This window comes from Paramisgurnus dabryanus, chromosome 20 (genome assembly GCF_030506205.2).
Source record: "Paramisgurnus dabryanus chromosome 20, PD_genome_1.1, whole genome shotgun sequence".
Lineage (NCBI taxonomy): Eukaryota > Metazoa > Chordata > Actinopteri > Cypriniformes > Cobitidae > Paramisgurnus > Paramisgurnus dabryanus.
The window spans coordinates 11,346,636-11,418,724 of NC_133356.1; the positions used below are offsets into that span (position 1 = coordinate 11,346,636).

The 72,089-nt window shown below is 38.8% G+C and overlaps 3 protein-coding genes and 1 long non-coding RNA gene across 4 annotated transcripts in view; 3 read left to right on the forward strand and 1 right to left on the reverse strand.

The window, feature by feature from the left end:
* Positions 1 to 8,096: 8,096 nt before the first annotated feature.
* On the reverse strand, positions 8,097 to 9,264 carry LOC135786824 (uncharacterized). The gene is made up of 2 exons (XR_010547001.2): positions 9,125 to 9,264; positions 8,097 to 8,651 (listed from the first exon to the last, which is right to left on the reverse strand). It is a non-coding gene; the product is annotated as an uncharacterized lncRNA (long non-coding RNA).
* Positions 9,265 to 9,274: 10 nt separating this feature from the next.
* On the forward strand, positions 9,275 to 51,803 carry sptlc3 (serine palmitoyltransferase, long chain base subunit 3). The gene is made up of 12 exons (XM_065296415.2): positions 9,275 to 9,633; positions 10,525 to 10,725; positions 14,930 to 15,084; positions 15,413 to 15,561; positions 24,369 to 24,493; positions 26,166 to 26,259; positions 28,181 to 28,286; positions 29,061 to 29,280; positions 32,363 to 32,489; positions 45,408 to 45,543; positions 50,701 to 50,830; positions 50,962 to 51,803. The coding sequence occupies exons 1-12, from the start codon at positions 9,520 to 9,522 to the stop codon at positions 51,073 to 51,075; spliced, it is 1,671 nt and encodes a 556-aa protein (XP_065152487.1). The 5' UTR covers positions 9,275 to 9,519; the 3' UTR covers positions 51,076 to 51,803.
* LOC141281324 (uncharacterized) lies at positions 36,401 to 39,605 on the forward strand. Its single transcript, XM_073812893.1, has 2 exons — positions 36,401 to 36,586; positions 36,683 to 39,605. The coding sequence occupies exons 1-2, from the start codon at positions 36,401 to 36,403 to the stop codon at positions 39,254 to 39,256; spliced, it is 2,760 nt and encodes a 919-aa protein (XP_073668994.1). The 3' UTR covers positions 39,257 to 39,605.
* A 5,525-nt stretch (positions 51,804 to 57,328) lies between the features above and the next one.
* Positions 57,329 to 72,089, forward strand: part of ism1 (isthmin 1) — a 17,184-nt gene continuing 2,423 nt past the window's right edge. Inside the window, exons 1-3 of the mRNA XM_065296416.1 lie at positions 57,329 to 57,607; positions 67,338 to 67,535; positions 69,672 to 69,942. Coding sequence (XP_065152488.1) covers positions 57,470 to 57,607; positions 67,338 to 67,535; positions 69,672 to 69,942 — 607 coding nt within the window. The 5' untranslated portion in view covers positions 57,329 to 57,469. The remainder of the gene's footprint in view (positions 57,608 to 67,337; positions 67,536 to 69,671; positions 69,943 to 72,089) is intronic.

A 72,089-nucleotide genomic window follows, 5' to 3' on the forward strand; every position in this document is an offset into this window, starting at 1 on the left:
CTCACCTTGAATAATGTGTCTGCTCCGATCCCAGCCTTTTTGTTATCGGTCACAAGCTGCCTGTCCATCAGTGGGCTCACGAACAGGCTTTTGCACTTCGTTTTTTAGCACTCTGTCTTGAGTTAACCATGCAGAAACTATTATTTTCCCCTGTTTACTTAAAATGACTAAGCCATATCTGTGATAAAGCTAAACTTTGCTTTATGTGTTGCAGAAAAAAGACTTGAGGGTAAAAACATTTTTTTCTTTTGACACAAACAAACCTGTCACAAAATTACCACATCAATGTTTAAACAGCTTAAACAAAGCGCTTACCTTGTATGAAAGTCTGATGTTATGAATGTCTTAACTGTACTCATTTGTTATATTGATCACATCTGACGCAGGACCATTAAATGCCCTCGGTTGAAAGCGGTTCCTGTATCGATCGTTCTGTGAGGGTCGCTATGGGACCGACAGTGCAGGAAACACTGTTCTGAAGGAGAGTCCAGTCGTCCAAATGCACTCTAGGACAAAGATTAAACAAGAACGAGCTCCTCAGGGTCACCTACTGGCACTTCTTTTCAATGATCAGGCTTGAATAAATAACAACCACTTTCCACTATTCTCACCGATCTGTCCTTCACATTGAAAAGAACAGAGGACTACCAATACAGCTGGAGGTACAATTTTGTTTTCAAAACCAAAAGGATTTAAAGTATTGTCAGTGCAATACCTTAAATACAGATGCATAAGTGCTTAAATATTGAGAAGGCTTCATGCAATATAATGATTTCTTTCTCCATCCACAGCATCTAACTTTTCGAAATCAATTCGCAGTTTTAAAAATACCAGGTATCCTCATGTATCACAATCCAGTTATATTTTGTGATATCTATCATTTTGATGCATTGTATACAAATGTGTCATGCTTGCAAAAATTGTGAAGAGTTCAGACTCTACACATGGAGCGGGGATACAAATCATTGATGATTGGAGACATACCGTATGCTTCTGCATCAAGGACAGTTCTCATAGGCAAAGCATAACCCGTGGCTTTTTTATCTTTATTTTTAAACTATATTGCACTGTCACAAATTTGAAATAACAGGACTGTGAAACTGAACTGTTGAGACATTGGTGTTCCTTACGTTATAATTCAATAATGCATGGTTTAACTTACCCACAGTAATGACAGACACATCAGAAGGCTTTTTTTCACTGACGAAATTGTTATAAAGGGTTGATGTTATTTCCTTTGGCGCGTCTTTGTTGAGATGATAAATGACAAGATATGCAAATGAGGCCTGGTTTTCAGTAAACATCTCTGCTTTCAAAGGGATTTGTGAGAAAGATGGGATGTGAGAAGACATTATCTGATTTTGCCTGATGACTTGCTTTGTTGAATGAATGTGCCAAAAGATTCGCCATTAAAGGCCACATTAATCAATTATAAATCTGATAAATCTGAAAAATGATGTATAGTATTCTGTATGTGGTTAATTCAGCGAATATGCAAGCACCAGAAAATATCAAGTTTGTTTTGTTTAAATTTAATATGTGTATGCATCTTAGAAAAAAAGGTAAAAAAAAATGTCACTGTGACGGTACCTTTTAAAAAGACCATATGGTACAGATAAGTACCTTTGAGGTACCAGTATGTATCTTTTAGACACCAATATGCACCTTTTAGATAAAAAAGTATACGTTTTGAAAGTGTACCACCCCACTGACAGCTTTTGTACCCTCTTGTATCTTTTATTCTGAGATGTGACTTTACCTCTTTAACAGTTACATACCCTTGGGCCTGTTTTGGGTTATTTTTTTAAACAGGAAGATCATTTTCTGAGCATTGCCAGGGCCAAAAATGAACCAGGGCATGACACAAAAGTGAAATATATTGCCCCAGATATTTTTGATGCATTTGCCCTTAAAGCCAAACGTGCCGTGCCAAACGTATACAGTGAAATGACGCAGTGCTGTAACGTTACGGTGAATTGTTTGGCAACAAACAGTCATAAACTGCCTCAGTGCTTCCCTCATTAAATATTCATGTACTATGCAGAAGCTTTTTCATTTTGTTTTTCAGCACTGGAGGAGAAAAAATATAAAAGTTGATGACAAACGCGTTAACTGGAGTGAGGAAGAGACTTGTGTGTCGACAAGGAAACAGGTTGTGCTGTATTTCAAACATTATGAGAACATTAATGCATGGTTAAGAACAGTTTCACAACAAGAGTTAATTCGGATAAAATATCAAAAAAATACCTTTCTGTCATCCAAACATCTCCTAAGTGCAGCATCTAAACTGCAATTTCTCTATTGCATTTTCCTCTGATCCACGTATCCATCTTCTCCAGAATCTCATGTACTGGCCTCCGCAAACAGCCATCGATCTCCTGTAAGCCGTGTGTACTCTCTGCATGCCAACAGTAATACATTACTACCAGACATCGAGGTGAGCTTCCTGGAGTCAATGCATCACTACTCTGACGGTAGACGTCATCACAGGAGTGTTGTTCCAGAGACGGGCAGACTATCAATCCTGTAGATGCTTACATCCTTGGATGGACTACAGGAAGGGTCATCAGAGCTCACCGGACCCCAGTAAAGATGAAATGTTATATGATCCATGAAGCAAGTAGGCAGTCAAGATGAACAGATCCTGCTTTTAGTAAAAAGCATTTGGAGAGCTTGTGAGTGGACCTGCCAAACAAAAAGCTGACGGAGGAATGATTTGCAATATGGTAAAATATGGAAATTACTTATCCAAGACAGATTACGTATCAGAGTAAAAATATCAGGATAAAGATGTAAGACTCAAAATAAATAAATAAATAAATAACTTTTCAGCTTATACATTTTTGCTATCCTTGACGTGAAAGTTTAATGAAAATAGGATGTGGGTGATTCTCACGAAATGAGACTTATGCGGTGTCATGAAACATTTTGATAAAAAAAAGTAAATGCAAAGTAAGAGTATCAAAATAAGAAGCATACAGTTACAAACATCTCTACATTTACTATTTTGCAAATGATTTCAGATGACATCATACAAACCAATTTTGTTATTTTTTCTACATTTAAGGGGAAAATTTTCATTACCACAACGTGTCCATGACTGGATTTGGGTTCTTTGACATGGAAATATTTATAATAAAAAAATCTAAAAAAAATAAAAAGCTTCAATGCTTTTTATACTATAAACATTTACAGTAAAGAAACATGTGGTATTTGGGGATCATTGGTAAATGTAGAGACAATAATAAGGAATATAAATGTGTCCAAGACCAATTTTCTCATCCTCCGCAACAACTTTCAATCATTGTTTAAGCCCTCGAGGAACTAACATTTTTAACAACAAAAAAAATAGCTGGAAGGGACATAATTGACTGTGACACTCAAGATGGCTACCAGGTAAGCAGTTCTTATTTTTTCTCTCCAGATAAAAGTTGAAATTTTGTTGACAACTTTTTAGTTCTCATTACCGAAACATGAGTTTGTAAATGCATATATTTAATGTAATATCATGTTGCGGTAATGATATTTTTGATAATGAAAATCTACAAAATGTAAATAATTCTATAGGAAATATGTTTTAAATCCTCTAAAAATAATGGTTATAAGTTCAGACCTTATGTGCAAAAATAAAATTGGCTTCAGGGGCTTTTTAAAAAATTCTGATGCTACCTTCTAAATCTGGATTTCGTGAGAATCACCCATTTGTGATCTCATTAGTATCCTTATTGTAAGTGCACAAATACATTTTATGTTTATTGCATTTCATGTACAAATACCTGAGTATCACATTTTCAATTCTGTTTGGTTTTAGCTTTATTGCTTAGCCATGACTGGGTATCGACTGAAAATGTTATAGATTTAGCTGTATAGCTTTATCTATACAGTAACAGACAGTGGCATAAAAGCATTGCTACCTTAACACAGTCATAACTAACCATTTAACCCAACTGAGAAAGTCTTGCTGAAGCAGTCTTGGGGAGATAAAACAGCAATGCAAGGGAAAGAGAGGCAGAGACGATGCTGTTTGATTGACAGAGCAAGAAGATATCTAAGCCAAAAGAAAAGGGGTGGAGGTGCAGAATCGATGCAGAGAGTGAAAATGGCAGGATATTGCCTAAAAACTTTCATTAGTCAAAGCTGCATTTTTCAATAATGAATGTCTTCATCCCATGCTGTGGAGAGCCTAATTAGAGCTGTCGGGAAATAGCAGTCGCTGAGAGACTTTCATGACCATCTGACCATGTAAAGAGCTCATCTTATTCAATTCCCCACTATTCTTACTGTCTCAACCTACTTAGAAGACCACTGTTAACAAGCTCATTTATTTCCATTCTCTGTTACTCACCTGTTTTTCTTTTTGTGACTGAAAGAGGGCGCTGTTCATCCTACCCCTCACTTCATAAGCACTGACAGCTTTGAGAAATAATACCTGGTTGCTGCCACCCACTGGAACCCACCTGCCCAGTTTGAGGTTGGATACACAGTCATGACCTGACCGCACAAAGCACACAGCTAATAGATACTGGTCTGTTTCTCACACTTCTTTACTCTCTGGATTCACAATTTCCCTGTCTTAATTAGTTTGTGTATGCCTGCATGAATAGAACTGCATCACGACACCAATAAAAGTACTATTGCAAATATCACTAGTTTTATGAGGTCTGGGACTGTAAATGCACACACGGCGACACATAAAGTTTAATATTCAACACTTTGTGCTGTGATAAAAAGAGATTTGAAGTTGAAAAGCTGACATCGGGACTGTTTTACATATCTTTGTGCTTAAAGAGTGGACCTCACATACTGTACATACGTGGTACATATTGGTATGGTACATATTTTTAAGGGTACCATCCCAGTGATAACTTTTGTACCTTTTCTGAGAATGTAACATGTCAACTGAGAATAGAAAAGGGGCTTGGTTTGACTTTTCGTTTTGTACAGACTTTAAAAAAAAAAAAATCATATAAAAGGCCAACTGTATAAGGTGTGACCAGGACAATTTGAGACTCAAACCTGTTAGTTGTCAGTTATAAAACACTGACTGTGTGAACATAACCAAAGTGAGTAATGTTCCACTGGTCATGTGACCATGACAAAAGAAAATAGCTTGTTAAAGGGATAGTTCACCTGAAATAAAAATTCTGATTAACACAAAAGAAGATATTTTGAGAAATGATGGTAAACACACAGTAGATGTGTCCATTGACTTCCATAGTAGGAATAAAAAAATATGATGGAATTAAATGGGTACCATCAACTGTGCGCTTACCATCATTTAGAAAAATGTTTTCTTCATCATTTAAAATACTTCCATATTTTTTTCCTACTATGGAAGTCAATAGACACTATCTGCTGTGTGTTAACCATCATTTATCAAAATATTTTCTTAGTCATTTATCACAAAACTTCCAAAATATTTTTTTCCTACTATGGAAGTCAATAGACACTATCTGCTGTGTGTTTACCATCATTTAACAAAATATTTTCTTAGTCATTTATCACAAAACTTCCAAAATATTTTTTTCCTACTATGGAAGTCAATAGACACTATCTGCTGTGTGTTTACCATCATTTATCAAAATATTTTCTTAGTCATTTATCACAAAACTTCCAAAATATTTTTTTCCTACTATGGAAGTCAATAGACACTATCTGCTGTGTGTTTACCATCATTTAACAAAATATTTTCTTAGTCATTTATCACAAAACTTCCAAAATATTTTTTTCCTACTATGGAAGTCAATACACACTATCTGCTGTGTGTTTACCATCATTTATCAAAATATTTTCTTAGTCATTTATCACAAAACTTCCAAAATATTTTTTTCCTACTATGGAAGTCAATAGACACTATCTGCTGTGTGTTTACCATCATTTATCAAAATATTTTCTTAGTCATTTATCACAAAACTTCCAAAATATTTTTTCCTACTATGGAAGTCAATAGACACTATCTGCTGTGTGCTTACCATCATTTATCAAAATATTTTCTTAGTCATTTATCACAATACTTCCAATTTTTTTTCTTACTATGGAAGTCAATAGACACTATCTGCTGTGTGTTTACCATCATTTCTCAAAATATCTTCTTTTGTGTTCATCAGAAAAAAAAGAATCATACAGGTTTAAAACAACATGAGGATGAGTAAATTATGACAGAATTTTAAGGTAAACTATAAGACTATTGTTGTGGATAGAGTCTTCATCTTTACGCATATGATTTTAGAAATGCCTTTTTAACCAGTTTTATGTATAAAACTTCCAATGACATTAAAATTACTGACTGCAAATATGACAAACAAATATGTACACACCGCAAACCTACAAACTGCTATGCAAGGATGTAGTGTAGAATCCAAAATTATCAGGCAGATTTTATAGTGCATTTAAAATACCAATCTGCAGCAAGTTTTATTACTGATAATTATATTGAAACTGCATAAATTTACAAACAAAACACTTATCTTCCACCACAAACACAAAAGGAAAAAGAATGGAAGTTTAATGAGAAATACAGATAGACGGATCACGGATGTATTATTTGAAATCTAGCGATTTTAGTGAGCCAAATAAATAAAGAGATTTAAAAGTATACATTTAGTAAATTGATAAAACACCAAGTCCTTCAGGCAGGCAACAAGTAATAAGAAAGGGTTTTGGCATTTTCAATACAGCAACATGTGTCTATTGATTATGAGGAAAGCAATAATGATGATATTTTATACAGTATTTTTTTTTCAAGAACGCTATGCACTGCAGGAGATCAAATTGCTGTTAAACAAATATATCTACATTTCTGTACCATTTAATTTTTGTCTTGCATTGCTTGAGGAGACCAGAAAATCAGGTCAGACCCAGCTGATGAAGAAATTCTGTGATTTAATGGCCCCTGAGGGTCAACACAAATATAGCACTGCATTAACTCTAGCCCCTCCTAGGACAGAATGACAAGGACATCACCCATAAACACCAGGAGCAAGACACGACAAGCACACACACACACACACACACACACATACACACACACACGCATGCACACACAGGTCTGCACAGCAAGAATAAAATAGAATATGAAATTAGCAAGGAACAAAAATTCATTATGCCCTTCATATTATTTCCCATATTTAATTCCTTTATGAATACCATGATAAATTAACATTTCATTATCTGATTGAATGCAGCTCATAAAATATTTAAATAAATTTCTCACTGGTATGTGAACTATTAATTAAAGAGTGTATTTTTTCTTTTATCCTTTTAAAAATGCAAGTGCACAGTGTCAGTCCAGTACCCCTAACCTTCTCGTTTTGACCACTAGGTGGAGGAGAAACACTTTGCAGAATTTACCATTTCAATGTGTTTTATCTTACTTCACTGCATGTGTGCAGGGAATGCACTACAAAACCTAAAAGGTAGGCCTACACGACAGTGTGACATTTTTCCAGTTTCTAAATATATATATATTTTTTAAAAATATAAAAATTAATCTTTTCACACATAAATAAGAAAAAAAAATATTTAATTAAAATATAAGTTGGGTGGCACAGTGGGTACATTAGCACTGTTGCCTCACAGCAAGAAGGTCCCCAGTTCAAGCCCCTGATAGGTCTGTGTGGAGTTTTCATGTTCTCCCTATGTTGGTGTGGGTTTCTCCTGGTACTCCGGTTTCGCCACACAGGCCCAAAACATGCAGGTTAGGTGAATTGGGATTGCCAAATTGCCCCTCCCCCAAAGTGTGTATGGATTAACCAGTTCTCGCCATGAATATAGCCATAGATACTGGAAGGGCTTTAAGAACAACCAACTAACCAAACAAAACACCTTTTCATGTTTATTTCAGGAACCGATCCTGCATGCAAAGTGCAGTAAAACTTTTTTTGCATAGGGGTCATTAGCAAAATAGGAACCTTTCTTGAAAGCAAAAACAAACACGATATGGTTTCGTGAAATGAGGACAAGGCATAACAACATACATATAATGTACTGCTAGTAAATGTTTGGTTAGTAGGCAGCCAAAAAAGGTGGGACTTTAAGTAGGGCAACCACACAGTTTATATCAAAAGCCTGGAGAATTACAGACAACCACCTCTGTATTCTGTTATATGTTTTATTTCCTTCCTTCTCTATTTTGTTTATACATTCGTTTACAAGAAGTTAAACAACTATAAAATAAAAATAATGTAATGTTATAAAACAACCAAGGCCTCTCGTGCCTAACTGGTAAGCGAGTGGTTTATAGGAAGGCAGCACAGAAGCACCTGCCATACAAATATGAGATAAATAATGAGTGCTAATATTAATAAAGCTAACGATGCATGACAGATCTAGGCTAGCGCTGCTCCCTTAGCACAGAGGCTTTATGGATGTGGAGAAACGAGGGGTAGAGGTGGACAGAGGGGAGGGCTTCGGGTTTAGTTAGGAGAGAGAGAGAGAAATGAAACCAGAGGGAAACTGTGGTTAATTAGCAGTGACAGATCCATGGTTGGTCCAGCATTAGTTCAGACAGCTGCAGGCTGCTGCCAGTTTCCACAGCCACACATTGCCACTCTCATTTTATCTCTGTTTTCATCATCAGGGGTCTCTCTGGATAGTATCTCCTTTGGTCACTCAGGTGTTCGTTTATCCCATTTTATGTGAGCACAGTCCCACTGAGAAAGCAAGAATAATGCACTAAATAGAGGGCAGGGTAAAGTCAGGAATTAAAACGGTGAGCCAATGTGCACTCATGGTACACCACCTACAGTATACACTTGTTTCCATCACAAATCACACAGAAGAGTCGAGAAGAATCTATTCCTCTATTGGTGTAAACACAATGACTTCTTGTTCTGTGGTGAAGGCTTCCCACATTGTGCTAAATGCAGTTGGTGGGGTGTGCAAAATGCTGCGTTGAAACTGCAATGACACCTCAGTTGACAAAAACAGGGTGTGTAGGTTACTGTAAGCCTAGTAAAATTTAACACACTCCCTATTAGTAATATGGTATTTTGGCAAAATATTTAAAATATTTAATAACAAGAGAAATTAATTTAAATTATCTACTCACATGATCTATTCAACACAACAAATATTATACAGTGTAGTTCGTTCATATTGCACAACAATATGCTATTTAACTTACCTGATGTAATTTAGGAACACGTTTCTCCTTAATCAGTTTTACTTTCACTTCTATCTCTTCATAGACAGTATATGGGCGGAATGATAAAGTATGACAGAGTAAAGTGTGAAAGTGATCACGTAACAAAACTAGAGCTCAAAGTAAGAGCTCTGCCATATTGATCAGCGAAGCTGACTGGGAGCGTCCATAGATGCGTCGCATCGCGTCGCTCGCCTGATGTCCGTGAACACTTCCTGGTCCAAAGTTGTGTGTACACAAATCAAAGTGAATTGAGCATGACGTCGGGCGATAAACTCTGTAATGAATTACAACTCAACGGACATGTACGCACTTCTTTAAACTGAACGACTGAGAAGAGAAGTTCAACTTTGTAACTTGTAACTAACCTCGCAAACATGATACGGACTGCTGGTTGTCATCAACGTAATGGATCGCTGAAGTCTAGCTTTGAACAGAAACAACTGAAAGATGACAGTGGTGTGAAAAATGGATATCACAAACACGTACGGGTATGTCACATTGCACTTATACTAATTAACGAGTTACGTTGTTTATTTAGTTATTAAGTATTTTACATGACTCATACTGGTAGGCCTTATTCGCAGTAGTTTTATGGATAGTAACTTTTATTTAACATACTCTTAGTTTGAAATTCCCATAAAGTTGTCCTGCGTTGCCTGGGAGTCTTGATACATTCAGTGAATCGGTTCGATTGAACGGTTCGTTTCAATGAATTAATTCAGAAATTAATTCACGGACTCTATAACAATTCACTACATTTTTATTAAAACTGGATCTAAGTTAAAAAATCTCCCTTTACTGGTCAACAATGCTGTATATTAGAGCGTTTACAGGCGCATATCATCGCGTACAATTCAGTGAATCGGTTCGTTTGGGCGGTTCTCAAGTGCTGCAAGGTGCTTCAGTTTATTTCTGACAGGCTTATCGGCCTTTTGGGTTCTTTTCAACAACAAATCGAGGCATTATTTAAAAACGTAACCAAAATTCCCTTCGTCTGTGTAAGTTAGTTATTGATGACAATAGTTTAGGCTATTTATATACGCCAGACCATCGCCCATGCTTTACTATTGTAAAATGAATATACATTCGGTTTAAACACTTTGTATTGTATGAAAAGTACTTTAAAAGTTATAAACACATTTTAAAGCTATATTTGTTTTGTATGTAAATTTGGGTGTTTACATTTTATGAAGCTGTAGCCTACGGTAGTGGCATTTGATGTTACCTTGTTTTCCAGTTCAGCGTTGTTACCCCAAGAATGATATTGTGGGATTATTAATACTTCAGTGCTCTTCTTATTTGATTTATTGGTATTCATCTGTAATATTAGTACAATCTGTTGTTGAGTTAAAGTTGTGTTAACACATTTCATGTTATAGGTGCAGACCAATGGCAAAGGAAACGGTTATCATCGGCCTCAAGTTAGGGGTGAAGATTCATTTGAAGAGGCTCCTATGTATGTAGCTGTCCTGACATACATGGGGTTTGGTATTGTAACCCTGTTTGGCTATTTCAGAGACTTTTTGAGAGCCGTTGGCTTAGAGAAGTGCAATCAGGCAAAGGAGAGAGAAGAGCAAAAGGTATGTGCACTTATCTTGTAGGTTCATATTATAGTTAAACACAGTCATTTGTGCAACATTTCCCAAGATGTAAAGTTGTTTTTCCCCAGTTTTTATGCACACTGAGGAGAAACAATCTTTTACTTCATTTTGTTTAACTATTTTTTATGAACTGGTGTGTAAAACTTTACGTAAATCTTTACAGGTAAAATATTCAGACTGGAGTACTTAATATTTACCCAACAAAAATACAAATATTGATGAGATTCATGCAGTCCCAAGAGTTTTCAGTAGCCTATGACACAATGTTTTCTTATCTACATGTACATTCATTTACCAGACACTGTTATTCATGTTGACTGAAAAATGAGGACATATCAAAAGCAATTTGTCATAAGTGTAGATTAATTACGCATTGTTTACTATGGAAAATCTCCATGGTATGTGTGAGCTAATGCTGGGGAGGTTAAAGACGCAATTAAACCTCAAAGGAGATTTTTATTGTTTCTACTCGCTGTTTGTCCTTTGAGATCACCACCCTCACAAAGATGTTTCTTTGGTGTGCATTCTCTCAAAACTGCTAATATTAAATGAGATATTATTATTCAAGAGGATCACTTGTGCTATGTTGTTTAAACATAATAAATCAATGCAACCAGCTGTCTAAATTAGAGATGCACTGATGTATCGCCTGCCGATGTTTATTGGCTGATTTCAATATCGGCTATAGCATGAATAGGCAAATATAACAAACCAATTAGAGATGCACTGATATATTGCCCAGTAATCGGTATCCGTCAATAAAATCTTTTTTTTTTTTGCATTTAAAAAATAGTTTAAAAACAGACGAGAGTTGTGGCAGATCCTGTCAATCAAAAGAGAACAGAAAAATGCTATGAATTTGAGTTCGGTGTATAGAAAATGTCTCTTGTTTACTGTTCAATATTTGACTAGTTCGTCTGCACAGTCAGTCTTAATGGCTATGGTAAACATCTTGGCTTGCTGTCCTCGAAGGGAGCTTTGAACATTCAGAGAGAGCAAACCTGAGGCTGGGGCTTCACCCCCTGCAACAGAACGGCGCAAAGGAAGAAATAGAGAGAGGAGGAGGGATGCCGGAAGAATTGCAGCTGGATGCAGATAGGGGTGTGTGCCGGTTTCAGAATTGATGATGACAGTTATGGCGTTTTGCGCGTTGCGACGTTCGTCTGTTATAGGACGACTGACAAACGAGCAGACACTGATTAGCTACTTTCTCTACGTTTATTTAAAATCAACAGCAAGACAACTAGCAGTGAATGTGTTTTCACAGCTATCACCCAACGACCACCTTCTTTAGACTAGGACGCATATCCCTCTGACCTGTCGTTTGAAACCATGGAGCTTGATTGACAGGTGATCTGACCAATCATACTTCTTTGCCATCCAAAGCAGTCAGGAGAATTAGTAGATTAACATTGGAGGATTTTAATTTGAAAAGTGGACTGTAAGGACGCCTTTTTGCGGTTAAAACAACATTCCTTCTTATGATCATTCATGTTTTATTGATGCTATAAATTAACTGGAAGGAAGAGATGATTTTAAGGTGAAACTTTGTTTAATATCAAAAGTAACCAAAAAGTAACCTGGTCTGTCCTGTGTGTCAGCGCGTTGTCGGTGTTTTCTCTGCCCCGCAATGCATTTTTCACTGCGTGAAAACATGGTGGGTCATGAGAGCGGCATATCTTGTCGGACACAGCGACAAAAACTAAGGGGGTCGGGTCTTTGCGAATAGTTAATTGACCTGATATATTCTCCATGTTCATGAGTCATCTGCACATCTCACTTACGCTGTTTTCCAAAGAATCAAATACAGTTGGAAATGACATAGGTCATTAATAACTAGGGATGCACCGATGCCACTTTTTTGGAGTACGAGTACTTGCATTTCAGTACTTGCCGATACCGATACTGAGTACTTAATAAATAACATGATTTAAACTTACAGGTAACAGTCATATAATTTAACAAAAAAACAAGGGACTAGTTTTCCAGTTTGTTGTAAACTCTGCCTTTTTGGACAACACAAGAGGCATTAACCCCTTACACGCCGCTCAAACATAGACATTTCTCAGACCATGGTATCGATCCCTGGTATCGGGGGACTTTTAACGAGTACGAGTACTTTAGAAAACGTGGTATTGAGGCCGATAGCCGATACCAGTATCGGTAACGGTGCATCCCTATTAATAACACAGACTGTTAACAATTGTTTTTAATCAGTATTTAAACATTCTCTGTGATGAAAAATGTTTTAAATATATATATTTTAATAACACGGTTTTGGTGGTTATAGAGTTCTAATGACGGTGTTCAGCTATAACCAGTGGTCTCATGGTTATATAACAACCGTCACACCCCTAGATGCAGAGGCATTAAGGTGGCCTTATATACTCTCACAATTATGATTGACAGGCCTGAATGTTTATGGTCCTCACAATCCTACCTTTAGAACTACATTAATGGTCATTATATGAATGAATAAAATGTAATCTTCAGAATTAAGTTAATGTTAAAGTTAGTATCACTCTTAATGATCGTCTATCGGTACGGGTGGAAAAATGTAATACATCTCCAAAACCAATAGTTTGTTTAACTGTGTAAAGTCACTGAGCTGTATACAGCAATGCCTGTTGCATTATCCAATGTTTTTCTCTGGATATAGTAATGTTAATGTTGGCCTATTGAATGCCAAATGAACCCAATCAACTTTCAATGAAAATGATTTCATAATGCAGCAATAAACTAGCCTTAATGCATGTGTTTTTGAACTTTGCCTGTATAAAACATTGATCTATTTGAATGACAAAAGTTTAAATAAGTGAGCAAGTGACCAGTATTGGTATCAATGCACTCCTATCAATGCATCCCTAGTTTACATTTTATTCCTTCACAAGACATCAGTGGGACATGAGTTTGAATCAGACTTCACTGTAGCAATGCTGATAGCACAATTTCTTGGCATAATGTACTATATATATACTAAACATAAATATATTACATAAACCTAAATAAAATGAAATCCTCATTCTGCTCAACAACGCGAAAGATGTGTTTAGTGCCAAGGGAGGTCACACTTAACACTATGCCTAAAGAAAACTTAGTCCTGAAAAAAAATTTTTTGTACATATTTCCTGTTTGTATCTTAATAAAATAGATTGAATAATAAATATGAATGGACATTAAAACTTCTAAAACCACAAGTTGGGTGATGGTGGCCTAAAGGGGGTCGCACACTGGACACGCAGCTCAGTGTCGCGTCAAGTCGCGTCTAGGACAACTCGGAGGTATCATACACCGGAAGTGCACATTAAATAGCGCAAGTCAAATAACATCTACTTCAAAATGCAAAATATACGTTAACAGCCAATGTTAATCGTTAATGATTTGGGACAAATATGATGTTATTTAATGTTAAACTATGTGAGTGGCGTTCTGTGGCGCGAAAGGGATTTGAGCAACTTCATGAGTTGTGTATATATATATATATATATATATATATACTTGTGCACTCTATTGACATTAAAAAATATATATATATATATACATTTGTGGCCTCAAATGAACCTGAATCATTTCTGTTTCTTCTGCTCTCTGTGTGAAACATGGGTCTCAACATTGCCATATGTGTCAAAACACTAGCAGAGGTTTAATTTGTGTGCGCGCTGTGTGCTCTGTAAATGAGAAATAAGAACATAAAAGACGAGAGAGAATGTATTGTGTTTGAGTATTATCTTGGTCTCTTCAGACAATGCATTTTATGGGCGATCTTAAACATAAATTACAAATCAGATACCTTCTCATTAACCTAAAACTTCCAGCAAAAGACAATTATGCAAATGTTCACTGCCTTTATGTTCTACAGTTACCAACTACAGTAGTATTCAGAGAAGCTGAAAGTATGTTTAATGAAGGCAACATAATGGGAAGTTTACTTAGCCTCTCCCTTTGTCTTTAGCAGAGTTTACTTAAGGATAGATAGACTTGAATAAGTTTTATGGTACCCACTGAATGAATGGTTTCGAAACAACACAGTCAGTGTCTTTCCTGTGGTCAGATACGCTTCTACGGTTGAAATAAATGGAGCGTATTAAAGCAAGAAGCTCAAAATAGTGATCTTGGATTGTTTTAGACATGCTTATTGTATGTTGAATGTCATAATAAATAGTATTTACTTCTTGCATTACAGGATTTTGTTCCTCTGTATCAAGATTTTGAAAACTTTTATACCCGAAACCTGTACATGAGGGTCAGGGACAACTGGAACCGGCCCATATGCACTTTACCTGGTCCTGTTTTTGACCTCATGGAACGGGTCTCTGACGATTACAACTGGACTTTCAGGTAGTTATGACCTTGTTGAACAGATACCCAGCAGCTTTCCAAACTAGATTAACCAGAAAGTCTTCCTTGACCACCAGCTTGACCAGAAAGACCAAGTTGACCAGCTTTTATGATCTAAGCTAGTTTTAGTATTAGTAAATGGTTTTACAGCTCATGTTAATCATTGTTTCTTCATCATCCATCCGTCCTAATTCTATTCTCTTCCTGTAATACAGTTGCTCCAATATGATATTAATTGATTCAGATACTCACTGATGTGTTCACAATAAGCTTGTCAAGAGAGATCGATAATAATAAAAGCCCAATCCTTGTGTTACTATTCTGAAAGGTTAACAGGCCGAACGATTGAAAACGTCATCAACATGGGATCATACAACTATTTGGGCTTCGCTGAGAACAACGTTGACTTCCTGAAAACTGTAGCAGACCAGACCAAGCAGTATGGAGTGGGGGCATGCAGCACAAGACAGGAACTTTGTGAGTATGTCTGCGGTTTTACCACAACTGAAACCTACCTGCAATCTCAACTAAAAGGCATATCACCCAGCGTGTCTGCTCTTCTGGGGCACGTGACATTTGTGCTTGCTTAAGAACAAGCGCAGTATGCCGTTTAGCAACTTTGAGGACTTATCCAGTGTTTTTATGAAAAAAACAAATTTATGCATTTGTGAGCAGACCGGCTTTGAGCTGCGTTCATAGGATTCCTTAACATATAGATGTGACAGGTTTGTCTTTGGTGATTTATTACAAAGCCCAAAGATTTACTGGTTTTGCAGTGTAAGTTGATGATTGACTGGATTTCTCTTTACAGAACTTTTATATAAATTATATGGTTACTTTTAAGTATTGATGGTTTTAGCAGTAACAACCTAAACAAACATAACTTCTGGTAAATAATCAATAACAACAGAGTCGTTTTAGAGTCGTTTATTTCTGATAATAAACAAATTAAACAACAAGTAGATTACCTTTGTTACCTTATATAGATAAAGCGTCTCAAAAACTACACTGAGCTAACGTCACTGTGTAAAATGTGTACTATATAATGTATACAATGCTATCTACAGATCCTCCCTTCACATACCTGTAGCGGTGATCGATGATCACCATCTCCCCTCGTCTTTAAGAAAACCAAAACATTTGTTATTTTGAGGGTACTTCCCACGGGTCCTTGAAATCCTTGAAAGTTTGTGAATCTGGGGGGAAAAATCCAAGGCCCTGGGAGGTTTTTGAAAATATACATGCATAGATACAGGTCATTGAAAGTGCTTGAATCTATTTTATGCAAGAAGTTTTCTGGAAAAAATCCATATTCCCTGTGTAGTATAGGATAATATCATACAAATTCTAGACTTTTTAATAGGGCTGGGCAAAAAAATTTGATTTTTCGATTAATCGTTTTTTTTTTATACGTGGTCGATTCAGAATCGATTCTCAAAGAGCAGAATCGATTTTTTTTTCTGCAAAAAATGAACGTAAGATTAACGTTAATCAAATTACTAGTCTTCTTCACTAGATGTCACCCTCTTTTTTTGCCTTGCGCGATGTTACCAAGGAGCCTGTCATTAAAATGTCTCGGATTGCATATGTAACTGTTGTTCCCTTAAAAGGGAAAGAGACGCTGCGTCTCCCTTGCCATACATTCTGCATCCCTGTAACGCCATTTTTGGCAATATTTCAGATAGCTATATACTTCCTGGCCTACGCATCACCCTGTCTTTGTCTATAAGCCTCACCATTGGTTGAATTTGATATACACATTCAGACACACTTACCCCTGGGGGCATTCCCAAAGTGTCACTGCAGTGACGCAGCGCGAGTTCCCTGGAAAGGGAACTGTAACAATATATCTTAAAAGGTAACACGATGTTACCTTGCTCTCACTTAAAATGTGTCCCCACATTTAGTCCTTGAATTTGAGGTTATTGGACCTGGAAAGTCCTTGAAAGGTCCTTGAATTTGAAGTTAACTAAGGTGTGGGGACCCTGTCTTTTCTACAAGGCATTTGTTCCAGAGTTTAGTTTAGCCACTCGTCAGACCATTAAACAAACAGAAACTGCAAGTTAAGTTCCGCCCAGAAGCGTAACCGTGACAACGCACGTGGGTCCGATGAAAGCGTCTATAGCAGCCATGAAATATTTTTGTAATGCATTGTTGTTTAAACGTTTAGGTTAAACAATGAATGAATGAATAAAATCCTTAAGTAATGGAAACGTGTAATGTTTAGATCTAAGGTATTCAATGGGATTGATGAGGTTAATTCATATTAAATATTTATGAAAAAAGAACACACTTTCATAAGGTGTGAACCCCATGTGATTGTGGTTTAGATTGTATTAGAACTAAGCAGTTTCACAGTTTGAAATTCTTTGGTGTGACCAACGCTGTGCTATCTGGTTTTTCTGGTTTGGTGCGTATGTGGCATTTTTTAGCTAGTTGATGACTGTAGCTACCTCTTTTGAGATGTCTGTTCCTCTCACGAGCATTTAGACGTAATGAATATACACCCCTTTACTGATATGAGTTTTGTCAGATATCAGATCATTTCCATTTTAAAGTAGGCCATCTGGGAAAGCCTTCACAAACAGGTTTATGCAGTTTCTGCACTACTACAGTAAACCTTAACCAAATGCCATCACAGAAATAGATTATACAAACACGACTGTTAGTCATGTAGATATTTGTTATAAGCGAGTATGTGTCCGATAAGTCTTCATTTATTTATTATTCTTTTGAAGGATTCTTTAATTTTTGCATATAAGCTGTCAGTGTTTTGGGATATATTTCTGCGGGCGCTCTGTGATGTGAGCAATAACAAATAACCCCCCTGACTCCTCATTAAGACTCAGCAGGGAATTCATTCACAGAGTTGATGACACCATTCGTGTGATTTATTTGCATGGGGTATCTGTGCTGTTTTTGTTTGGTTTTTGCATGAAATCCAGAAGATCATGTTACGGTGCAAACACGCACAAAAATTGGTGCTGAACAGAGTTTGCATGTGCAAAGTAGTAGCACAAATTCAATTTTACCAGGCAAAAATAGACTTAATAATAAGCCTATTTTACATGAAAAGGCAGCCCGTTTGTACAGAAATAAATAACATTACGCCAACACTTGGATAACAGGTGGATTGTGAACATGACACTGTTTTTTGCATTGAAGTGCCACATGCAGAACTTGTTGTTTTCATTTGCACACGCATTTATGCTGATTCAGGGACTGGTATAAAAAATGCAGAATGCAGTCTTGCCTCATACGGTTTTACAGATGGTTGCACTGCAAAAAAATGACTTTACTTAGCATTTTTGTCTTGTTTTCAGTAGATATATCAAAAAATTCTTAAATGAAGATGCTTTTTCTTGATTAGACAAAAATATACTATTTAAGTTAACAAGTTGACTTTTTTCTTAGACATTTAATTTAAGACATTTTTTTGCTCCCCATTGACAGATATTTTTGCTTGTTTTAAGCACAAATTTACTTAAATTGTATATTTTTGGTCTTAAAACTAGACTTATTTTCTTTTGCTCATCTTGATTTAAGAATTTTTTTATATTTCTACTGAAAACAAGACAAAAATACTAAGTAAGAAAGTAATTTTTTTTTTGCAGTGAGAGAGGTAATAAAGTAATGGGTTTCTAAGAAGTTTATTCAACCGGCCACAGTTAGATGTCAAAACCTATACCCTAACTATAACATAATAAAACATAAAGGGTTTTGTTCACAATCAAGATCAATATGGCCTGTGTTTGTTTTTGGTGGCAGGTTTAAAGACTGTGCTGTGGCGTTAATCATTTACAAAAATTCTGCCTGTAGGAGTGTTCCCTGTATCTTTGAAATTCATAATGCAAATGTTTTTTTCTGTCACTAAAGGCTATTTAAATGTACAAAGAGACAATCAGGTTTTACATTTGCTTAGTTACAAATACTTACAGGTATCGTATACTCAAAAGTGAATAGAGGAGTCCACTACGTAGCATTTATGTGTCAAATTCAATATAACAAGAGCTAAATGCTTCACCATGGTGATGTTATCACAGCAAATGTTGTTTGTTGTACTTTATGTAAACGACAGTTTCCTATGGGACAAAAGTTAAGCTGCTCAGAAATCTGAGCTTTAATTGAAATCTCTCCTACTGTAATTGAGACTTGTCCTTGTTAAAAAAGTATAATCTTTCTTCTGTCTTTGAATTCCTGGGACAAGTGCTGGTGGAATTTACTTGATTCAAACAAGTAAGGCTTATCTAATGTTTGTAAAACCAAAAAGTGTGTTTACAGTAATGCACGTACAGTGGATGTCTATGGGGCACGGCATTATACACTTACCCTGATGTTTTCCCAAACCTGTACAATTTTCTTTCTTACAAAGATTTTAGTGACTGACATCAGATTTCAGTCCCTAATCATTTTCACTAAAGTAAAACAGTGGTTTCTCCAGAATGTCTTCACTTCCATGGAAAAGGAGATTTTCTTCCACTGTAGAAGAAAATTGTGCGGGTTTGGAATGATACAAGAATAAGTGAAGTACATAACTAACCCTTTTATTTTGAAATTTGTTCTGTAACCTGTTGCGTAAATCTTCATTTTTTTGTTGGGACTACAATCTTAAAAAAAGGAGTTTAGAAAGGTTATTTGATAAGTATATAACGGATACATAACTTTGAACAGACAAGGCTATTAACTCTTTCACCGCCAGCGTTTTTAAAAAAAGTTGCCAGCCGGCGCCAGCGTTTTTCATGATTTTCACCAAAGTTTAATGCCTTCCAGAAAATGTTCTTCTTTAAATATATAAACACACAATATACCAAATGAAAGAACAGACCCTCTGCTTTCAAACAAAACAAACCGTTTCATCCTACCTTAAGTGGTTTTTTTGTAATCAGCTTTTGAATATGGGTAGGTTTCTGCAAAAACACCACATTTTGAGCAAAAAGCAGAGATAATTCCATTTTCGTGACAGACTTTTCATAGAGATCCCATTCAGAGCGTTGTTGTAGAAATATCCATATTGTAAACTTTATAAACTAAAATAACTACCTTCCGGTAGCGCTTACGGAGGTTACTCTGCTGCTGCTCTGTGCCCCCGCCCTCCGAATTGTCATACGTCACTAAGAAAAGTGCGTACACTACGCTACTGCTCTCTCCTGAATACAGAGGAGTCTAAGATGACGGCGCTACCGGAAGGTATTTATTTACGTTAATAAAGTTTGAAATATGAATATTTCTACAACAACACCGCACGGATTACCCTCAGAAGACCTTTGTTTATCATCCTGGAGCCATTTGGATTTATTTTGTGAAGGATGGACGCACTTTTTTTGGACTTGAAGGTCGTGGACCCCGTAACATTACATTTAATCAACTGAAAGATCTAAAACATTTTCTAAAATATCCGAAAATGTGTTTGTCTGAAAATGATGGACATATGCAACTCGGACAGCTTTGGGGTGAGTAAATCATGGGTTTAATATCATTTTTGACCGAACTATCCCTTTAATCTAATCCCTATCTGTGAAAATAGGCCATAATGTATAAAGGGTGAATCGTTCAATTCTACTTCAATTCTAAGTGCATTACTGTAAACATGATTTTTGTTTGTTTTCACAAACTGAGCAGGAAGTCAAAATTATATTGTTATAATATATGTTAACCTTTACCAAAGCTGGAATAAAATGATTTGCTCCATTTAAATGATTGACAAAGATTTCTATTGCCACCTGTCCTGGAAAGGTATTTTAATACGGCATTTAAATGCCAGTATCAGTTGGGTTTTAGTTTGTTTTCTGTCCAGTTTCTACCTGGTTATTAACTCCAGCAAGGTGAAGGAGATCTGTTTATCATTTCTCACTTCATTAGACTGCTGTAATGCACCAGTGGCCGGTTGCATAAACATACGGTAACCGTGGATTTAAGACTGTGTCTAAAGAACAAGTTTGACTAACTAGCGGTTAGTTGGGCTATCAGTCCTACTATCTGGATTTAAATTAGACCAATGTTTCATTTTATGTAATTTACTTAAAACAGTTATGATATGTTTTATTCACCGCTGTAATCTTTATTTTAATGCTTAAAAATTGCCTTTTGGCTGGGTCAGAAGGCTTTTTTTACTTTACCACTTTTATGGATAGGGATGGGCAGAGAACTGAATTTTATTGACAAAAGGATCAGAAATGATAGTCACATGAGCAAATATATAGGGCTCAAAGTCTGAGCATGTGCACAAACTGTTAAGTTATAACTACAACCATGATGTTTTTTTTTTATTGTTTCAATTTATTGTGTAGGGGAGCAAATACAAAAACTGTGGGTGTGGCATTAGCTTAGTGAGGTATTAAAGAACAGGAAAATTCTGGATCTGCAAGGACACAATTTTTTTAAATTATATTAGTGTAAATTCCTGTCATTCTGATTCATATCGCATTTTAACATCCTGTGATGTGTGACCAATTCAATTTCTTAACCCTTTAACTGGCGCAGCCCTTTTTGAGTGGGCGGGTGGTGAAAAGGTGATACACCTTCAAATGAATATAACTCTGGCATTTTTTTTGGTCTAGAAGCCTAATTTTGGTTGTGTTTTAGAGAAGAAACTTTAAATTTTTTGAGGGACGTGTCTGGAGGGGAAAATATTTATATTTTTATAGCAGTTTACCTTTATTTGTAATATATAAAAAATGCAATATAGTATTATTTTTAATACACAAAAATAATCAAAAAACTGTTTGTGTTGTGAGGTTTGCTCTATACTCTTGTCAAAAATGAATAAATTACAGTTACTGCATTATTATTACTGCTAAAAGGTTTTGAAATATGAAAACTACATTCTTAGACCTTACCAACAATAAATAGTTTGTTGTGATTAGATTAACATTTGAATGAAAAATATTAAAGTAAACGTGACAGCGCCAGTTAACGGGTAAAAAAAAGGGAATCAATTCATAAATTTTCTTATTTGATGTTGATGTTTAGACACAATAACCTCTAACATGAATGGGTTGTTTATTTAGATATTTAAATTATATTGACATCATACCCCTATAATAATTCAAAAGAACACATTCAAGATTTATGGTGAATTTCTGCCCTATATTTCTTTTTTTTTATTTGACCTGCCAGGCTGAGGTTATTCTTTTGGTTATTACAATTTTATGACCCAGTATCACATGTTGTTTTGTTTTTGTTTTCACATTTATTCATTAACATTTTGACATTAACATCTTTAATCCCTGAAGTGATTAATAACCTTTTACCCAACACGTTCTGACAGATCTCATTTATTTCCACTACGCTTGCGTAGTCTGAGCCGCTGAAACTAGAAAAGCTGAAGGTGAAATTCTAAACTAATTTCCTCCACAACCGTGGGACGCTTAATCTGACTGGAATAGACTGTGGTCTAATGAATTCTTAAAGCGCTCCGCTGTGGTACTGTGGTTTCGGCCAGCTGCTCTGCCGGTGGTGTGGTGTAAAAGGCTTATTTTTCTTCTGTTGCACTTGTGGCAATTAACTAACCCAAAGACTTTTAAATCATTATTAAAACTAACAATCTAATTTCACATCTGGCAAAGAAAAAGAAACAAGATCAGAAAGGTAATATTGGCCATGTTTAAGCTCCGTTTTAGCTTATCGGATAGTAAGTGATCATACCTGCTTCTCAATAACTTGTGATCTTACACATCTGAACTGTTTTTTTTTATGTTTGAGCTCTTTTGTTTAGATTCAGCAATTTCACTTTAATGGCAATGAAAAGATTATTAGTCGTTTATTGAAATGCCTTATTTCACAAATTTCACTTCAAATGTCATTTCATTGGTATTTAACAAATTTGAATGTCCTTCGCTGCAAAACCCTCTATGTGCATACAAGCTCTTTGGCAAAAACCTTGTTTAAATGTCATTTCATTGGTATTTATCTCTATCTCTCTCTCTATCTCTCTCTCTCTCTCTCTCTCTCTCTCTCTGAATAAAGGCTCAAAACTTTGATCAATATCCTAATATAACCTTAATGTTGTTTTTTATTTCCCTGGCTTCAACTCTACTCCTATTTAAAATCATAGCTTTGTAGACTACACATATTTTTGCCTCCTTAAAGGGGACATTTCACAAGACTTTTTTAAGATGTCATAAATCTGTGGTGTCCCCAGAGTACGTATGCGAAGTTCTAGCTCAAAATACAAAATAGATCATTTATTATAGCATTTTAAAATTGCCACTTTGTAGATGTGAGCAAAAATGTGCTGTTTTTGTCCTTTGAAATGCAAATGAGTTGATCTCTGCACTAAATGGCAGTGCCGTGGTTGGATAGTGCAGATTAAGGAGCGGTATTATCGTTTCTGACATCACAAGGGGAGCCAAATTTCAATTACCTATTTTTTTTACAGAGAATGGTTAACCAAAACTTAGTTGCTGGGTTGATCTTTTTCATATTTTCTAGGTTGATAGAAGCACTGGGGACCCAATTATAGCACTTAAACATGGAAAAATCAGATTTTCATGATATGTCCCCTTTAAAGTCGAAGTATGGTCTATATTTTGGGTCTGCGTGCAGTGTGCGTGACGCAGTTTTCGAAACCCTGCGTACATTGTATGTGTAGGTTGCGCTAAGCATACAGGACAATGTAGTACGTAGCCTAGAAGATGCATTGCATTTTGTTGCAATGCGCAACTGCGCATGCATCGAACATCTCTTTACACGTACTAGTCAAATAAACGCTTTGCCATTAATGCTTTTTAAGGCTGTGCGTTCTACCATGTGCGTACGTTTGCATACACATAAAAACAGACTATACTCTGGGCTTTAGACAAAATGGTGCATGCTCTATCGCAGTGGTTCCCAAACTTTTTCAGTGTGCGGCCCCCCTTATGTACGGTGCATTCCTTCGCGGCCCCCCAAAGAAAATTTGTGACAAAAAACTGTTCTAAAACATTTTAATAAAAAACATTATATTATACAAAAAAGTAGTGCTTTTGGTTAGTAGCCTTATTTTTTAGGTTTAATTACACAGAATTCATGATAAATTAATGTATTTCATGAAATGTCATAAAACTGGGGCCCCCCTGGCACCATCTCGCGGCCCCCCTGGGGGCCCCGGCCCCCAGTTTGAAAACCACTGCTCTATCGGACCCTTTGCATAAAAGCGTCTGCTAAATGAGTAAACACAGATTACAATTTTATCAACAAAAAAATAAACCTATTGCAATGTTCATATCAGCAGTCATAATGATTTCCATATCTTCTGTTCAAATGCCTTTTTAGCTTGCTTATGTTTTTTTATATATATATTATAGGCAACTTAACTATTCACGAAACACTGGAGAGGCTTGTGGCGGATTTCTTGGGGGTGGAGTCTGCCATGGCATTTGGAATGGGATTCGCCACTAATTCCATGAACATTCCTGCACTAGTTGGAAAGGTAAGCGTTTAAACTTTGCCCCCTGTCGGTGCCTATATATTTACATCTGTCTGATATTTCTCGCTTTTATTTGTTGAAGCAGCACTCAAATGTGGTATCAATGTATTATCACTGGCCGCCTGCCATTAATTGCCGTTATAAACTGCTTTTTACACACCACAGATTCACCCAGTCAACCTACACAACAAATGAACCCTCGGTGAAAGCAATCTCAAACAGATAAACACTGACAATGATTGTTTAGGGAATCTCATTAGGGTGTGTTTATATGGGGCTCAATGACGGTTAATGAAACTCAGTGATGGTCATCATAACCAGCTCTGGATCTGGAGAAAATGATGAGGACCGGTCTGATTATTCCAAGATTCGGTTTACTGTAAGTGGTAGAAATGGTGGTAAAGGAATAGTTCACCCCAGATTAAAAATAAGCCGTTATTTTACTCACCCACAAGCCTTCCTGGGTATATATGACTTTCTTCTTTTAAACGAAACACAATCGTAATTATATTGAATAATTTCCTTGCTCTTTCCAGCTTTGTAATTGCACCGAATAGTGGCCGCTTGTTTAAAACCCTTCATCATCAGATAAAGAAATCCATATGGCTTATTATATGTCTTTTGAAGCGAGACTATATGTTTGTAAGAGAAAATGTTTTATTTTTTGAGGACTTAGTATCAATGTGTCACGTTGGATTGTAAACACATCAAGATCTAAAATACCTGCCGGCTGTAGTACAACAGTACATAACCGATCATTGGTTTGTTGGATCATTGTGTCTCGTGACCCCATTACATCACAATGCACATAAAAAAGATAGGAAGTGCTCCTTTATAGCTCAGTAGTATTGCACTGCATTAAACGTCATGGGTTCACACCCAGCAAACACACATACTGATAAAAAAATGTATAACAGCTTGTACTGCACTGTAAGTGGCTTTGGATAAAGGCGTCCATATACATCAATCCAAATGCATAAATGTTGTAAATGTAAATATGTCAACAAGTAACAACAAACTCTCGAGAACAAACCATTTTGCGCACCATGGAGCCATTTTAGATTTAACATATAATTTATAATCTGGGGTGAACTATTCCTTTAAGACAGGGTGTTTGTCCTCAAGGAAGGCCTCCTTGAATCCAGATGATGTTGCTGCTTTCTAATAGTAGTACTTAAGCAATGGGTTGCTTATGCGTTCTGTAGAGGTTAAAGAATTTAAGGCATAGTGAGTGACAGCAGCTGTTATTGTTAGATCAGGTCATGCCGGCTAAGCTTTTGAAAACTATTGAAACATCATCGTCAACCCTGCTCATCCAGTTCACCACAGCACAGTTTAACCCAGACTTAAAGTGTCTTTGTCTGTCAGTAACCGGATTGGGAAGTAATTAACCCAACGTAGAATTGCTACTACCTTTTTTGTAGCATGACAGTAGCACTAATACTAGACAGCATTTACCTGCATGAATGATTTTAAGTTTTTTTGGATTACTTACTAAATGCAACTAAATTGGTTCCCATGAAAGCTCTTTGTGATTGTGAGACCATACTTTATACTGGTTACAATCGCAATGGATCCTCACAATGTTATTGTGCGATTTATAATAATGCAAAATGTAATTATTGAATTCCTGCTTCATACCCAGAGCCGTGCATTAATGCATGTCTGTTTCCAGGGCTGTCTCATTCTGAGCGATGAGCTAAATCACACTTCTCTCATCCTGGGAGCCAGGCTTTCGGGAGCAACCATTCGGGTCTTCAAGCACAACAGTAAGTGCATACATAAACTATTAATTTGCTGCAGAGTCAAGTCAGATTACATCAGCATGACGTATTTATCAATAAAATTGTATAAAATTAGTGTCCGAAACATGTAAAGTCAAAGTCACCTTCACAGTATGTGATCATTAGCAAACTGAATTCAAGCGTAGGCCTGCAGCGAACCATATTTCTGGTATTTATTGGTTTTTTAATAGCTGTGCTTTAGGGAATCTATAGTGGTTAATGGTATTCTTATGTAGCTACTGGAGAACCATTGCATTCTTCTCCAGCATGAGGATACATGACACAAAGGCACAAAAGCTTGAATATATTTTGACAGCTCCATGTAAGTCTTACTTCGAGGTCCTCACGGCAAACCCCAGGGTCTTATGTGCACTGTCTGACCTGAAAACAGTCTTGAGCATTTTTTTGCCACGTGCTCAACTGGCAAGTCAGTTAATCTTTGTTTATACTACAGAATAACCATGTGAGATATTTGCCAGTAACTGACAGAAATAAGCCACCTTACTCTGACACACCTGGCTGCGCTGTTCAGGTTAAACCAAAGACCTTGATCAGATGGTTCAGGTGTGTTTTAACATGCCGAATTCCATTCAACTCACGAATTTGGAATTCCTCCCTGGAAAAGTGCAGACTGGTGTGTCAAACACATTAAATGATCCCCTTTCTAGCATTGCATTACAATTAGTAGCTTGTTTCTTTATTTGCCTGTACTGTGTAAGAAGGTGCATGCAGAATTGTGCATTATTTGTCTTTCTGTTTGCCTAATTGGTGTCAGATGTTGCCCATTTGGATGCAAACAGAGACAATTTGTCCAAATCCCCAGCGCCCTGAATGTGCACTGCTGACACAGTGAAACACTATGAATATTTCGGCCTTTAGTGTAACTTGTTTTAAATGTAAGGTCTTCGATTTGTTGTTTTTTTCCCCGGGGAAGAGGTATCTAGTTATCAAAATATCTTGCGAAATGAAACAAGACAAACGTGGGATTTTGTTGTTTTATTCAAAGCTTTTCACGTCATTGTTTTGAACCATGATCACTGAAGCTTTTTAAAGTAAGTTGCTGGTTTCCCCTGTGCACTGAATACTTGTTACTGACTAAATTCTAATGGCTCAAACTTCCTGTTTTCCATAACAAATGTGCAAATACTGACTTATGTTGTTAATTGTTGATTAAGTATGACATGACATGAACCAAGATTTAGCAAAGCTTAGTTTATATACAAATACATTTTGTCATTCAGAGTTGGATTACTCTTTTTATGCTTTATTATATAATTGTTTTGGACTCTTTAGGTGAGTCTAGTATTTTAGGCTTGATGGATAGCAGATACAGACGCTAGCTGAAAGCAGGCCGTGTCCACCCTGGCCTTCACTGGCCTACATGCGTCCACCTGTTAAAAATGAGGACACTATAATGGGAAACAATATGAAACATTCATTTTTTCTTGGACTTTTTTAGACACTTTTATTTGTAGAGGTGCCAGAGAGATAACTGGAAGTTAACTGGAGTAAAAAAGGGGCAATGGGATTCATCATTGTTCTAATATTTTTATATGAGAGCAGTCATACAAATTTATTTGGACTTTTAAATCCATTTATTTTATTTGTTTGTTTGTCAAGATATAGCTTTATTGGTTATATGCATGCTAAGATGTTAAAACAGTCAACAAATTACTTATTATAATGAATAAAAAATTAGATTAAAAGCTTCTTGTAGGTTTTTTTATATCTGATCTTGCAGTTCAATGCTGCCATCTGTTGGTCAGTTTATTTTAGCATTTACAGCTGTGAACATTAGTGTTTCTCTATCCATATATAATATATAATAAAACAAGTTATTATGTTAAGTAAAAGCAAATTGAATTACTTTCAGTTGTGTCAAAATGGGTTTTGTCTTGGATCACAGACATGCAGAGTCTAGAAAAGATGCTGAAGGAGGCGGTTTGCTCGGGACAGCCTCGTACTCATCGCTCCTGGAAGAAGATCCTCATCATGGTGGAGGGCATTTACAGGTTAGACAGCAAACCTGAGCACACGTTGGTGCACTGCTACAATTTTATGTTAATTTTATCGGCCGTGTCAAATTAAAAAAAGATAAATTAAATATAAACACCATAACCTATTTTTGCAGCTATTTTTGCATTTAGTGCAATATGGTAGCTGATGGAGAGATCTTGGTTAATGAATTTTGAAATAGAATAATAAAAGTTATGTGAAATGTCACTGCCTGCACTGCACAATTATTTATTTATTGAGGCCAAAGTTTTCAGTCATCAGTCATGTTTTTTTTAAACTTTTCAACCTCGTGAACATTGATAACCTTTTTTCCGAGGTCATTTATTGCATACATTTGTGCCGTGGAGTACACACTGAAAGGTTACCTAATAGGTTTGTGGGTTTACGTGAGATTAAATTTCTAGTGGATTATAAATTATTCATACATTTACAATCTATTCACTGTATAAGTGATGTGTAAGTGAATTAACATTGTTTGCAAAAGCATTCAGACTGTGTGTATGTATTCACACAAAAATTGGCTACAGATCATTTTTAGAGAAGTGCTGTAAGCAATTTCAGCCATGTGTGATATTCAAGGAAGTTGATTTTAAGTTACTGTAATATTTTACATTTTAAACGTTATGGGTGAATAAATGTAAAAAATTAACCCTTTGTTTTATTAGTCACTTAACTGCTTTGTATGCATTATAATGAAATGCATACATTCTGACTTCTAACTTTCATTTACGGTCCTAATCAACAAGTGTTTGTCTCTGTGTTTCTTTCAGTATGGAAGGTTCTCTGGTCCGACTTCCAGAGATCTTGGCACTGAAGAAAAAGTATAAGGCTTATCTGTACCTAGACGAAGCCCACAGCATTGGGGCGGTGGGGCCCACCGGTCGTGGAGTTACTGAATATTTCGGTGTGGATCCAAATGAAGTGGACGTTTTGATGGGCACCTTCACCAAGAGCTTTGGGGCTTGTGGCGGGTACATTGCGGGCAAAAAGGTTAGGATTATGTAAAACTCTAATGTCCTGTTTATATAAGAGCCAAACTGAAATTGATTCTTTTAAAAGATTTATGCATAAGTGAATGGCTTATATATCCCCTTACACTGCAAAAATGATTTTTTTAGTATTTTTCTCTTGTTTTCAGTAAAACTATCTAAAAATTCTTAAATAACAATTATTTTCTTGACCTAGGAAATTAAGTCTGGTTATTAGATAAAAAAATATAAAATTTAAGCGAATTTGTGCTTAATACATGCTAAAAATCTGCCAATGGAATAAGAAAACTTTTATGAAAAAAGAAACTTATATCAAGAAAAATTTTCTTATTGCATTGGCAGATTTTTTTTGCTTGTTTTAAGCACTAATTTACTTACATTTTATATTTTTTTGTCTTTTTTTTTTTTTACTTAGTATTTTTGTCTTGTTTTCAGTAGAAATATCTAAAAATTCTTAAATTAGGATGTATTTTCTTGATGAGCAAAAAGACCTAAGAAAATAAGTCTAGTTTTTAGACAAAAAATATAAACATTAAGTAAATTAGTGCTTAAAACAAGCAAAAAATCTGCCAACGGAATAAGAACATTTTTCTTGATATAAGTTTATTTTTTCATAAACCCTTAATTCAAGAAAAAATTTCTTATTCCATTTTTTTATTCCATTTTTTTTTTGTCTAAAAACAAGAATTATTTTCCTAGTTCATTTTGCTCATCAAGAAATTAAGAATTTTTAGATATTTTTACTGAAAATAATACGAAAATACTAAATAAGAAAATAGATTTTTGCAGTGTAGTTTAAAGGTGAAGCTGTTTTTTAAATATAAAATATATTTAAAAGTTTTATATAACAAAAGTAAGTTGATCTTCTGGAGAAGTGGATCTGTGTGCATGTTTGAGTATCCTGACCAACCCAAAACAGCAACATTGGCTTAACCCATAGGGGCGGGGCTATTCCTTTTTGCAACCAGTTATACACTGCAAAAAAATATTTTCAAGAAAATAAATTCTTAGTATTTTTGTCTTGTTTTCAGTAAAAATATCTAAAAATTCTTAAATTAAGATGCTTTTTCTTGATGAGCAAAATGACCCAAGAAAATAAGTCTAGTTTTTAGACCAAAAATATCACATTTAAGTGATTTTGTGGATAAAGCAAGCAAAAAAATCTGCCAATGGGGTAAGCAAATAAATCTTGGACATTTTTCTTAAACACTAAATTCAAGAAAAATGTGCTTACCCCATTGGCAGATTTTTTTTGCTTGTTTTATGCACACAATCACTTAAATTTTGATATTTTTGGTCTAAAAACTAGAATTTTTTGATATTTTTACTGAAAACAAGACCAAAAACTTTTGCAGTGTAAGAACAATTAATTTTTTTTTATTCTTTTTGATGATACGGGTGGTGGACAAATGACAACCTTTACCTTTTCTACTCAGCACACACATGGTCTCATTTTATCATATGGCTACATATGTTCACCAAATGTCACTCATGCTACCTACACACATCTCATTACTCCATTAATAAAACCACTTCACTTCATAACCACATCACGGACATGGCAGTTGATTATAAAAGACTAGAAATGAAAGAACACAGCTTTTTTGAATTACAAATGCCTCATTGCGTAATGTATTGCGATTTTAATAAGGTGAGAGTGTTGACTAGTTGCCAGCTCTGTTTTATGAAAACAATCAAAATTGCTTGTTTTCATGAGACACGCAACTTGCCTGCAATGTTTAAAGCAAGTGTTTTTCATCATCAGGAACGAGATTAGAAAAAAACTATTCCTAAAATGTATTCAAAATAAATTAATGTAAGCAATTTATTAATAACATCCCATTTTATTATTTATATTAGCTTGTTTGAAATGCTTTTGGAAGGCCATCAGCTTTTGATTTGGGTTATTGGGTTGTTGTCTTGAGAAATCTCCAAATCCTTTGCATAAGTTGATTCTCTTTCAGCCTCACAAAAGCACATGCAGCAGATGTGCTGTTACGGGCGGTGTTTACGAGTATTTTTTTCACGTGCTCGCCTCATGGAAGTATGTAATAAACACGCTTCCGACCGGCCCGGGCCTTAAATAGTCCACAGATCTTTTTGATCATAGTTGTCAACTTGGGCGTCTAAAGCAACTTACTTTTTGTAATTCCCATAGGTTTGATGTTTTCCTGTCGGTAGGTACACGAAAACAGTAGAGTAAAACATACGCTCTCAGCAGCTATAAGAACATTGTACACTAGCGCGGTGGGAGGTGCACGAGGAGAGCCGCCAAATGCCCCCAGTCAGTCCTCCGCTTCACAGATGTGGGTGGATTTCGGACACGTTCTCTTAACTGACTTATCTTATGCTGTTTCCACAAAGCTCCCAGGACCTAAAGCACTGCAAATATTGAGCTCTAAGTGAAACCAGATGTTTGCTTTGGAGTATTTTCCCCTAAAAGCCCCTCGCCCCATCCTCAAAGTAGAGGACACATCTGGAAGCAGAGACCCGTTGCAATGTGAGGTGTGTCTCCTCCCCTCACCCCTCCATGCAGTGGATGCAGATGTCAGAGGACAGAGATGAAGAGCTGGATGTTGCCTCGGCTTCTGCTTGGCCGCCTTTTATTGGATGTAGAATGGGCAGGGCAAAATATCCAAAAACTTTTGATAAGGACACATTATGTGTCACCTATTTGAATGCAAACTATAATGTACTTTGGAGGCATTGGACTAATTGTGATTAGGTCAGGTGTGTGCCATGTGAAGTCATCTCCCTCTAGTGGTATAATTTTGACAACACAGTGTTTGGTTTATCTCATAACCATTTATCATCACAAGTTTAATTGCCTTGATCAAGAACACGATATATTTCTTATTTATTTCTCTCTTTGGGTTCAAGATTTAAACCTACAACCAAGAAAACAATGATTTTTTTTTTAATTGGACATTTTTCATTAGGGTGCCATTGAGTGCTAGGACGAATGATAGTTTTTTTTTTTTTGTGGTTAAACTATAACATTTGTCCCCTACAATCCTGAATATGTGAATATATGACTTGACATCATCATATTTGTTCACTAATGTTTTTCTTTGGTTGTGCAGGAGTTGGTGGATTACTTGCGAAGCAACTCCCACAGTGCAGTCTACGCTACGGCCATGTCACCACCTGTCGTAGAACAGATCATCAGGGCGTTGAAATGCATCATGGGAACTGATGGTACAACAGAAGGTTAGTAACATCCAGATAAAAAAATGCCAAAATATAAAATCTTTTAAAGCAATGTTCACCTTTTATATAAGCATTTAGGATTATCCTGCTGCCTATATCTGCGCAATAATGTGAACATGTATATATTATACAAGTCTTAATTTCTTTTAGAAATAAAAAAGGATGTTTCAAGCTATTAAATATGTAATTTCATAAGCATTAGTTTGTTATCAAAGATTCGTAAACTGAACGTGAGTGCAAAATAAGAGAGACACACAAAATGTGAGGTACTGTGGGTCCCGAGATTACTAGGGGTTAAATGATAAAGGTTCAAACAATTAATACTTATAAACACATCATCGGTTAACCCATGAGGTATAAACTGTTGTGTTTTATATATAATATGTAATATTATTCAGCTGCTATGATTTTTACCGCTCACCTCTTTTAAACTCACCTCTTAACAATGATAAACTTACACTGCAAAAATGATTTTCAAGAAAACGTTTTTTAGTATTTTTGTCTTGTTTTCAGTAAAAATATCTAAAAATTCTTAAATTAAGATGCTTTTTCTTGATAAGCAAAACGACCCAAGAAAATAAGTCTAGTTTTTAGATCAAAAATATCAAATTTAAGTGATTTTGTGCAAAAAACAAGCAAAAAAATCTGCCAATGGGGTAAGCAAATTTTTCTTACATTTTTCTTGAATTTAGTTTTTAAGAATAATTTTCAAGATTTTTTTTGCTTTCCCCCTTAGGCAGATTTGTTTGCTTGTTTTATGCATCTTAAGTTAAGAATTTTTAGATATTTTTTACTGAAAACAAGACAAAAATACTAAGAATTTTTTTCTGAAAATATTTTTTGCAGTGTACAGTATCACTGTAATTTATGTGTCTGAAGATGCTAAATTGTGCTCTCTGTATTTGAGCATTTCAACTTAAATATGGGAACCAGATAAGAAAATCACATTAATTAAATTTCCACATAAATATATTTTGCAACAGCATATAACTAATCGAAAACATACTTTTTCGTATGACCTTTAGTCAAAGGAAGGTCATATATTTCCAGGTATTCGAAGTCAGCAGAATGGCACCAGATGTTCTATTTCATCCCTACTGACCGCCAGAGGCGGTGCTTAAGCACTGAATGATCCATCTCGCGCATGCGCAGGTCGAGTGTTTATACCAACAAAGTCACCCGTGACCCCTGATGCCTACGGAGAGTCTATAACTTCCGGTGACATCAGAGGATCTGTTCCTTTTCATCTTCTCGCTTCGCAGGTTGTTTTTTCCGCGCTAGCAAAAGACTAGGATATTGTGTTTCATTCGTTGCTGGTGGCCTTGTGGCATTGTATTGTCGGAGCAGCGAGTTGCTCGCCCTCCAAAGGCCGCAACGGAATCCACCGACAGGTGAGTTACAAACTTTTTACATAACTGCTCGTTTGGTGCATTTGTTGGTGACGGCTGTGTTTTCGCTCCCTCTCCCGACATTTGTAATCTAACGTTAACAGTTACCTTTATATTATTGATTCATCTGCGATTTATTGTTGTAACACGGACGCGTTTTTGGTTGATTGTTCAGCTGCGCTCGTGTAGTTACTTCGTGCCAACTCGGTTGTGCCGGTTTATTTTGTTAAACGTCTTTTTGCGCTTTAACTGCGCTTTGTGTATTTAGTACCAACTCGGTTGTGTTGGTTTTTCGTTTAAACGTTCGGCGCTTAACTGCGCTTGTGTATTCGTGCCAACTCGGTTGTGCCAGTTTTTTGTTAATCGTTCGGCGCTTAACTGCGCTTTGTGTATTTTGCAACAACTCGGTTGTGCCAGTTTTTTGTTAATCGTTTCGGCGCTTAACTGCGCTTTGTGTATTCGTGCCAACTCGGTTGTGCCGGTTTTTGTTAATAGCGCTTACCCTTAACTGGCTTCACACCGTTTGCGGTGACGGTTGTGCTTTCGCTCCCGGCACCGGTACTGCGTTTAGTGTCTTATTTTTTCGTTGCCCTAAGCTGGTGGAGGCAGTGCTTTCGCTCCCGTTCCCAGCATATTTGTGCCTCAGGGACTAGATTGGTGGCAGTGTTCCCGCTGAAGCTAATCTTTTTTCTTTTTTGCTACATTTGTTGGTGAAGGTTGTGCTTTCGCTCCCTCTCCCGGCATCTGTACTGCATTCTGTGTCTATTTTTTTTTTGTTGGGATAGTTTACCCTTAGCTGGTGAAGGCAGTGTTTTCGCTCCCGCTCCCAGCATAGGTGTGCCCCTGTGACTAATTGGTGGCAGCGTTTCCGCCGAGGCTACCTTTTTTTCTCAGTTGCCAGCATGGTTGGCAACCACTCCTGCTCGGCCTGTATGGCTCCTCTGCAGCTTGAGGATGGCCATGATTTATGTCCCTCATGTCTTGGCTTTGAACATTTAAAGGAGGGTCTTTCTGACGACCCCTGCATGAACTGTGGTATCATGCCTCGGGCAGTGAGGGCAGCTAGACTGGCTGAGGTGGAGCAACTGTCGGGCTCTACTTCGTCGATTGGACATTTGACCCCAGCCCAGCGACTGGTTCCAGATCAGACTGGGCAGTCTAAACGTCAGGCTGCTGAGGCCGCAGGCCCCACTCCTGCAAAAAAAGGCCAAGGGACCCCGGCTTGCCTCTAAAGTGGACCAACTAACAGCGGAGCTCAATACTATGAAGTCCCTCTTCCTGGCTTTCCAGTCCGGGACTGGAGCAGAGCCGCCAGATGATTTTGTCCCTTCGGCAGCCTCCTTGGAGTCGGAGGACGATGTGCTTTCCATGGCAGCTTCAGCTGGCCAGTTTAATGAATATGAGCCAGAGGTACTTCCACAGATGGGAGCCTCCCAACCTTCTGCGGCCGGCTCCCGGTCTTCAACCCATAGCTCTACTGGTGGTGTTGAGGACTGCTCTATGGGAGCCATCATTCGTATGGCTCTTGCTCGTCTCCAGTTGGACGTCCCGCAAACTCAGCCGGCTCCGGCCAGTGCTTTTTTCAGGCGTGTCCCAGCCTCCGTCAGCTTTACTGCGCCCCCATCGGAGGAGTATTTGAGGGAGTTGCAGGCATGTTGGAGGGATTCTAAGGCCCTCTCTCATGCAACGTCCGATGGCCGGACCCTGGCAGCCATGCAGGACGCACAGAAGTTCGGATTGGACCGCATGCCAGCAGTTGAGCCGACAATAGCGGCTCTTATCATCTCACCTGATGAGGCTTTGAGGCCGGATGCTAGGTGCCCTCGTCCCCAGTGCCGGGTTACAGATGACCTGCTCTGTAAGGCCTATGATGCAGCGGCTCGCATGGGACGCATCGGTAACTCCATGTCCCACCTGATGCTCGCTTTGTCAACTTCCCTGCAGGAGACTGAGTTGGATGCCTCTGTCCACAGCTTTAGCGATGCTTCACTACAAGCATTCGCATTGATGTCTAGGGAATTGGGGCGGTTGATGTCTACTCTTGTGCAGGCTCGCCGCCAGGTATGGTTGGCACAATCTCCTCTCACTGAGGCCTGTAGGAGAACCCTCCGCAGTGTTCCGGTGGAACCAGGGGAGCTGTTTGGTTCCGCAGCTCTGGAAGCGCTTGAGCGCACGGTCCAAGCCGGACGGACTCGACAGCAGCTGTCCGGGCTTCAGAGAAGCGTTCCGCCTCCTAGCAGGCCTAGAGGTCCTCCAGCTGTCCCACAGCGCAGCTCTCGTCCACAGGCTCACCCCAGGGGCTACCTAAGGTCTCTGCGCCCACGTCCACAGCCTGCTCAGCAGCAGGCACCGACCTTTCGGGTGCCTGACCGGCTGCCCTCAGGACAACCTCAGTCCTTTCCGACCCGTCGTGCCTCTGGAACCTTTAGAGGCCGGGGACCCCGGCGCTGAAGCCCGGGGGTCGGCCGTCGGCTGTTTTTCCCAGCAGCAGCTCAGCTATTGGGCTGCCTCCACCAGGGACCCATGGGTGCTCTCAACCTTAACCCACGGGTACAAACTTCAGTTCCGACGCCGGCCCCCAGCCCATGGCCGGGTCAAGATGACCATCATAAACGACCCGGCAAAAGCCCAAGCCCTCACCCAGGAGTTGTCCGCCCTCCTGGACAAGGGTGCCATCGAGCCAGTAGATCCCCTATTGCACCCCGGGGGGTTCTACTCAACTTACTTTCTGGTAGCAAAGAAAGATGGCGGACTCCGTCCTATCCTCGACCTGAGGGGTCTCAACAGGTTCCTGAAGGTTCTGAGGTTCCACATGCTGACCACTGCAGAGGTTCTACGTACAATTGCCAAAGGAGAGTGGTTTACGTCAGTAGACCTGAAGGATGCCTACTTCCACATCCCTATAGCTCCACACCATCGGCAGTTTCTGCGGTTTGCCTTTCAAGGGCGCCATTTCCAGTTCCGAGTGCTCCCATTCGGTCTCTCCCTCTCCCCTCGGGTGTTCACCAGGTGTGTGACCGCAGCCCTTTCGCACTTGCAGTCGCGGGGCATGAAGATTCTCCCATATCTGGACGACTGGCTCATCTGTGCGCCATCCCAGTCTCAAGTGGCACTGGACACGTCGTGTCTTCTCTCCCATGTGGCCCGCCTGGGCCTCCGGGTGAATTTTACAAAGAGTTGCCTGGTTCCATCGCAGGGCACGCTTTTTCTCGGTATGACTCTAGATGCAATCACCATGAAGGCTCGCCCATCACCACAGCGGGTGGACGACATCCTCCACCTCCTCCTCCTGTTTCGGGAGGGCAGGCAGTTACGCTATGTGGAGTTTTTGCGCCTCCTAGGGAAGCTGACGGCTGCCGCTACCGTGATTCCTCTAGGACTGCTGTCGCTGCGTCCCCTCCAGAGGTGGTTGCACGGCTTTCATCTAGATGTCCAGTGGCACCGACACAGGAAACTCAAGGTGTCACGTCGTTGCCTTCTTGCTCTGGCCCCATGGAGAGTAAGGTCATTTCTCCTGCAGGGCATGCCCTTGGGTTCCATTGCATCTCGTCGGGAAATCCTCACAACAGATGCTTCTCTCTCGGGGTGGGGTGCTGTGTGGCAGAATCGAACAACTCAGGGGCTGTGGTCTGTCCGGGAGCGCTCACAGCACATCAATGTTCTGGAACTGCGGGCTGTGCACAGGGCATTGCAGGCCTTTCTTCCCTTCCTGGGAGGCCGGCATGTGCTTGTGCGATCAGACAATGTCTCAACTGTGTCTCACATAAACCACCAAGGAGGCACCAGGTCTGCACCGCTGCTGCAGGCGTCCCAGGACCTCCTGCTGTGGGCAGGGCCACACCTGGCCAGCCTGAGGGCGATGTATTTGCCTGGGGAGCAGAATCAGGCGGCAGACTTACTCTCCCGTTGCAAGCCTCCGCCGGGAGAGTGGCGGCTTCATCCGGATGTGGTCTTCAGCATCTGGGACATCTTCGGCAGGGCAGGGGTGGATCTCTTTGCCTCAGAGGAATCGACCCATTGCCCCCTCTGGTTCTCCTGGACGGAGAAGAGCAGCCCTCTGGGCCAGGATGCTCTCGCACACGATTGGCCAGAGGGTCTCCTCTATGCTTTTCCACCAATCCCTCTGATTCTTCCAACACTGCAGAGAGTCCTCCAGCAGGGTCACAGGCTACTGTTGGTAGCCCCCTTCTGGCCGGGAAGAACATGGTTTCCACTGTTGTACAGTCTCTGCAACGGTTCACCGTGGCGCCTCCCAGACAGGAGGGATCTCCTGTCTCAGTTACAGGGCCGAATCTGGCATCCCGATCCTCATCGCCTGCAGCTGTGGGTCTGGTCACTGCAGGGCCCGACCCGCTGCTGACTGAGTGTTCAGATGGCGTCTGCAATACCATATTGAATGCAAGGGCGCCTTCTACCCGGGCGCAGTATGAGAACAGGTGGCAGCTGTTTACTACATGGTGCTCAGACAGGGATGTGGACCCTGTGCACTGTTCAGTGCCAAAGATTCTAGAGTTCCTCCAGTCACTCTTGGATGGCGGCCGGTCCCCGGCTACCTTGAGGGTATATGTGGCAGCTATTTCCTCTCGACATGCTCGGGTGGACAACGACACTGTGGGGTGTCACAGATTGGTGTCTCTTTTTCTGAAGGGTGCATGGCGGTTACGCCCCCCACGAGCACAGCGCGCCCCAGCCTGGGATCTGCACCTGGTGCTCGATTCTCTATGCTCACCTCCCTTTGAACCCCTGGCTCAGGCAGAGCTGAAGTGGGTCTCTATTAAGACTGCCTTTCTCCTTGCTATCACGTCAGCGAAGCGTGTTGGGGAACTTCATGCGCTCTCTGTGAGTAACTCATGTTTGCGGTGGAACTCCGATGGCTCAGGGGTTACCCTGTGGCCGAATACAGCTTTTCTTCCGAAGGTTTTGTCTTCATCCAACCTTAACCAACCTATCCACCTGGCGCAATTTACTCCCCCAGAAGGGGAGGATAGATTACAGCGGCTGTGTCCCGTACGGGCTCTCAAAACCTACGTGGTCGCGACTGCGAGTATAAGGCAGTCAGACCAGCTCTTCCTCTGCTATGGTGGTCCTAGAAGGGGCTGTGCTCTCTCCAAACAGCGGTTGTCTCATTGGGTGGTGGATGTAATCACCCAGGCATATAAACGAGGTGGTCACCCCCTGCCATCCGGGGTGAGGTGCCACTCTACCAGGGCGGTCTCAACTTCATGGGCGGCCCTGCGCGGCGTGCCCCTGGAGCGCATCTGTGAGGCGGCATCATGGGCATCCCCAAGTACCTTCTCCAGGTTCTACCGGGTGAATGTCGCCACCCCCCATCCACTGGAGGTGGTCCTGTTGCCGGACTCTGTGCTCTCCTCTCAATAAGGTATGTGCTAAATTCCTCGTGACTTTTTTGGTATATGTCATCCAGTGCTTAAGCACCGCCTCTGGCGGTCAGTAGGGATGAAATAGAACGAGAGTTACGTATGTAACTACGGTTCTATGAATCCCGGATGACCGCCAGAGCGTTCTGTCACTCAGAATCACTGTGTACTCGCGAGAAGATTCTGTAGGAACAGATCCTCTGATGTCACCGGAAGTTATAGACTCTCCGTAGGCATCAGGGGTCACGGGTGACTTTGTTGGTATAAACACTCGACCTGCGCATGCGCGAGATGGATCATTCAGTGCTTAAGCACCGCCTCTGGCGGTCATCCGGGATTCATAGAACCGTAGTTACATACGTAACTCTCGTTTTATGGGTTCCCCCAAGCTGTCTTTTGGTTTGGATGTGTTAATCCAGTAATTCATGTTGTATTCTTTTATAAAAACAGCAAGTTAAATTTTTCTTATTCTGCACACCATAATTGACAAGGGTTCATTTGTATTAACAAGGGGAAGAGCTTATTTGGAAGTGATAAAACATGTATTGTTCATTTGAAAAAAAAAGTCCTAATATTTTACTCACCCCCATGTCATCCAAGATGATAATGTCTTTCTTTGTTCAGTCGAGAAGAAATTATTATTATGATTTTTTTTTTTTTTAGGAAAAACATTCCAGGATTTTTCTCAATTTAATAGACTTTATTGGACCTCAACAGTTCACGGTTTCAATGCAGATTTAAATTGCAGTGTCAACTAGGGCTGGGTATTGGCAGGGGCCTCACGATACGATACATATCACGATGCATTCGCCATGATACGATGTATCGCGGTGCGATACAGTGCGTCGCGTGTTGCGATACATTGCAGTGCTTTTTCTTAAATTTTATCAAAAATAAAACATAGAGCTGATTTTTTTTGTTTTTTACTTTTTTTAAGCCAAAGTGCATCCACACGTAAGCTACAGGTGTTTTTACATTTTGTGCCATTTTTTCACTCCCAGCACTAATAAAGCCCCATTCTTACAGATCATCAACTAAAAAAAGTTTGTTTAGGGTTTAGTTACTCTTTAAAATGGTCTGCAGGTGTGCGTTTCACATACAGTATGTAACATGTGACCTTTCGACGTGATTAAGCAATACGTAAGGTTGCGCAGGCGCATCACACGGCTAGCGCAAGATGAAAATTGTGGTTTAAAAGTCAGTACGTATTCTTTATGAGATAGGACCATTATGTCTCGGCTGGAATCAGTTAGTCGAGTCCTTTTAAAGCTGGATTGAAAATGTGAGCAGTTGCGGTCTAATAAAGTCTATAAAGCTGAGAAAAATCCTGGAATGTTTTCCTAAAAAATAATTTTTCTTCTTGACTGAACAAAGAAAGACATAAACATTTTGGGTGACATGGGGCTGAGTAAATTATCGGGATGTTTACAAAGATTGTGAAAGTGGAATATTCCTTTAAGTCTGGCTTAAATCATTGGCTGCACTTTCTCTATTATGTAATGGCTTTGAGGTCAGCGGTGGGTTTTTTCTTAAATTTGAAGAGCATTTTTGTCCAAAATAAGGTAGTGAGGTAAGATATTGGTCTGTATTCCAGTTAGAGAAGCTGTTTTGATTTCATGTGATCATCAAAATTGGATGGAGGGAATGGCTAGCGTACTATTTTAATAATAGACAAAATATTTTATATTTTGCTTCAGAAGTGGAACGTTTTAAAGTCTATATTTGACTTGGGAAAGGCACCAATGGGTGTCACTGACACAATGTGTTACTCTGTGAAGGATGAGTCACAGTGTTTTGAGTGGTGTTTTACTTTACAATGCTCCAACATTTCCCAAATGAAACTGTGGATTAGCTACATAATATGCCACAAAAGGTCTCCCACAACTTAACTTTACCACATCCAGTACTAATTGTTTGGTTTGAGCTCCACCTGCTATTTATAGCGTCTGCCGGTGTTCAGTGTTGCCTTCGAACGGTTTCTATTGTAATGTGGTTTAAAGAGGGCTTGTGTTTATTTTTCTCAATCGAAGTCTTTTGTGCATGACTTCAGAACACACCCCTTCTTCAAATACCTGCCAGTCGGCTCACAGGTACATACTGCTGTTTCCAAAACCTCAAGTCATGGTGCCAAACCTTGAGACAGACCTGGCCATGCCCCAGTGCTGCATGATTCACACTATTAAATCACGGGATTGATATAACTCGATCAAGACAAAACATGGTAGTAAACAGTGTTCATTGAGCTATTTTGTCATTTTAGCTGGTAAAAAATGTCCTTTTCTGGTGTTTCATCCATCAAAGTTTTGATTTCTAGTCCAGTGTGTTAATCCCTAAGCTTGCACCAACCACACGAGTCTTTTTGTTTACCCCAAGTCTACAACTGTGTGCCAAAATCATTGTATCCTATGTGCAAGCCAAGAATCTTTTGGAAAAGAAGGAAATTTGTCTACTATTTAACCCGACAAAACAAAACCAGCTGGTACTATTTTGGCATAGACTGACTCCACAAACAGACACATTATGTAAACATTTAAGTGGATAAGCAGATAAATGAGATACAATTAAATGTGTCATGTCCATAAAGCATTAATGTTTCAGGACATTCCATAAATGGGCTACCCTGTGGTATCCCATTACTTTTTAACATTACATGTATGCTTATTATCCATTGAATTACATTTTATCAGTATGTACGCAATGCTTTACCATAACAACTGATAAACATTAACAAAAACGCCTGTTTATCATTAGTGGCACAAATCCCATTTTCTTATAGTGAGAAGTATTAGATGTCTGATGTTTTTCATATTGGATACATAAATAGCAATATTATGTAAATATGATAAAGATTTATTAGTAACACTACAATAAGGTTCATTACATTAGTTAATGAATTAACTAACATAAATAAACCATGAGCAATACATTTGTTACAGTATTTATTAATCTTTGGTAATGTAAGTTAATAGAAATAAAGCTTTTAATTGTTTGTTCATGTTAGTTCACAGTGCATTAATTAACGCTAGCAAGATTTTAATAAATGATTAGTAATTGTTGAAATTAACATTTAACTTAGATTAATAAATGCTGTATAAGTGCAGTTCATTATTAGTTTATGCTAACTAATTTAGTTAACTAATGTTAAATGATCAATTTTCTTAAAAAAAATCCAGATAATTTACTCACCACCATGTCATCCAAAATGTTGATGTCTTTCTTTGTTCAGTCAGAAAGAAATTATGTTTTTTGAGGAAAACATTCCAGGATTTTTCTTATTTTAATGGACTTTAATGGACCCCAATACTTAACAGTTGTAATGCAGTTTCAAAGGACTCTAAGCGATCTCAAACGAGGCATAAGGGTCTTATCTAGCGAAACGATTGTCATTTTTGGCAAGAAAAAGAAAAAATATGCACTTTTAAACCACAACTTCTTGTCTTCCTCCAATCCTGTGACGCGCCAGCACGACCTCACGTAATACATCATCACATCAAGAGGTCACGTTTGACGTATGCAAAACTACGCCCCAGTGTTTACAAGTGTGGAAAAAGAGGACCGTTCCGACGTTGTTGTATGTTGAATGATACTAATTAATGTCTTTGTGTCAGTTTATTGTTTAAAATGGTCCGCAAATGTGCGTTTCTCATATGTAACGTGAACTTTCTACGTCACTACGCATTTACGCGAGGTTGCGCTGGCGCGTCACACAGCCAGAGGAAGAAGAGTGCATATTTTTATTTTTATTGCCAAAAAGGACAATCGTTTCGCTAGATAAGATCCTTATGCCTTGTTTGGGATCATTTAGAGTCCTTTGAAACTGCAATTTTAAACTACATTAAAACTATAACGTTTTCATAGCTGCTTTATGTCTGGTCACTAAGCGTTAGGTTATTGTCTGGGGGCACTTTACACTTCTAGTGGATCATGTAATGATTGAAAGTGATTATTTTTGCATAAGCCCATAATCAAGAGCTTCAGATTCGGTTTTGTACCTTATTGGTTGAAAGTGTTTTTTTTACTGTTTTTCTTCCTGGTTTGTTTGTTACCATGTTTTTTTATGAATGGGTCTGCTCTGTCTCACGTAACTACTTAATGGTCTTAATGAGGGGCTATTAAAAGACTGATCCTGGGATTTGAACAGCAAAGCAGATGATGTCATTTCCCGTTTACTCATTTGGGCTTCTTTCCTAGACTTAGAGACATTAGAGACCATCACGGTGTAGGCAAACAGACAGCAAACAGCCTAAAGATAATCTATAGGTTTAATGTAAATCGTTCGGTTCCAGCTGAAAGAAATGGGTATCTATACATTCTAGACTGACTAGAAAATGAAAAGATGATGCTGTTGCTAAGTATGGTTTGTAAAAGTAGTAACTGCTGGTGGTATGGCTTCATGCCACTACACTGTGTTGCAATTCCTTGGATATTTTCCCAGTGTTTTCAACTATATTTGGTAGAACAACTATGAAACAACATGCAGGCAAACAAAAAATGCGTAAGAATTGTACTGATCTTCGTGCCAGTGTTTTTAGGGACAAGTTTGTAAACATATTTGTTCTATGGTTTGCAGGCTTTGCTTGACATGGTCTGTTTAGGATTTGTGCTACCGCGGAGTGGGCAGAGAGTCTCTAAACACTACAAATTACTGGAGAATTACTGTGAAACTGTTATAATTATCAAATAACCACCAGATTCAAATTGATTTGTATAAACAAATTTAAACAAAATATGGTTGGGTTACTTCTGACATCATCACAACATACACTACAGTATGTTTTTATAATAAGCTTACTGTCTTAGGAAAGGTTTTTGGCAGAAATTCTGTCACTATTTAAATATAAATTTAAGATGACAGATGCATTACAGTACGTTCAAGATCTAGACCTCTCCAGACCCCTAACCACAATATTACAGTTACCCTTCCACCCGTAAACTATTGTGACAGTTAGTGCATTTACATGCTTACCCCGATTTACGCTACATGTAAACGCCTTAGGGGCGGTTCACATTTTGCGTCTAAAACCCCGCGGGAAACGCGTCCGTTGATTGCTTCTTGTCACATGCGGCATTCTGAAAAGTTGATATGTTTTTACCTCAATGCGTTGCGGACGAGCCTGGAAAAAACGTGAGCGCGCATACCGCGCGTCTACATTTGAAATAACACATAACTTGAGCGCGCAAAAGACGTGATATGTGAACCGCCCCTAAAAAATCCACTATGTAGATTTTTAGCGGCATCTAGCTGTGACATTGTGAATTGCAGCCAACGGCTCAGTGCACAGCTCATAGTGAAGCTACTGTAGCCACCACAGGACAAACACGGCAACAACTGCATGAGACATTGTAGTGATGAAATGCGCTCTATAGAGCCGTTTGTCCATTTAGGGCTACTGTAGAAACATGATGGCGCAAAATGGCAACTTCCATGTAAGGGGACCCACGGTGTATCTAGATAAAAACGTCTCATTCTAAGGTAATAAAAACTATATGGTTCATTCAAGGTCTTATACACTACTGATAGTATAGTTATGTATATTATATTGCATTTCTTTCAAGAGATTCTTTTAAAAGTTACACAATGCACCTTTATCTGGTTTCATCGCAGTTTTGTTTATGTGTGCATGTCTTCACGTGTGAAAGATAAACGTCACGAATGGAGGTATGCAAAAAGAGCACTTAGTAGTCTGCTTTCGACTCATGGCATTGACAGAGAAACTGCAAGATGAGAAAATTGTGATACATTTACGTTTTAAATGCGGACTGCCACAAATCTCCAAATTCTGAGTAAATTATTTGTTTCTGCGTAGTTGTTTTATTGATTTCCATGTAAACACATTCAGTATCTTTTTCCTGTGTGGCCATTTATTCTAATTAACTTTTTTAATGCTTGTCTGGTTTGACTTGATTCTTGTTTGTCTGCTGTATCTATAGCCCGAGATCACTCAGATCCAGAAGGTGAAAAATATAATTTCAGTACAGTCCCAATGGAGGAGCCCTTTGAGATTATTTGCACTTTTCCTTTCGACCCACGGTTGCTCTGTTGTAAATCATGACCTTTACTTTATCTTAGACTCCCATTTAATGTCTCTCCTTTTCCAATAAAAGCTAACAAATTCTGCTCGATGACATCTCTGTCTGTATCTCCTCCGCAGGCCAGCGTAGAGTTCGGCAGCTGGCTGAAAACACCCGCTACTTCAGATCTCGGCTGAAAGAGATGGGCTTCATCATTTATGGCAACCAGGACTCTCCTGTGGTACCGCTCCTGCTCTATCTACCGGGGAAAGTCGGGTAAGCAGATTCCAAGCCTCTCTTTTTGAAGCATCTACCTTTACTTCAATTATGCACATGCTAATACAAATAAATATGAGTAGCTCAGATGCTAATGCAGCTAAATGCCACATCGGTCAAAAATTAGATAATGATATTAACTGAATGCGCGTGTCATACATTCATCAAATACTTTAGCTTCAAATACACTTTATCCTCAGGCCATTCAGAAACACCAGTTTGTTGTCTGATAAGATTATGATAAAAACGCTAATTTACAAGAAAACATCCGGGTTCCCATAGGTCCTTGAAATCCTTGGAAGTTTGTGAATCTGGGAAAAAAAATTCAAGGCCTCCGAAAGTTTTTGAAAATATACATACATAGATACAGGTTATTGAAAGTGCTCGCATCTATTTTATGCAAGAAATTTTCTGGAAAATATTCCATATTATTCCCTGTGTAGTGTAGGATAATATCATAACAATTCTAGACTTTTTAAGCACACATGCTAAACTGTTCGCTTTAAATACTTATATCTTCTATATGCGAATGTTGATTCATACCAAAATGCTTTTTTGCAAAGTTGTGTTTGACACATGAAAACGTCTTGGGTTACGTATGTTCCCTGACAAGGGAACAAGACGCTGCATCGCCCTTGCCATACTTCCTGCATCCCTGTAACGCCGTCTTTGGCAATATTTCAGATAGCGATATACTTCCTGGCTCCCGCATCACCCTGTCTTTGTCGTTAAGCCTCACTATTGGCTGAATTTGATTTACACATTCAGGCGCACTTACCCCTGCAGGCCACCAAAGTGTCACCACAGTGACGCAGCGCAAGTTCCCTCAAACATGAACTGTAACAATACATCTTAAAAGGTAACACGATGTAACCTTGCTCTCACTAGTCCTTAAATTTAAGGGTATTGCACATGGAAAGTCCTTGAAAGGTCCTTGAATTTGAAGTTAACTAAGGTGTGGGAACCCTGAAACATGTTGCATGCACTTAGAGCTCTTCATATATTTTATACTATTTTGTACGTATAATGTTGTATGTATTGGTTATTGGATTAGTAAAACACATTTGTGAATGCCCTCAAAGAGTGCCAGTGTAGCAACAGCATCTCACAGTGTGCATTTACCCAACCCTATTTAGTCTGTTTTAGAAACCCAAGCTTAGATCGTTGAGCCAAAGAGAAAGTTTCTTTGTGAGCTTTGTTCATGTCTATGCGTCGTCTTTGTGATTAAGGACAGTTTCCACTGTCTGGACACTATAGTAATCCCCCTTTGAACTTGTGAACCTGCCCACATTTCTGGCTGCCAATAAAACGACAATGTGAGAGGCTTACATTGGGTTACAAAGGTGATGGCTTTGAATGGCGTGTGGAAAATGCCCCGACCGCTTAAGGATTCCCCTACAAAAGCTGCAGTCATCTCCACGCTGGTCTGACCAAAGAAGGCGACGTGGTCCTTTCAAGAGGACGTTGGACCGTGGCCATCTTGGATGCTCTGGTTGATCCATGAATCAGTGGTGAAGAAAAAACAAGAGAGGCAGAAAGAAAACATGACATGCGAGAGGCTCATCACGGCACAGGCGTTTTTAGACTCCTCCAAAGATAACAGCTTCCTGGCACAGCAACAAAGACAACGGCAGCTGTGAGGCCTTTTAAATCCAGCTTTCTCTCGTTGCTGTCTTCTCAGCTGACAAAGCAGAGGTCTTCTCCTCATCGTCTCGCTCTCTATCCTTTCCTCCTCTATTATATCTTTCTTTGTGCCTGTCTCTCCCCGTCAATCCATTTTTTCCCTCTTCTTCTTGGCTAATGCAAATGACAGTCCAGCTGTGCAGTTTTGAATAGATTTCCCTTCACTCAGAAGGGTGAGGGAAAGGTAACAGACAGGGGAAACTTAACAGCTTTGCCCTGCGAAAATGTTTTAACTTGGAGTTCTAGAAACGTTGTAAGACAGCAGGCAGTGATTGATCTTCTGCATGGTGGTATCTGATCACGGCCTGTTTGTTCTGTCTGTAGAGGAGATGGACACATTAAAAGCGATGACAACTTCTGAATACTTGAAAGCTGTTTGGTAGCTATGAATGAAAGGTTTAAGTAGTAGCAATGGATAGAAATTATGTACGCGTCTGGTGCTTTCATGGTTGTCGTAGAACATTTTCCCGTAGAAACCGTTCTCGAATCCATAAATGTAGCAACCAGTTCCTGACTCGAGAATCGCTGTATTGTCCTGTTTCGTAAACACATGCACAGTATTAACGGCTCATTGAGTCGGACTCGTCCAATAGAATCCTCAGTTTCAACAAAGTTTACCAGGTCTCGGTTCAGTCAGTGTACAGTTGGGGAGAGCTCCTATAAAGAGTTGATACATTAGATACAGATAACTCTCTATCATGTTGAATCTGAATGACTGTCGAGCACATCTGAAAGCGAGTAAGAGGCTGTTTACACTTGGCATTAACATGCGTTTTCGTCGATCGGATCACAAGTGGACGACGTTAATGCCAGGTGTAAACGGTGTTCAAAACGTTTTGAACGCGTCCACTTTCGACCACTTTCAACCACATCCAGAGGTAGTCGAAACCACTTTCGATCGGATCGCTTTGGAGTTGCGGAACGCAAATGTGGTTGAATGTGGTCAGAAGCTAATGCCTTCTCTCCACCCATTTATCTAATCGGAGGTTTTAACTTGTAACACAAGTTTTACGTCTTTTTTTGACTTCTGGCGTGAACATACGGTGAACAGCGCTTTTTTTTAGCCTTTCATTGATAAAACTACTGCGGGTGTTCTCCGTAGTTTCGTTTTGAAAGCGTGAAAGTTGCGCGATCCTATTTCATCAATTGCGCTGAAAATTCAAAGAAAGCACCAACATATAAACGTACAAAACACTGTGCAGCATGTATACTTGCTAAACAAGCAGCGGACTCCGACATAATATTAGTTTGCGTCCATATAAACTCACAATTACTTCCGCTCACGTTTGAATGACAGCTTTGAACTCGCCCACCGTCTCACAGATCACCCCCTCACAGTATTCAGGACAGATGGGGTCGAAAGTGGACAAAAGAGACGTATTTAAATACCAGGTGTAAACGTAATGTGTCTCTCTCGTCCACTTGTGATCTGATCGATGAAAACACATCTTAATACCAAGTGTAAACAGCCCCTAACTTGTGGATCATTGCTGTCTCGAGACGCAAACTCTTTTAAACGAATCAGTCTGATTTTGTTATTCAACTCGTTATCAGAAAAGAACCGGTTTAAAAGATCGATTCGCTTTCATTAACCAGACATCACTCTTTAGTCTTCACTCTCCTTTCTAAATAAAAGGAAAATGCTAAAAAAGTCTGTCAATATCCTAATAAATCTCCTTTAACCATTAAAAGTAAAAAATCTCTTGAACTGTGACATACACATGCTTTCATTCATGTAATTTGTTTTCCATGTACTTAAAATTTGTTGTGGCGTTTAACGGATTCTGCAAACAAAGCAGCTTTTTTGAATGACCTGAGGCCGGGATTTGGCAGATTTGAAGCAAAGTATTTGATGGACGTTTAATACGTGCCAAAAGCATTCTGTCAATATCATGATCTCATTTTTTGACAGATGTGGCATTGGGTTTTGCATCAGAGCTTTTTATATATAGACTATAACAATCTGTTTTAAATATGTATAAATGTATTATATCATATTGAAAAAAAAAGAATTTTTTGTACAATGATAGAAAAACCGTTCAATTTTTCAGAATTCTCTAATTCAATATTAAGTCTTAACACCAAAATGGAGGAAAATTAACTTTTAAAACACGCATTTAACAAAGCATTACTAAAATTGCAATTTAATAAATTTCTTTGTCATTTTATTTCGAATTACAATTCAGCTTATTTTCTTCTTTCACCTTTTTAACTCATTCCCAGCCAGCTTTTTTTTTTAAAGTTGCCCGTCAGCTTTTTTGTGATTTTCACGAAAGTTTCACAGAATGACTTCCAGGAAATTTTCTTGTAAAATATATAAACATACATATATTACATGAAAGAACAGACCCTCTCCTTTCTACGGAGCCCCTAAGGGGACATGAAACAAAAATGAAAGTTTAGTTTTGCATGCGCATGTGAAACAACCGCGTGCTCACGTGAAACAACCGCGTGCTCACGTGAAACCACCGCGCGCTCGCGTGAAACCACCGCGCGCTCGCGTGAAACCACCGCGCGCTCGCGTGAAACCACCGCGCGCTCGCGTGAAACCACCGCGCGCTCGCGTGAAACTATCGCTTTCATGTGTGCACATGATAGTTTCACGTGCGTGCGCGAAACTGTACTTTTAAAAAAAATTGCACATGAAGGTTTCACGTGAGCACTTGAAAGTTTTACGTGAGCACATGAAACTAAACATTGGATTTTTTTCACTCAAATGTCACCTTAGGGGCTCGGTAGCTTTCAAACAAGCAATAAACAAACAAACAAAACGTGGAAAAAAAGTTTAATCCTATCTATATTTTTTCTCTGCTAATAAACTCTTAAATATGGGTATTTTTCTTTAAAAATACAAATTATTTAGCAAAAAGCTGAAATAAAAGCATTTTTGTGAAGAGATTTTTTTTGTTAGAGATCAAATTCAGAAGGATTATGAAAACATACACGGAGTGTAAAATAAATAAATACATTTTTGCTTTAGTTTTTTTTTATAAATTGGGTAAGTGTGGTATTACAGATAACCATAAAAACTCATCAGAAACATGTTTTTTCATGCAAATGTTTTCTCATAATTGAGAGATAACTCGTCAATGGCGGGGAAAGAGTTAAGATGGGCTAGTGGGCAATTCACTTTAAATTGTAACACATGAAAAGGAGAAAGACTTCTAAATTCAGAAAATTGTGCCCAACCATTATTGTCATATGTACCTAGGTACAATGGAATTCTTAATTCATTTTTTACCTCACGAGAACAAGTGTATAAGGACAACAAACATGTTTACAGTAAAGCAAATCCAAATAAAAATTTTTAGAAAAGGTAAATAGATTGCAAAAAAAGGAAGAATCAAAGATAAATTATGACAATATATCACTAATAAATAATGAGTTAAGAGAAATGTAAAGGTTTGTCAGTCCTAATTCCTGATCATATCATGATGATGAGCCAAATCATAAACTATATGTCATTCATTCCAGGGCGTTCTCACGGGCCATGCTGGAAAGAAAGATTGGTGTTGTAGTTGTTGGTTTCCCAGCTACACCCATTACAGAAGCCAGGGCTCGTTTCTGTGTGTCTGCCGCCCACACCAGAGACATGCTTGACAAGGTAATAAACTACAACACCCTATTTCTTACAGAGCTATCCGTCTCGTTGGTTTCAAAATGGAAATCTTTAAAGGTGCATTAGAAGAAATCACTCTAGAATTTTCTTTAACCTCTTACAATATCTTCTGCTAGGTTCTCCGCAGTCTTGATGAACTTGGAGATGACATCAGATTGAAGTTCTCTCGACTAAAACGTTCTGTTCGCCCAGAAGTGTACCACGAAATGGACTTAGAGCTGGACAGCTGATCATTGACTGTGAGAGCGATCGCTCATTTACCTTGAGGGGCTGCCGCTGTCACCTCAGTGAGGATGCCCTTAGTTAAAAATGTTTTACTGTTCAACGCAAGACAGTTCTTTGTCTCCAAAAAACGTATTCAAACATATTCACTCAAAAAAGTGTTTTTAATAGCTTTAAACAGTGCGCAGACAGACAGAGGACATTACGCTTTCGGCCTTTTGGCGCATCAGATTTCCACAGGATTCCCTCGGGAACCAGTTACATATTTTATATATGTACAGTAAATGTTGTAAAATTGTATTTAATTGCTTTTTTTAACTGCTTTTTCGCATTTTTGTGAAGTTGTATGTTAAATTGTCTATTCTCAGGGGGTTGTGGGAAATGAGGAGGGGCCGTGATGGCTGGGTTTGTCAATTGTTTATGTAAAGCTGCTCGAGAGATGCAGTATATCAAACAATTAATTTTCTTAACACTGACCTACATCTAAACTCAAGCTGCGGATAAGAAACCTCTGGAAGTGGCATTATTTTATACTGCTGCTGAGATGGACTGATGAAAAACCTCTATGCTGTGATGGTTTCTGTGTTTGTGTGATACAGATGGACAATGATTGAAAGAGAAACTCAAACTCACAGTAATTGTGCATTTTGGTATTGCATCTTTCGAATCCCAGCACTTACAGGCATCTATTTGTGCAAGAAACTACTACTGATTCAACAATAAATCTACAAATTCATTTATGAACAGATTACAAATGCATTATAAAGTAAATGTTTTCTTGAAAAGTTTTAAAAAAAGATTCAACACAGGGCTTTTTCCTTATTTGCAGGATATTCATTTTAGTGTTTTCACCTATTTATTTTTATGATGGATGATAAAATGGGCCAAAAATCTTAAGGGGTTTAGTTGGAGCAACAATTTTGGATTGTAAGCGACCAGCTGACATCACCCTAAACCTGAGCAACTTTCAACATTAGCTGCAATTCCATTACAGATTTGCGTAAAACTTTAGTGTTATTTTGACAAAGACTATTGCAAAAATGAAGTGTTTCCATGATCCTTTGGTATGCGACTAAAACTTACTTTTTCCAAGTCATTCCAAACATCACATCAACTGACGTAGGTTTACTAATATCACATCCACCACATGCATTATTTTTAACCGAAGGAGACGTTAGAGTATTATCCAAACATTAATTCCAAGGAAAGCCCCTTATACTTAGGAGCGGCAATGTAGGTGTTAGTATTTTTTATCAAAAGAGATTTAGGAGTGTTATCCAGACATTAGTGGCAAGGAAAGCCTTATACTTGGGACGTATTGATGTGTTTCTGGGAGGTTTTAGTACATATTGCGTCGTCTTTAAAGGGATAGTTCACTTTAAAATGAAAATTCTGTCATCTATTTATCAAAATATTTTCTTAATTTATCACAATACTTCCTAAATATTTTTTCCTACTATGGAAGTCAATAGTCACTATCTGCTGTGTGTTTACCATCATTTATCAAAATATCTTCTTTTGTGTTCATCAGAAAAAAGAAATGCATACAGGTTTAGAACAACATGAGGATGAGTAAAATTTTCATTTTAAGGTGAACTATCCCTTTAAATAATAATTGTTATTAATGACTTGCATCAGGTGAGCTAATAATGCGAATAAACCATTCCGTTGCAGTTTTACGAAATAAACCTCTTCTAAAATTGCCTGAAAATTTACCACATGCGAGCATTTAATCCTTTTTTTTTTTTTTTATATTTGGGAGGTTTTGTGAAAGTGCCGTATTTTCAATTCGCAATGTCAGTTTGCGTAATTTAAAGGGTAATGGAGGGCTCAACACAACGAATTTTATATACTGGGCCAGTGGTTCAGTTTTTCACTTGCCCTTCCAAAATTTTCACTGCGCCCACTTGAAAAAGATTTCAGTGTCTCATATTTAAAAATAACAATTCATAAGTCAAATATAATTGTATACATATACAACAAACATGTTCCAACGAAAAAGCCTCCCGACTTGTCTGCTTTACCTGTAAACTCATTACAAACTGTGGAAACATTGCATGGTTTCGTAGTGTTTTACCAAACTAAAAGATATTAAATAATTATGTTTTTTGGCCAGTGCCCCCACCATCTTAATGTCTCTTTGCTCTACCAGATGACGTAACAAGCAAAGAATACATACAGACATGGCCACAGGCAGAAAATATATTTTAGTGACTGAGGGCGAATAGCATTTACTTTTTTAAAGGGACACTCCACTTTTTTTGAAAATATGCTAATTTTCCAGCTCCCCTAGAGTTAATCATTTGTTTTATTTAACCGTTTTGGAATCCATTCAGCCGATCTTCGGATCTGGCAGTGACACTTTTAGCATAGCTTAGCACAATCCATTGATTCTGATTAGACCATTAGCATCGCGCTCAAAAATAACCAGAGTTTTGATATTTTTCCTATTTAAAACTTGACTCTTCTGGTAGTTACATCATGAACTAAGACCGATGGAAAATTAAAAGTTGCTTTTTTCTAGGCCGATAGGCTAGGAACTATACGCTCATTCTGGCGTTACAATCAAGGACTTTGCTGCCGTAACATGGCTGCAGCATGCGCAATGATATTACGTAGTGGTCGAAAATAATCCCTTTAGTAACTTTCAATAGCAGGGCACTGTGTAATATCATTTGGCCTCCTGCAGCCATGTTACGGCGGCAAAGTCCTTGATTGTTACCCCAGAATGAGAGTATAGTTCCTAGCCATATCTACCTAGAAAATCACAACTTTTAATTTTTCGTTGGTTTTAGTACACAATGTAACTACAGAAATTTTCATTTTTAAATCGGAAAAATATCCAAACTCTTTGGTTATTTTTTAGCGAGATGCTAATGGTCTAATCAGATTCAATGGATTGTGCTAAGCTATGCTAAAATTGGTAGCGCCAGACCCAAAGATCGGCTGAATGGATTCCAAAACTATAAAAATCAAATGTTTAACTCTAGGGGAGCTGGAAAATTAGCTGGAAAATTAGTGTCCCTTTAAGAAAAAATCCAATTTGGTGATGCTTTTCTATGATTTCAAATCATTTTTAAAGCTACTTTAAAATATTTAATTTGCACCGTGCACTTTCATCACTTATTAGATTTTATGTGGTGCATAAATTCGTTCAGTTACTTGATGCATAAAACTATGATTCACACACACAATGAAAACATATTTTGGTATCCAAAAGATAAAATAAAAAAATTCAAGATTTCTAATCATGGTTATTTATAAAACTAGAGTAATAACCTCTTTGACTTTAATTTTCTGCAAAAAATTTGCTTTTGCAAAGTACAAAAAGTAGTGTCTGCACATGTTTAACCAAACTTGAAACATATTTGCTTTGAATGCGAGATAACCTAATTGTTACTTCTGTGAGAGACCTAAAAGCTCTGTCTGATAGCGTTTGGGCTAAACATGCCAGATATTTTGTGCATGGGCCAATATTCACCTTAACCTAGCAATTAGCATAGAGATTCACATTCCCCAGATGTGGGGTAATCACTTGATTAATGCAGAGGGGAATAAAGACGCATAGTAAACGCTGCAGACAGATGAGCTCTAGTCTGCACTTGTTTCACTAGTGTTTGAAGCAATGTTTATGTTATTTCAAGAATACCAACACCATAGTGATGAAGATTTCTCACAGGGAACAGGCAAGATGTCTTAATGCCAAGCAATGGATGTTTATTTGTTAGGCAACGGATGTTTTTGTGCCATATCAGAGATGCACTGAAGCTAAAGCTCAACTGGTAGAGAATTGCGTTAGCAGCGCAAAGGTTCATAGGTTCAGAGATCACACATAGTGATAAAATGTGTAGCTTGTAAGCGTAATGTAACCGCCAAATGCATATATGTAAATGTAATGTAAAAGACATTATCAAGGAAAAGAAAGGCAAAATAAATCTCCAGAATGTTTCTCTCAAATACACCAGTCAGCATTTGAAGTGGATCAAAACCTGTTCTTGTCTTCAAATCCATTTCAAATGTTGATTAGTGTATATCAAAATATACAGTAAGCTTAGATGTGATGTTCAGAGTAAAATTCACAGAATGTGTAGCTTCACATTATATGTTTGAATCCTGGAAAGGTTCACCTGCGAGTAAGATATTTAACCCGGGATTGACCACTTGAACTTTAATTTGCTGGTTGTAACAGGCCAACCAGAGAAAAATTCCTTGTTGTTTATCGGAAAATGTAAGACAGAACGACGGTTCAGCAGAAGAGCGCAAATGGCAGAAAGAACAAACACACATGGACACGCACAGGATGGGCCCCTCTCCATCACCCCCCCCCCCCCCCCCCAACCTCATGTCAGAGGGTCCAGTCAGTCTGGAGAACAGATGTCCAGTCAACTCTTCTTCCTTCTGCTTTGCTACCAACACTGCTCCAAGAAAACATCTGTCTAAGCACTGACCATCAATGAAGGGGCCCAGCCAGCTTACTCATCCGCCCTTTGAAATGTGTGCCACTCGAAGTGCAAAGCTTGGATTCAAAGAGTTTGTAAAGGCATGCCGATCAAACTAACAAAGCTATCGACGTTCAGTTGTTCTGGTAAACCCTGCAATACACAAGTTCAGGATGAGAGCTAAACATTTGTCACGCTTTTTGATGTGGGCTCCCAGACGACCCACGAAGAACAAACAAATGCAAATCGTGACACACCTTGTCCCCACTCCACACATTCCTGGAAGTGTGAAATTTGGACAAGGAGGAAAATAGACCCTCATTTCGTTCCATCAGTTCTCAACAGCAGGATCTAAGGTGCATTCATTAACATTATAATCACTCAAACTAAGTAAACCCATTATGGATTTTACAAATGATGTCCCATTAATCACTTTTAATTAGTTTCTAAAATTAAATTAATCACTAAAGATATGCAAAAAATACTTAAGCAGAGTAACAGGGTTTGGAATCAAAGGTCTGTTTACAAAAATTTAATTTTTATCTTGTTACCATTATTACTATTTGGTTTCATGTACAGTTAAAGTCATGCTGTGGATGATGTTTTGCACTTTATATTGTATTCAAAAACGGCAAACCAATACCTAACTCTTGTTGTGACAATTTGCCCCGTGCCTTGTGACAATACCTCAAAAATCCATGTTTTAAAAAAATCATTATGATTCTTTTAAAAGTAAAACTTTCCCAAACAAATGTAAACTGGAAAAAACTATCCCTGGTCTTCTCTGTATGTTTTTTTTCTACCTTGCAATTAACTGTGGCTTCTAATATGTGTTTACTGTGCCACTTTGCATTCTAATATTACCTAAATATGTTTTTCCATTCTTATGGTATTCACAACAGATCACAAAACAGACACGGCTCGCTCGCGAGTGTCCTGTGATGAGTTTGTTGTGTGGGATGGGGCACGAGAAGGGTTAAATCGGTAGGGAGGGGAGGTGACGGCAAACCAAAAGAAGAGGGGGGATATAAAAACACCAAAGGCTTCATGGGCACGAGTCTGGCTGTGTTTGTGCTGGACTAAAAACACACAACGACAGAGGAGAACACACACGTCCTGAGCTGCGGTGTCGTGTATTATTTAACGGCACATTTTTACGCAGAAGGTGTGCGCGCGCGTGTGGATAGGCTACTCTTGCGCAAGAGTCTCGCTAACTCCTGCAGAAGACAGAGCTCAGTTACAAACTCAAAGAGAAAAAGCTTTGGATCTTGATCACATTGAAGATGGGCTTTCAGTGACCGAGTCTTCATCCGTGAAGACGCACTGGAGTTTGGAGAGGATGCCAATACGTTTTGCGCAACTCACCGGAGCGCAGCAATGTGTCCAAAGTTTTATAATGGAAACCACGAGGACCTGAATCTGTTTGATTTTGGAGGTTTAATTGCTTTTATTTTATAAAAGAATGCCGCATGGTCTCTAAACAGCGCGATCTATTTATCGCCAGCTTTACCTGCACACCATTAATGAAATGTGAACTTCTATTCTTATATAATTTTTTATATAGCTATAACCTCTCAGCTTTTGCATTTGCAAGAAGTAATGTGAAATCAATGGAATGGCACAAGGATTTGCGGTATGAAGTTCATATTTTTGGGACTTCAAAGTAACACCAGTAAAGCATCCACGGGATTATTTTAGGCTACTTTATTATATTTTAAAGGCAATCACCCACCCAGGACCATATTGGTGGTTTGATCTGTGTTGTCGGGTAATTGGGAATCATTTCCAGGCGGTTACTCTTTCTTCTGTGAATATTGCTCTTCTGGACCCCGAGGTGGCTCCGCTGTGGTGTTGCGGCTCCTCGTCCGCGGCGGATCCGGAGATCGGAGTGTCTGCGGCGGCAGGAGGCGGCACCGGGACCCCGGCAGCACCGCAGGGTCCTAAGAGCGCTCGGGTGAAGAGGATGGTGCGGCTGGCCGCGGAGCTTCTGTTGCTGCTGGGACTCTTGATATTGACTCTACACATCACTGTGTTGCGGAGCAGTCCGCTTCAACAGGGCAATGACACTGTGAGCTCAGTGAAGGACTCACAAGTGGAGAAGGTGAGTTTATTTTTACTTTATGAGTTTTAGAAAAGCATCCACATGGTCACCTTGCCTCCAACTGTTCCATTTTTCCATTTTCATGAAAAGGTAGCACACAATTATAAAGAGGATTCTGTTAGAAGCATAACAGGTTATGGGTTTGATTTCCAGGACATACTGATAAAAAAAGGTGTATCCTGAATGCTTGGGTTATTTGTTTCCACCCTTGGTTGGGCAAAATATGAATATTTACCAACAGTTGAGTTTGTCCATATTTTACCCAACCATGGTTTGAAACAACCAGCATTTTTAAGAGTAAAGGTTTTTGAAATAGTTTTTCGCTGTGAAAAAGAACCTTTCTTTAAAGAACCATTTCTTCCTTAACTTTTTAACTGCATCATAGCACACTGTCAAAAAAAATTGTCCCTGGCTGTCAATGGGGCGGTATACACTTTTGCACCTAAAAAGTTCCTAATAGTACCACAGATGTACACACTGGTACCAAAGAGTGCATATTAGTACATCAAAGGTATGTATTAGGGTCCTTTTAAAATGTACTGCCCCAGTGACAGCTATGGGACCATTTTTTTACCATTTCTTTTTGGCAGTGTAGTGAGAATATCCACTTTAACCATCTCTGGATGTCATTATTTTTCATGTTTCATTAAGTCATCCATTGTTTTATAGTATAATCAGGTTTGACATGAGGCACAGAGTTTAACTGAGCAGGGGTGTAGGGTCAGCGATGGTCTTTTTTTCCAGTTGACTTGCTGCAGGCTATCGTTCATCACCATCGGTTCGTAAGTGCCATCCATGCATCCTGTTAATATGGTCTTGCTTAAAACTGCAGCTTTGGAGATAAACTCCATGCAGATTGAGATAGCCGAATATAGACCCTGATGCACAACATCACACCTCATCTACACTGTCAAAACAGAGCGGAGTGACTTTTAGGGCTGCAGAAAGATTCTGGGTTCGGAGTGTCCTTTGGAGCCATTAGCTCAGATAAAGACCTGCCTTTAATGAGTCTGTGCAGATTTCTGCTAAAAGCGTATCTGTGCCATCTGTTTACGGAGCAAGTGTAATGCTCCCAGAGAACAGGGGGTCAAGAAGGGTTTGAGATCAACAGGGCTTTGTTGGGAGCATTAAAAACGGTTGCGGTTGCCTTTTTGATGTATTTTTAGGATGACACCGAGATGCCTTTGTCAGCCTGCAAACATTGGCATAACACCATGTGAATGTTATACGCATAGGTAGCGGTCGTGTACTTCACAAATGTGATAAAGCTGAACAGATTTTGACACCTTGTGTCAAAAATCAGGTTTGAAAATCTCTCTTTTAGCCAGAACTGTCAATATCAGAGCAGTCTGTTGAATGGTTTTACTACAGTCAGTGGCTAAGGGGACTGAATGGATCTCAGTTGGGTCTTTAAAGGCAACCTGGAGGTCAAGTTTGTGGGGAGTTTGGTCACTGTCTTGGGACTGAATTCCCTCTGCTCAGGAGGACACGTTTATGACAGCTGTTGGAAATATGTCAGGAATGTACACTGAACGCGTCAGACATAACCAGGTATGAGAGGGCTTCTGACTTTAGATAGCTTTGTGCACAGATGACTCAGAAGCACCAGCACCTGAAAAACATTTATCTGAGAAACATACACACAACCATGTAAAAATAAAGTCTGGTTTATTAAGGAATGCAAATAGTTTAAAAAAAATATTAATTTGTATGAATTTTGTCTTCCTGTTGCTCAGCGGTAGAGCACTGTGCAAAAGGTTGTAGGTTTGATCCCAGTGAACAGACATTCTGTTAAAATTTAACCTTGTTATGCACTTTAAAGGGATAGTTCGGCCAAAAATTATATTAAACCCATGATTTACTCACCCCTAAGCTGTCCGGGTTGCATATGTCCATCATCTTTCAGACAAACACATTTTCGGATATTTTAGAAAATGTTTTAGATCTTTGAGTTGATTAAATGTAATGTCACGGGGTCCACCCATAGTCCACAACTTTCAAGTCCAAAAAAAGTGCGTCCATCCTTCACAAATTAAATCCAAACGGCTCCAGGATGATAAACAAAGGTCTTCTGAGGGTAATCCGCGCAGTGTTGTTGTAGAAATTTCCATATTTAAAACTTTATTAACGAAAATAAATACCTTCCGGTAGCGCCGCCATCTTAGTCGCGTCCACATTCAGGATGAGAGCTTACGCAGCCTACGGAGGTTACTCTGCTACTGCTCTGTGCTCTGAATTTATCAAACGTCACTAAGAAAAGTGCGTACACTACGTTAATACTCTCTCCTGAATACAGAGGAGTCTAAGATGGCGGCACTACCGAAGGAAGGTATTTACGTTAATAAAGTTTTAAATATGGATATTTCTACAACAACACGGTGCGGATTACCCTCAGAAGACCTTTGTTTATCGTCCTGGAGCCGTTTGGATTTATTTTGTGAAGGATGGACGCACTTTTTTTGGACTTGAAGATCGTGGACTATGGGTGGACCCCGTAACATTACATTTAATCAACTCAAAGATCTAAAACATTTTCTAAAATAGCAGAAAATGTGTTTGTCTGAAAAACGATGGACATATGCAACTCGGACAGCTTGGGGGTGAGTAAATCATGGGTTTAATATCATTTTTGGTGTCTGCCAAATGCATAAAATGAATTAAAACATAGGTTTCAGGTTAAAGGGATAGTTCGCCCCAAAAATGAAAATTCTGTCATTTTTTACTCACTTTCATGTTGTTACAAACCTGTATAAATTTCTATGTTCTGATGAACACAAAGGAAGATATTTTGAGAAATGTTTGTAACCAAACCGTTCGTGGACCTCATTCACTTCCATATTAAGAAAAAAATTATGGAAGTAAATGGGGTCCACAAACTATTTGGTTACAAACATTTCTCAAAAGATTTTCCTTTGTGTTCATCAGAAAAAAGAAATGTATACAAAAAATTATAATGCGCCATGCCGCATTACCACCTTGGGTGTGCATTATTTAAAAAATTCCACGTCCCGTTGTCTGTTATTCCTTACGTAATAAATAACACAAAATTACCATAAAAACATATCAAATATATACTGTTTATATATATATATATAGCTTTTTCATGCACCAATTCCTAAAATTTGACCTTTTGTACGTATTTTCCCTGATAGCAATAGGCTCCGGAACGGATCTGCAACGGATCTGCTCCGAAGCCGACAGCTCCGGTCTGGATCCGTTGCGGATCCGTCCCGGAGCTTATTGCTATCAGGGTTGTTACATTCCTGCCCCTGCAACAAGAAATATCCTGTGTCAGAAAGCTAATTGTTACATTTCTTCATAAAGGTGTTGCAATGAAAAGCCTTTTGCGCTGTGTTCAGCCCTTGTTTCCTGTCCAGTCTTTGGGAAAGACCCCCTGAGAGCTTCCCAATTGAAAATGGTGTCATGCTTCTTAAGCAGAGGGAATGAAGAGGAAGTGTGGAGGAGGAAGTGGAGACAGAAATGTGCTGGTGGTGGGTGGTAGATTTGGGGAGGGTGACTTTCATTCATGTTTGCTTTTTTATGGTGGGAAGGTGTCAGATGTTTGTATGGTTTTGAAGAATGGTGTGGGACTTCTAACTTCTAGGAGCTGTGCTGTTGTCCGGAAAGCATTAGCGCACATTAGAGTTTACACTGCAAATGCCAAGTGGTCACATTCAGACTACCTCCAAATCATGTTAAGTGACCCTGTGTATGACACTATTCACTTGATAGAGGTGTAAATGGGGCCTTAGATATTCCATAAGTTTTGGATAAAGCCCTGTCCTTGCATTCGATTCCTGTGGAACATACATGCATACTAAAAAATATATAGCTTAAATGCACTTTGGATGTAACTGTTGGTACCTCAAGTGAATTGCACTGCACGCAACAGTAACCTATGGTGCAGTGTAATGTTCAGTCAGCCATGCAAAAATGGCTTGGGTGAAAGGGAGAGGGAGGGGGAAAAAGACAAAAGATTGATGGTGCTCTTTGATCTTATTGTCTAGCTCAGTATGCATGATTACAAGCTACTTATAGCTGTCCAATTGTGGAGTAATTGCCCCCTGTGTGCCTGTGTGACAGCGAACACATGCCTTGGCAGTCTTAAGGGAAAACAATTTCAACCCCCCTTGACAGGGAAAAGTGTATTTTTCTGTCAGCAAGCAAGGCGCACAACAATTTTGCAATACGGGCTTCGTTCTGTATAATTTCAGCTGCTCCACAGAAAAACAGCAACTGCATTAAAGAAGCCGCAGCGTGCCAAAACTCTCTTTTGATCCAGATTAAGGGTGCGGTCACACTTCAATTTTCGTTCCACTGACTTCCGTTTATACACATGCGAATGCCTCAGACCGGAAACGCAAAAATTTCGCTGCGTTCCAATGTTCAAGTTTGGTGAACTTTGAACTGCAAATTCATATTACGTGGAGACATGTGATCGATATGTAGATGATTGATATGTCAGGTAGAGGAAAAACTGAAAAAAAACATCCTATTTTATACAATAATGATAAAAGCAACATTAAAGGTGTAAGAATGACAGAATCCATGGTGATGTGAATTAAAAAAAACACTTTTTGAAAAATTGCATGCTGAATGTCTAGTGTAACCACGACTCAAGACAGGCGTCAGGGTGACAGTCTAAAAATTGTGCATTTGATGTAATACGATGTGTTTGCGTTGTTTATGGTTAAAAAAACACATTATTTTTCACATATCGTACATTATTGTTGCTCCTCTATGCCCTGACTCCCTGAAACACATTGATTTTATACAAAGCTCATTGTTCTGAAAAGTGCAGTGTCCTCCGATTGGCCAGCTAAATAGTACACTGTGATTGGCCTGAATACCGCTGACGTTAACCGAATGGACGCTCCTTACTGTATTTGGAAGATTAGCTCACAATGCAATACTGACAGGAGTTAATATCATCTTTACTACCGTATCAATACGAGCTGAATCTGATCCAGAAAATGCAGATGACCAAGCTAATCGATGAACTTTGCCAGTGCAGCTTGAGCAGGACGTAACAGATTGGTAAGGTAAGGACACTAAAACATAAAACCATGTCTGCATTTGTGATCGTAGAAATGACAAACAAGCGCTACACTGCAAAAAATTACTTTCTTAGTTAGTATTTTTGTCTTGTTTCAAACACAAATATCTAAAAATTCTCAAGTCAAGATGCATTTTCTTGATGAACAAAATAACCAAGAAAATAGGTCTAATTTTAAGACATAAAATATCAAATTTAAGTGAATTTGTGGATTAAACAAGCAAAAAAATCTGCCAATAGGGTAAGCAAAAAATCTTGAACTTTTTTTCTTAAACACTTAATTCAAGAAAAATTCTAGAAAAATTTGCTTACCCCATGTGCAGATTTTTTTTTGCTTGTTTTATCCATAACTTCACTTAAATTTGATACATTTTGTCAAAAAACTAGACTTATTTTCTTAGGTCATTTTGCTCATCAAGAAAAACATCTTGATTTAAGAATTTTTTGATATTTGTACTGAAAACAAGACAAAAATACTAAGTAAGAAAGTCATTTTTGCATTGTACTCTGCACTGCTCAAAACTGTTGTATGAGTCATGGTTTAGTCAGTAGTAAATTCTTTAAATATGAAAACATAGACTACTTACAGGCTGTGAGTCACGGGGGGGGGGGGGGGATTATGGGAATGACTGTCGTGTCCATGTCAACAGACCAAGGAAATAAACGGTTGCCTACAGTCCCTGTTTTTGTTGCAGTCCAAGAAAAGAGATTTACGTTGGAGACGATAACTTGCGTCATCATTTAGTTTGGGATTTGTATCTTTGCATATCGTTAACATCTACTAACACACACTTACACATCAAAGGATGTGTAAAATCATGAATTGGAAAATAGGTGCTCTTTAAAGGGATAGTTCGGCCAAAAATGATATTAAACCCATGATTTACTCACCCCAAGCTGTCCGAGTTGCATATATCCATCGTTTTTCAGACAAACAAAATGTTTTAGATCTTTCAGTTGATTAAATGTGAAGTTACGGGGTCCACGACCTTCAAGTCCAAAAAAAGTGCATCCATCCTTCACAAATTAAATCCAAACGTCTCCAGGATGATAAACAAAGGTCTTCTGAGGGTAATCCGCGCGGTGTTGTTGTAGAAATATCCATATTTAAAACTTTATTAACAAAAATAAATACCTTCCGGTAGCGCCGCCATCTTAGACTCCTCTGTATTCAGGAGAGAGTATTAGCGTAGTGTACGCACTTTTCTTAGTGACGTATGACAAATTCGGAGGGCGGGGGCACAGAGCAGCAGCAGAGTAGCCTCCGTAGGCTGCGTAAGCTCTCATCCTGAATGCGGACGCGACTAAGATGGCGGCGCTACGTGGATCCCGTAACATTAAATTTAATCAACTGAAAGATCTAAAACATTTTCTCATGCAGCAACATCGAAAGCTTGAGTCCTGAATGGTCTGGGGGAAGGATTAGGGTGTCTCTGATCCATTACCCACAGTAGATGGCGGTAATGCTCTTTTAAGAATGCGAGCCGCCAAAAAACTCAAAGAAGAAGAAGAAGAAGAAGAAAACATTTTCTAAAATATCCGAAAATGTGTTTGTCTGAAAAACGATGGACATATGCAACTTGGACAGCTTGGGGGTGAGTAAATCATGGGTTTAATATCATTTTTTGCCGAACTATCCCTTTAAGGGCGCACTCACACTATCCAAACCGGATAGTTAATCGCGCTGCGGCCGGGTTGCAGAGGTGGGCCGGAGCGCGGTTCACTATGGGCTCAGGCGCGGAAGGCTGTGGTGTGAGCGTAATAGCGCCTGAGCGCGATTCAAAAGGTGAATACGTCAGTTGCGCGACCACTCACCTTCATCTGCCTCCGTAAAAAACCTTTTGATGCGAGCAGCGGGGTTACGTACATGAAAGGTTTTCTTGACGAAAGCACGCCCGGACTCGGATCGATAAAAGTACAGTGTGAGTGCGTGTATCTGGGGGAGTAGGGAGGTGTGACAATCGCGCTGGGGCATGGTTTGGTTTGGTGAATGTGAGTGCGCCCTAAAGGTCACGTTCTTTCTGATCCCATGATTTAAACCCTATTTAGTGTGTACTGTTGCTATAATAGCATAAATAATACCTGTAAAATGATAAAGCTCAAAGTTTACTGCCAGGCGATATATTTTCTTTAACAGAATTCACCTTTCAAAGCCTACAGCGAACGGCCGGTTTGGACTACACCCCTCTACTTCCTGCTTTAATGATGTCAGTAGATCAGTTTTTTTACTAAACTCCGCCCACAGGAATACGTCAGTCGCCAGCTAAGCTAACGGCAAGCTAAGCTGCTATCGAATTACAGCACACTAAACAAAGTACACAATCAGAACTCGATACGTATTTCTGAAGGAGGGACTTTATAGAACAAGGAAGACATCAGCCCGTTTTAGGAGAGTGAAAACAGCGCTATACAGATAAGTAAATTGGGTGAAAAATATTGCGTTGTTTTACACGTGAAAAATGAACACATGTTATATTGCGCCCTGTAAACACAATCAAAGCTTCAAAAACACAGAAAGAACGGGACCTTTAAGGTGTATAGTTGTTCATGTGTGTTCTGTGAAAATCAAACCCATGACTTATGTGCCAACTAATTGCGCTTTTCCATTGCATAGTACCCCACGGTTTAGTTTAGTTTGGGTCGGGTCAGCTCACCTCACTTTGGCGTGGTTAGCTTTTCCATCGAGTTTAGTATCACTTCGGAGTGGGAGGGATTATAGGCGTGTCGTTATATTTACGCTGCCTACTGCTGTGACATCATACACGTGAGAGCGTTGTTGTACATTCCCATACATTCATTTATTTCTCAGTCTGCCACAAAATTAAAATTGGCCACCACAAATAGATGTTTGCACATCGCGTTTATAACTACCTCTGTCTCACATGACAGTTTCTGTTCAAACAGCCGACCCGTGGCGTCAGTCGACGGCGCTCCGCTGAGCCTCATTCAAGTTGCACATAAGCATATGCAATGCGGACGTGCACGTCGCGAATGTGCTGCCACAAACTGCAAGTCTGGAAAAAACTGTTATGGTGTCCCGGATTCTCAACTTGCGGATGTTTTTCATCGCTAAAAGGGTGTTTGGAAACTTATAGCAGAACACAGATAACAACATGTTTGCTTGAGACAGCACAAGCTAGCAGTAAGCTAAAGCTAATATTTACATTATATCGATGACGTGACGATTCTCTCAGACCAATCAGTGATCTACAGTGTTTTCGCGTCACGTTTGGTATCAGCTCGGATCGCTTGGAACCCCAACCGAGGTGGTACGAAAAAAAGTATCGGGTACTACGTACTGCACCCAATGGAAAAGCTCCCAAAAGTAAGCGGACCCGACCCAAACTAAACTAAACCGTGGGGTACTATGCAATGGAAAAGCGCCATAAGCTACAAAAGTGCTCATGACAACAACTTTATCTGCTATCACTGCAATATTGTGGCCCTTTTGGATAACTGGGATAAAAGCAACTTCTCTCCAACTTCTCTATAGCATCATCGTTTTTTCTTAAGGCTCTTTGTGAAATGCTTTATTGACCTTTAAGCCGAATCTCAAACTGTGGAGCATTGATAAAGTGCTCCAGGACTCACAGAACATTAGTCTGTGTTTATATTATGAGGTGATAAGGAGCAATGTAGCACCTGTGGGTAATTGGGCCATCAGAGGTGAGATTGAGTGAGTGGAGCTGCTAATGTCTCTAATCTTTTCCAGTGTAAACAAACAGTACTGGGCTGAGCCGGATGAATCCAGTATCGTTTCCCTTGATCTCTGTCTTTAAGGTCTTTTTCGTGAACATATGGCTGGTTTAAGGAGTGTTAAAGGCGTCTGGGTTTCAATCGCACCTTTCAAGTGGAAGGAAAGATGTGTTAGTGGTTGAATATGAGTCAGGTTTAAACTGTACTAAAACCACACATAATTTTCGTAAGGGCAGCTCACAGGTTTTTTTTGGGGGGGGGGGTTCCCCTGTACCTAGTACTTTTTTGGTACAACCTCGGTTAAGGTTCCAAACGAGCGATACTGATACTAAAATGTGACATGTAAACTCTGACTGCAGGTCAAAGAGCATCGTCGCTACAGCGGCATTGCTAAATGCAAAATTTGCTTAACCCTGTGAGCCGTCAAGCAAACCCAGTGATGTCGTCATCTGTGCGTTGTTGTACAAGTTCCAAAACTCCCTTTTAGAGGTGAAAAACACCCATTGCTTAAAACTGGAGTTTTGGGAAGGTGTTTGGAAAACCCTCAAATGTGTGCTGTACTAGGGTGACCATATGTGCCATTCTTTCCGGACACGTCCTTGCCAGGATTTCGGTGCATCTTCCGGAAGTCGTATTTGTTGACCGCATGCACCATTCAGTTAAAAACATAAGACATACAATTGTAGTTTCATTCTTACCTTAAAATTTAACGGTTGCTTTTCTGTAATAATAATAATAATCCTCTATGACGTATGCGGCCGAGAAATACAACTTCCGCAAGACGAACCCGAAATCCTGGCCAGGACGCGTCCGGGAAGAATGGCACATATGGTCACACTAGCTGTACGAGCCATTCAATGTGATGTAAAAGCACCAAAAAGTTCTTTTTCAGAATTAATGAAGACATAAAATTGACCGTTTATGTCTATTTGGCAATTGTCTAATATTTTATGTTGTTTCAATTGTTGTTTAACACAGAATAATGTCAATGCAGAAAGCAGTTCTGGGACCAGACAGTCCAGGGTGGCTCACAGTTCAGCATCTCAGCCATGGGTACAGAGTCATGTAACGGGAGGCAGCTTGCAGAGAGACGGCCCGGGAGCTTTTCTGCTGGACCTGCAGAACTTTCCTGATCTTTCCAAAGCTGACATAAATAAACAGAACCCTAATATACAGGTATGAACAATGCTCTTCTCTTAAGCCTCGGTCACACTAGACTTTCAGCAAAATTTCTACACAGACCCTTGCAACTGAATATCACGCACCAAGTAGATTTTTTAATTCACACATCATGGATTTCGTCATGCTTTCACCGTTATGGTTGCTTTCATCATTATTGCACAAAATAGGATTGTGCACTACTATTATTTTCAGTTTTTTCTCAATCTGAAAACGTCACGATTATCTATTGGTAACCCGCCTTCACATGATACGAATTTGCAGGTCAAAGTTCACCAAAGTTAAACATTGGAACGCAGTGAAATGTAAAGCTTTTTGCACAAACTTGCATTTCCCGTCTGATGCATTCACATGCGTGTGAATGGAAGTCAGTTGAACAAAAAATGCAGTGTGACCGCAGCTTTAGTCTTACAAAACCTTCGAGTGGTCAAAAATATCGGGTGGTCACACCAGGGGCCTCATTTATAAAATGTGGCGTAAAAACCATCCTACAATTGATCTTACGATCATTTAACAAAAATGCGTACGTGTGATTCATAAACCAAAACGTACGCGCAGAAAACGCGCGTACCTCTTTCAAATCCATAAATCGAAAATGAACTTGAACTTGTGCGCGCAGTCGAGCAATTTCAGATCTCCACCTTTAAACGATGCGTAATTAATGTCAGACATATAAAAGAGCGCTTGTCAATGTTTAAACCCAATTTCAAACAGCAAGAATGGCTTATATTTCCAAAAACCTGCAGCAATCAGACAAGCAAAAGTGCGTACGTCTGCTCAGACCCTGACGTGGTGCTAAGCACTTTTCCACGTCAAAGACAGTTTTTATAAATATGGACTTTGCCGTGGATTTTTGCCTACGCACACTTTACGATCAAATCTGTGCGTACGCACGCTTTATAAATGAGGCCCCAGGTGTATCAGATTTTTGCGGTCTGATCCGTTAATACGTAAATTTATCACTCATTGTTAATGCATGTTGAAAAAATGCTAAAAAGTGTAAAAAAGGAACAAAAGTATTCAACTGCATTGAAATTTTATTGCAGACCCAAAGACAAACGCAAAGAGTTTTAAAGGAGATATGGCTGACCAACTTCACAATAAAGCCAAATGTTGACCCACACACAAGTGGCAAAAAGCCCTGTTGCACATCACCACCTCTTTTCAAGTCTTTGGTCCCCACATTTTATTTTACACACACATATGCATACATGCACAGACACACAATTCAAAAAACACTTCAAAAACATCCACCTGTCAGCTAATACACTGTGCTCGGTCCACATCAGAAGCAAAAGCCTGGGAATCATATCCAAAAAAACCCAGAGTAGATAAAAAGTATCAATGTCCAAAGATGGAAGGGAGCAAGTCAATGAGTGAATGTGTGCGAGGGGGTTTAAGGGGGCATGGGTATCTTTGATCCAAGGCATCATCTGGCTTTCATGGTCTTAAAGAGGCTGAGAGGCCCTTTGAACTTGATGTTTAGGTGGATAGAGCGGGCAAGAGAGAGAGAGAGAGGGGCTGAAGAGGGAAAGCCCGCCTCCCTGCCCCAATCTGCGAGGCACATGTTGCTTGCGATGTGTTTGGATGGGGTGGGGGTGTCACTGCAACCTCTCAGAGTAAGCTGTGGACCATGACCTAAACCGAGATCCATCTGGACCCTCCACCAGATCACACATTGCCCCTCACAAAGCCATCTCACAGTACAACAAACACACTTCATCTGTATGATTATTTTTAACATGTGCAAATAAATAAATAAGATTTGCAATGAAAAGAATTGATGCAAACTGTAAGATTTGTAATTGCAGCATTGTGCATGAAATTGCTGTTTATTGTGGTAGTACTACAATGACGGTGGTATTCAGATGGTATTCCTGTAGTGTACATTGTCCGACTTCAAACTATGTATTTTACCAGTATGTGTGTTGGCTGCATTCTTCTGAATGTACTAAATGTGCAGCACTATGATATATAAAAAAAAAAAATAAGATGAAAGGGTGCGGTGTAAGGATCGACCCCAGGACCTTTTGCGCTGCTAATGCAATGCAATACAAGTTGAGCTACACGAACACAATGTTATACTTCATAACAGCAAAAATAACAATGATCTTCTCCTTCTCGTCTTCTTAGGTTACCATAGAAGTGGTGGACAGTCTGGAAGGTTCAGAGTCAGAAAAAGGAATGCGTAAAGAAAACAAACCAGGCTGGGCAGCCACGAACTGGAGGAACTGGTGGCAACGTTCTTCTTCCTCATCCTCCGCGTCTACCCCGAAGGGGCCGGACGAACAGGATTACCCCTATGAGAGCAAAACAGAAGACAGCAACTTCCTCAAGCCGCTTGGAGACTGGGAACGGAGAGGAGCTGCCGGCACAGGGAGCAGAACCCCCCAGACAGAATATGGTACGTTACGGCACATACATCTTTGCACACTCCAATTCTCGTTAAACTTTAGAAATGGTTTGAGCTGTCACTATAACAGAGGAAGAGCATCTTTAACAGTTCGTCATTGTATATTTTGCACTTGTAAGGGACAGATGTCTGTGTGGCGTAGTGTGGAGAAATGAGAGAATCCAGAGCATCTGTTGCTTGTAGCTTAAAACCTCTCCTTCTCTCATTTCTCTCCAAAAGACTGAATATGTGTAACCGCCAGAGATCAGACTTCCTGTCAAACACATTCTTACCCTGTCATCACTCGCTTAAACCCTTTATGCCTTAAAGGGATTGTCTTTGATCAATGCATTACGGTGATACCAGACCCAAATACTGAGTATTTTCTGTGGCCATTCTTCATGACCAACACAAGTTGTATGGTTTTGCCTTAAGTGTTGTTGATTGGCATATTAGTCCGCATTAGTGGTGTGTTCATGTAACTCTGGGTCGTGTGGGTTTCAAACATGTTGTTGCCTGTGTGTTGGGCTGCACTCGACTGTGACCGTGTGGTTTGTAGGCACTGAGCTGGTGACGGGGCTTTTAAAAGCAAAGATCTTTTTTTCTCATGAGGAGAAATGGATATAGATTGTGGTCAGACGGATGGTCTAACCACAATATATACATTCCTATATGGTTATATCAAGTTATAAAAGTGAGGAGCTTGAATGCATTTTTTCAAAATAAAAACTATGAGATAATAATGATATTAACTGAATACTTTTAGCACGTATTCTATGTTCATCAAATATTTTCACTTCAAATCTGCTTTAAGGGAAAACACAGAGTGCCGAAGTGCGGCAAATGAAGTGCTCTTCCACCATAAAATATAGTTCTCATTTTTTTCACGTAAAAAAAAAAACGCCACGTTTTATTTAACTACACTGCAAAAAATAACTTTCATACTTAGTATTTTTGTCTTTTTTTTCTGTAGAAATATAAAAAAATTCTGAAATCAAGATGTATTTGCTTGATGAGCAAATTACCTTAGAAAATAAATCTGCCAAAGGTATAAGAATTTTTTTCTTGAATTTACTTAATACAAGAAAAATTCAAGCAAAAAAAAAATTCTTATTCAATTGGTAGATTTTTTTGCTTGTTTTAAGCACAAATTCGCTTAAATTTGATATTTTTTGTCTAAAACCAATACTTATTTTCTTTTATTTTTCATTTGTTCGTCAAGAAAATACATCTTGATTTAAGAATTTTTAGATATTTCTACTGAAAACAAGACAAAAATACTAAGTAAGAAAGTCATTTTTTGCAGTGTACTCATGTAAGAGTCTGTAAATAGGGAAAGATGGAAGTGTTTGGTGGCTTCTAAATTCATCCCTGTTTGGATCCCAAGGAATGAATGGGGCTAGGCTACACTGCAAAAAATGATTTTTATGAAAAAAAATTCTTAGAATTGTTGTTTTGTTTTCAGTAAAAATATATAAACATTCTTAAATTAAGATGCTTTTTCTTGATGAGCAAAACGACCCAAGAAAATAAGTGCGTAAAGAAGCAAAAAAAAATCTGCCAATGGGGTAAGCAAAAAATCTTCAACATTTTTCTTAAACACTAAATTCAAGAAAAATTAGCTTACCCCATTGGCAGATTTTTTTTGCTTGTTTTATGCACAAAATCACTTAAATTTGATATTTTTGGTCTAAAAACTAGACTTATTTTCTTGGGTTGTTTTGCTCATCAAGAAAAAGCATCTTAATTGAAGAAGTTTTAAATATTTTTACTGAAAACAAGACAAAAATACTAAGAATTTTTTTCTTGAAAATCCTTTTTTGCAGCTTATGTAAACGTTTAAGTTAAGTTAAGGTAAGAACATAGTAAAATATTGAAAAACAGTGGTGTTTTCCTTTAATGCTCAAGCCATTCAGAAATACTGGTTTGTTGGCAGAATCTGTTAAACGCCACAATTATTATTTCAGCAAAATCCTCTAAGTGCAGAGGAGATGAATTTGATGAATTATGGTGCGTGAAATGATCGTGGCAGATTTTCTGCTTGTTTTAAGCACAAATTCACTTAAATTTTATATATTTATTGTCTAAAACCTAGACTTATTTTCTTAAGTCATTTTGCTCATCAAGAAAATGCATCTTGATTTAAGAATTTTTAGATA

Coding starts and splice junctions, on each gene's coding strand:
- sptlc3 (XM_065296415.2), top strand. CDS start 9,520: ATGATACGGACTGCTGGTTGTCATCAACGTAATGGATCGCTGAAGTCT. Junction 28,287..29,060: donor ATGGTGGAGGGCATTTACAG/GTTAGACAGCAA, acceptor TGTTTCTTTCAG/TATGGAAGGTTCTCTGGTCC. Junction 32,490..45,407: donor AACTGATGGTACAACAGAAG/GTTAGTAACATC, acceptor TCTCCTCCGCAG/GCCAGCGTAGAGTTCGGCAG.
- LOC141281324 (XM_073812893.1), top strand. CDS start 36,401: ATGGGTGCTCTCAACCTTAACCCACGGGTACAAACTTCAGTTCCGACG. Junction 36,587..36,682: donor CCCCTATTGCACCCCGGGGG/GTTCTACTCAAC, acceptor GAAGGTTCTGAG/GTTCCACATGCTGACCACTG.